At 47.1% G+C, this 71,001-nt stretch overlaps 2 protein-coding genes across 2 annotated transcripts; one reads left to right on the top strand and one right to left on the bottom strand.

Moving 5' to 3' along the window:
- Positions 1-17,192: 17,192 nt before the first annotated feature.
- LOC135899809 (thialysine N-epsilon-acetyltransferase-like) lies at positions 17,193-19,411 on the top strand. The gene has a single exon (XM_065429151.2). It carries the CDS (start codon positions 17,457-17,459, stop codon positions 17,979-17,981), a length of 525 nt encoding a protein of 174 aa, XP_065285223.1. The 5' UTR covers positions 17,193-17,456; the 3' UTR covers positions 17,982-19,411.
- An 11,683-nt stretch (positions 19,412-31,094) lies between these two features.
- LOC139055568 (uncharacterized) lies at positions 31,095-32,390 on the bottom strand. The gene has a single exon (XM_070533087.1). The coding sequence runs from the start codon at positions 32,388-32,390 to the stop codon at positions 31,173-31,175; it is 1,218 nt and encodes a 405-aa protein (XP_070389188.1). The 3' UTR covers positions 31,095-31,172.
- Between the last annotated feature and the right edge of the window lie 38,611 nt (positions 32,391-71,001).

Here is a 71,001-nt window from a genome sequence, read left to right as displayed (position 1 = left end):
GCACAACAGTTTCTCATTGTTTTTTTCTAAGTTTTACCGTTAAGCATGCATCATGTAAAACTCCTCTTACGAGAAATTTCTGAATTTGAGTTGCTGCTTAGACACTTAGACATGCTTAGTTGCTGCTTAGACAAAAACTGCTACATTTGATCCTAGAAGTTTTTGAGAGGCTTCACTTGTAGTTTTTGGAGACCATCATCTGCCAAGGCTGTGGTAGTGTCACAAGGTGTGAGTCCCGTGATACTCACGAAGTCATGGATCATAATGACACTAATGAAGCCTGTGTGCATCATATCATATCCTGTCATGCTTAAGTATCATGGGTGTGCCACTGCTTGGCATACCTTCAGCACTGAACTGTGTAATTTAATAAGGGAACAGAAAGTAAGTTAAGGCTGCTGCTGTTTATAATTGAGTAGTCTTGTACAGAGTATGAAGCTTGATAGTTCAAACCTTTGCATATTCAAGTCAAAAACAGTATGTAGAGTTCTTTAGTGACTTTTCGTAGCACATCACATCACATTAAGCAATGTTTGCTTCAATTTCCAGGGTCCATTACTTGAGGGCAAAGGAGGAAGATGCAACTACTACAAAGCAGTTGCTTTCACTCTTTTTTGGCAGTCACCACTTGACTGTAGTGTTCCCACCCTCCTTCATGATTTTCAGTAGAGAAGGAGGAAGAACTGTGGGCTTGACGTTTGAGGCCCCTTTGCATCTTGGGGCTGTATTCTCAATGGGTGTATGAGGTACCACACTTAAAGGGGCACTAAAGAAGAATATCAAGTTGTGCTATATTAGTAGATTATGCTTTTTCATTATCAGAGAGTCTGCTTGTGCTTAAAGGCGCTCCATCCACATGCTGCTGCCACTTTTATCAAGCAACACCGACCCTTCATGCACGTCGCCATTCCAATTCGTCACTTGCACCAGTTCTGCTTTCACACTTTTCACTTCCAAGATGTCTGCTTTCTGAATTTCTACTTCCACTGGTGCTTGCTGTCGCACATTAGCAGCTCCACGCAGTAGTAGCATATGACAACACAGCCTACGGAACATCATCCGTCAGCATTGGCGCATTTATTGCTTGTACATTGAACTGACATGCTTTGCCTGTTGCCCGTACCACCATGCAGAATCTTGACAATGGGTAATCTCGACAAAACTTAAACACTTGAGTTCAAAAGCTGAGAGGATGAGTGAGAGAGGAGTGCAGGGGAGAGGTTGGTGGTACTTAACACTTTGAGATCCCATGAATTCTGTAGTAATCAACATTTTGCAGAAAATATTTGGCAACGAGAGAACAAACAAAGCTGTTTTCAGAAATGTCGGCATCAGCAGTGCTAACTACATAGTTTGTTGAATTTGTGTTGCAGATGAATATGGCTCTCCAAATGGCCATGCATCACATCCTGCTGAGGTTAGGCCTCCGTGTTCTATTTTTTAGAGCCTGCTGCCTCCTGCATAAAAACCCACCTTGGGTGGCACCAGAGTAGTCTTCAAATAATATGTGGCCACATTTTAAAGTATTATGATTGGGAATTAAGAAGTCTGAATAACCACATGCTGCTTACAGTGCATTGTTTTTTGGCAGTGCATGAGAGAAATCTTTCATTCATTACGAAAACCTCCAGTCGGAACTTTGTCTTTATTATTCTTGACTTTTGTCATTTGGATACATTTAATATGGAATTTTCACTTCACTTTAAAATTCAGATTATAAAAGGTTAACTTGGTCGGTAAAAACATGTATTGAGGGACTCTGACAGCGAGAGAAAGCTTGGTAATCCAGAAACAATCCGAACGTGAAAGACGGGTAGAGTTGCCACTATGGAACTTTTGCACCAACTCACTGTAATGTTGCCAATTATGATAACGTCTTCTCAGATGTAGTTAAGTGTTTATCACTAAGGAAGGACCACTGTGTATTCTAAAAGAACGAGAAGCTGAACATAGCAAGTTTAGATGACTTTTCCCTTTCCAAAAAGCTGAAATATGAAAAGAAATGACAGCATTCAAATCAGTGATATCACACTGATTTGCCGTATGCCACTTTGCCTAGGTTTCGGTGCGATATTCAAGAGAAAAAAAGTTTGGCTTTAATCTCTTTCACAACAGATCCACCTACTGCCTCAAAATTAATGTAAATAACATTTAGAAAGAACACCTTACTAGTATAAGCTGATTTAGTGCCTCTTTAATGTGTGAACTGCTTAGCTAAAGCAGCAGGAAATGCTACGAAGGGTTTGTGGTTGAGTGCATTTTCGGTCAGTATTTCTTGATCATTTGGTCCATTTACAAGGGTAGAACACTGAACCATATACTTGTGCAAGTTTTTATTGTAGATAGAAAAAAAAGAAGACTGGGCAGGACTGGTTTTGTGAACAGGAAAGGTATTTCTTTGAGCAGCAGTGAAGGTTTTTTGATGCTGCCTGATGAATATCTTGGTACTAGTTTTGAGGGGAGCATTTAGAGCTCGGTGTGCTTGTTTGAATGCAACAAGAATGTTGTATTCAATAAATGCAGCTGTATAAATTTGGCGATGTCGGCAAGTTCTTTTTACTTAATTTCTCTGACTGATAGGGTCAGATGTCACGTTGCGTGAAAGCAAAAGGATTGTTTTAAAGTGGTTTTACTGCTTTAGAAGACAAATGTTATTGCAAGGAACAGGGATGATGAGCTTAGTAGTTAGTTGCACTATAGAGGAACCACCAAACCCTCGACTGCTTTGACTGCATTTGTTCTGGTGACTATGGCATATATAGTAGTGGTGTACCTGCAGCCTTCGATCAGCCATGCTTTGTGTGATGGTGAAATAGAAGTGGCTTTGCACAACACTTTGGCACAAACAATTCAGAAAGCACCTTTGACTTTGCACTAACTAATAACGAAAACCGGGAAGGAAGAACAGCCATTTTAACCGTGCTGCACTTACTAGCCATGATGTTGTAATGTTGTCTGCCCAAAATAGAATGTATACTCCTACCATAGTCAGATGTATAGAGTACAGCTGGTTATAAGCTTCAATCAAAGTAGACATTAACTGAAGCGTCGTTGTGTGTAGTGTAATAATGTGTGTTGTGTTGGTAGAGAGACTCGTGACAGCCCAGCATTTTCCGAGCGCCCTCGCTCGAGTGCATGCCCAATGTTTTACACTAGCAGCGTGGAACTAGACTGGATGTTATGCAGAACTAGGTGCTCCTGCTGTTGATGTTACAACGCCAATGGTAGTACAAAACAGATTTGCGAGGGCCTGTGTTTTAGCACTTGTCATTTTACATGCACATGTGGAGAAGCGGTAGAAACTGCCTACAACCATGCTTCCACATATCTGCCACTTATTTACTCTGTTCACGTGGTTCATGGAAGTTGGAGTTCAGGATTTGAGTCACTTTTTTGTTACTTGTTCTAACATTACACCAGAACCTGTTGCGAGCTCTTTCAGCTCTCCATGTATCTATAGGCTGGGCGACAATACTGGCTACCTTATACACCCTTAATAGTTGCTTTGGGTATTTGCACGGAGGTTGTCTAAATGTTTTGAACACTTTTGACCAGCGCAAAACACTAGCAGTGGCATTAAGGAATTCTGGCACAAGGACGGTACTTGTAACCTAATATTGCCATATTTCCTAATGCTGTGTTCCATGCTTGAAATTCTATGGGGATTGTTAAAGTGATACCAAAGCGGGAAGCGATGAACAACCACAAGGTAGTGTGACTGAAAAGTGTTTCTAATGTAATTAAGAATGCACGTCTGTGCTGTAAGCTATGTGACTATAGCATAGTGAACCAGAAGGGCACATTAGCAAGTTTTGCCAAACATGCGTTGTTTGATAGAATATGTTGCTGGGCGAGTTCGTTCAAGTCTAGGGGGTACATACTCGCACGACATGGAAACTTAACTTAGTAGAAGGGAATAGGAAAGAACTGTGCGAGTGCTGTTGGCGCTCTGTTTTTGGCGCAGAGTTACAGATTTGTAAACTTCTTGCTTCAGTTATTTTTGTGAAGTTAGCCATTTACGGCAATGTTTGTAAAAATTATGAGGCCCTAAATCAACATTCTACTTCCTAACATTTGCTAGAAGGCACGTTTCTGTCTCAAATTGAACAAATTTCGTTCAAGTTGGCCCAGTGCTTGTCTAATGAAAGCATTTCTGCATTTTATATGTTTTTGAATGGGGAAGTTGGAGTTCCGACTAAAGCTTCTTCTTAAGGCCGTGCACATGAAAGAACCCCGCAGGGTCACAATTAATTCAGAGTTTTACAACATGGTGTCACTCGTAAGGCCATGTGCTGCTTCCAGACATTAAAAACATTGTGACCAGGTAATCGATTTTGTGGAAGCTTGGTGTGTAAGCATGTTTCTTCCACATGTGTCAGTGTACATGCATGTTATACCAAGAAGGTTGTGCTGGGCATTCACACACACACAATGCTCGTCACCCACACAAAAATTTGCTTAGTCTGCTTGCAACTTCATTGCTTTTGCTTGCAGGCACTTGTTTTGTACCAATGTAACTTCTTCCATTCAAACCTCATGTTGAGGCTTGATATTTTGCTTTTCATGTTTATAGTGATATGACTTAGGCAGAAATAGATGGCACAAACTGACATCAAATGAAACCTCATCGCAATTGAAACTGACTGTGTCATTCTTGTCCCAGAAATCTTTATCTTTAGGCAGAAATTGATGGTACGCATTGACAGAATCAAATGAATTGTCACTGTCAAAACCAAATGTATTATTCTTGCCGAAGAGGTCCTTATCCGAAGATAAGCAGCCAGTCAGAAAGAATAAGCACTCTGCATAAGTACACTCCTTTCAGTTGGGATTCCCGAGGCGTGTGCTCATAAAAACTCTTTGTATCATTTTTTCTTTTGCTTGAATAATATACTAAAAGACGAAAATAAGAAGGCTGTTCAGAGTGAGCGGTTTAACATCAAATTGTTAGTGCACATATATAACTGCAGATCGCAGAGTACGAAGTATTCTGTGATCTGCAGAGTGATCTGATTTAACAAGTTATATATGTGCCTGATATGTGTCTGATATTATATCAGATGTGATCTGATATTACAAGTTATATATGTGCGCTAACAAGTACGAAGTAGAAATGCCAAATCTGCACCATATCTTCAGCTGTCAAGCTGGTCGAAAACGGTCTGCAAAAGTCTAGGTGCTCTACTTGATGCTGCAAACTCCCAAAAGAATGTGTGCAAGAACGTTGACTGGTCTGGCATCGATTACAGAGCTTGCTTTTATCTTTGCCTACGTCACGGCAGTCACTTTAAGATGCCTCGGAATGTTAGAACACTTCATGTTGTTGAAATGCTGTTGACTGCATGAAAGCTATCAATGCGTTGGGAAGCTGAAACTATGTCGCAAGGTATAGTTAAGCTTGTTTGTTAATCAAATATTTGCTGTCACTGAGTCTATTCTGCATCCTCATTCGTTATGCTGATTCCATGTACTCAGTGTTCATAAAAAAAAAAAAAACATATCTTAATGGATTTGCTCTGTCAGTGGCATAACAAATATGTATACTCCCATGTTTCAGAATTGTGTGAACAGAGCAGTATGTAAATTTTGTAGCAGAATTATCATTGTGTCCACACTTTTGCCAAACAGAAGAAAACACTGCTCTTTTCAATTTCATCGCACATGTATATCACCTATTGCGGTCTCTGAACATATCTGCATTTGGGACCTGGTTGAAAACATGTCAATCTTATTTCTTTGTAACATTTACAAATGAGATTAAATAAATTGCAGCAAAGTGCCTCCTCAGCGGACAACCGGTGTGCCTGTCTCTGCCTTACAGAAAGGGTGCGATTAGTCTCCATATTATTTTCAATGGTCACATTAGCAAACATGTCGTTACTCCTCACAAAATATAGTTTTTTCTCTGAGAATTTGTATAGGCTTCACTTCCGTGGGACGTCCCCACATCATGCCCCCTGCAAGGAGTCCTGCATGCAACATTCTTTTTCGGAGGCAGATCAGTTTCCACCCGCCTCGGCGCTCAAAACGTGATTGCACTAATCAGGAAAAAGCGGGAAGCTTTATGACCGAGTGCTTCAAGCAGGGGTTCTATGGCCAAGGGCATTGGAGCCATTGTACGTGAAACTCTGGCATTGTTATATTCTAGCAGTGGCGTAGCCAGGATTATGCAGGCATTATGCTGCCCTACGCATCCGCATATGTGGCCTAGCCAGCACCAGCGAGCTCGGCAACATAGGTACGCCTTTTTACGGTTCAATTTTGCTCCTTAGGCCAATATGATCGGCTCCCAGCGATCTGCCAAGCGCCGTCCCATTGTCGGCACTCAGCAAATTTTGCTTTAGTAAGGACAAGAATGTACCAGAACAAATATTGGCAACAGGATGGGGCATGCGTGGGCTGCCAGAAAGAAGGAAAAAAAAAAGATGGAAACGTCTTAGCACATCGTAATATAATGCCAAAATATTGACATGTGTACTTGTTTATCCTTTTTTCCTGTGTGTTGTACTTTCTGGAAGGTATGCGAGCACCAGTGGTTATGCTGGAGCCTTCGACGAGCCACGTTGTGTATAAAAGCCGACTCACTCGACCGCTTTGCCCGCAGTTCAGATTTCGGCGATGGATGGGTTCGCTTGCTGCTATCATTGGGTTACTTGTTTTGGCTGGGTACAGGTTCGCCCAATAAACAGTTAGTTTCGTGACTTGCGTTGTGCCGCTGCGGTTGTTCAGCGTCACTACAATGTGACGTTTGGCGACCCAGGAGGCACAAGTTTGCTACCAGCTAACTTGATACAGCTTGAGCAGTATAGAAGCGGCTCGAGCTATGTCAAGCTCTAGCACCTGATGTCTCTAAGCTATACTCGTGTGTAGTTGGAAAACATATGTCAAGAAATTTTAACGCCATGGCTAGCACTTCATGTCTCCAAGCTATGCTTCTAGCCATCGTGAATACAATTACTTGGAAAAGTTTCAAAATTTAGTATACGCATTGCCAGGGAGGTTCCACGGCAACCTTAACGAATTAAGATGGGCGACACGGTCAATAGAGGGCCATAGCGCAGCGGTTTTACGGGCTAGCGGGCGAGCGGAGGCGGTAGCGGAGTGCCTCACGAATTAAAGAGCCGCAGCGATCCCTTGCTCGATCGAGCGGTGTATTTACGTAAACTCGCTGAGCTATTGGGGGCGAGGAGTTACGGAGTCGCCATCTGGCGGGAGCGCCTCCCTTGCGTAGCATGAGGGATCACGGGTTGCGCTCCCCATATAGGTTTCGCTTACGGCGCTCAATAAAAACACCACGCGGCAGCCCTCGTGGACGTTTATTATGTAGGTACTCTCAAAACGAGGAAGGTTTTTTACTATCGATATAATAATCTTGAGCAAACTGAAAGCACAGAATCGTTGACAGATGCCATCTCTTTACCTAATACGTACAGTGAACGCCCCTACGCGCGGTTGCCGCGATGGAGTCTCCCGAACCGCCTTCTTGTGTGAAAGGTAGGCAAACGCTTAAAGTAGACTATGTGAAATATGTTCTTATAGTCGGCTGTCAGTATAACCAAATGGGGCATAATAGAATGAAGCCTTAATGCAGCGATCGCACGGGTTCGCAGCGACCCACTGCGCGACTGCATGCATGTCCGCGCACAATGTTTTGCTTTCGCTGTGAGCGCGTTTTCGCAGCGTGCCGTGAGCTTTAGGCCGCAGCTTATGAGCATTTGACTACACTAGCAACCATTATTGCGTGGGCGCTATCAGAATTCTTCAAAAATAAGTTATAGAGACTTCGACGCCTACGGCGACTGTGATGTGCCGTCGCAACGATTTAATCTTTTTTTGTCTTCTAAATTCTTGGACATTTCAATATTATTTGTCAATTTGCGTCGCACTGTATGTTTATCGGTCTTCTCAGCGTGCGATTTCCCTCTGCTTTATTTTTTGTAATCCAGTGCATTAATTCATAACACATACTTGACCATATATATGCCATGCCTTTAATGTGCGTCTTACCGCTCACTTTCCTTTCCAGTGAACTTGCCAGTATCTAGCATCAACAAGTTCATGTGCTGTGCTTGCTGCATGCCCGAGTTGTAGCCTATGGCTGTCTGCTGGTTCTAAGTTTCGCCAGTCAAGCTTCACACAGCTCCTTGCCCTGCGGCTACGTGCGAATAAGGCTAACACCGGGCTTTGTTGCGTACGTCCGGCAATGCGGCACCGAGCAGTAGCCTACCATGCTGTACGCCTCCAAAGGCCGCCATTACCTATTAGAGTAGTTTCAGATGTTGTCAAGTTGACACAAAAGGCGGTAACGCCTCACCACTTAATCAGAACCGAGGCGCAAGTGGAACTTTAAACTTTCGTTTTCAGCGCGCTTCGGTGTTTCCGAAGCAGCCGACTTGGCCGCTGTGTCCGCGTGATCCCTCATGCCACGTCACGCCGACGGTAGCACCAGCTTTTCCAGTGGTGGAGCTCGCTCCCATTATTTCGTAAGCGCGGAAGTTGCCGGCATGCATCGGAAAAGGTGCGGGAAGTTGCGTTGATAGGGTATGTGAAATCTCTTGCAATCAGCACCACAAATGGAGCGCACAGAAAGCGATTCGTCATAGGTTTCCTACGCACGTTCGTCGGTTCAAATATGACGCCACATTGATAGCACGTTGCGATTTGCAGCCCGCAAAGAGGCGCGCAATTTAATATCTACATAAAGACCAAGGAAAAAAATAATAAAATGTATGCTGTTCAAAAACATAGCATTGAAGTTGTCTTAAAATTAAAATATGTAAGCACGAGAAAAGATTAACTTTATTCAAGCATAGCTCCGGTAGCGCAAGTGGCGCCACGTGCAACAGCGCCGCTTAGCGCTCTTTTTGCCGATTTAAAAACTTTCGGTTAAAGTGTAATAGTCATGGTAATAGTGGACCGAAAGGCGCTCTCCCGCTGAAGCGCCGCGTCTGGAAAAATTGTGCGAGGGCGCTGCGAGCGAACTGGATTGGCGTACGAACGGGAGAGCGAGCGAACTGGAGAGCGCGTATACGCTCTTATAATGGTGCTTTATTTCAACTGCAAATTTATATTGACACCTTTTTGCTGCGTATGCATACTTGAATCATGGGTTATACAACATCACGTCTTCAATTTTGCTGTCATTGTTGTAGGGGTTGAGGACGGACTTCGGGATGAAAACAAACTTGGGAGGGTTTATTTTACATTATATACAGAGAGGTGAGAGTCAAGTAACAGTCGTACAGTCATTATGGGCCAGCAGCAACTCGGACGCTGCGGCCCGCGGCAAGAAGTTCGAGAGAGGTGAATCAGGGAATGCTCCGGTCTCTCTGGAATGCTTCTTTTAAACCCTTCGAGGACTGGAAGTCACGTCATGTTCGGCCAATGGGAGAGTCCGCTCAGATGACGCCATTTTCGGCCAATGGTAGGCGCCCGTGCGGCGGTGTCACACCCGGCGGCTCTCTGCGGTCTTGCCTTGCTGACTTGCAATGCGTTCTTTAAAGGCGGAGAAGGGGGACGCTTGGGCTCCATTGTCCGAGGGCCCACCTTCTCCCGGCGGTACGGCCCCGCTGTGGTGGCAAACGCCTTCTTCAAAGGCGACCGGTGCGACGCTGCCAGGCCTTCCCGGTACATCACAGCCGTCCGGCTGTCACGGCGCATTACCGCCGTCAGGCCGTCCCGGCGCAATACCGCCGCGTTGGTTTGGGACCAACTTCCAACAGTGCCGGGCTATCCCCTCGCTTTCTGGAAGAGTCAAGCAGTGAATAGCTACCGGCGGCGTACGAACTTGTTTGCACGTGAACTTGTGGCCTTCAACTTGTTTGCTCGAGCGCTCCTCTGGAATGTGCTTTCGGCGTTTCTGCGCTTCTCAATTAGTTGTGCTGCGATTCGATGTGGTCCGGGGGAAAAAGTAGGCGCAGGAAACAGCTCCATAGCTAACATTGTCAAGTGTACGTTGTCTACTACACTCTAAAAGCAGTTTACACCCTTTGGCGTGCCCCTTCTGCCACACAACGATAATCGTCATCTGCCTTGATGCGTTTCCTTTCTTTATCTCTGCGAGCCCAGAACTTTCCAATAACGAACGGCACGCGCGTTATCAGAAGGGGCACTCCAAAGGGTGTAAACTGTTCTATGCTGATAATGCGCGTGCCGTTCGCTGCTAGATAGTTCCGGGCTCGCAGCGTTAAAGAAAGGAAACGCATCAAGGCAGATGACGATTATCGTTGTGTGGCAGAAGGGGCATGCCGAAGGGTGTAAACTGTTCTTACACTCTTAAAACGGTTGCACCCTTTGGGGTGTATATTTGTCCCACAACAATAATCGTCATCTGCCTTGCTTGCGTTTTCTTTCCTGAAAACTCGGCGCTCGCTACTTTCCTGTTGAGAATGCTGCGTCACACTGATAACGCGCATGCCGTTCGTGACTGGGAAGTACCGGGCTCGCAGCGTTAAAGAAAGGAAACGCGGGCAAGACAGATGACGATTATTGTTGTGGGACAAAATAAGCCCCAAAGGGTGTAAATTTTTCTAAAAGTGAAGGATAACCGTCATCTGTCTTGTCCGCATTTCCTTTCTGTAACGATGCGAGCCCGGTACTTCGCAGTAGTGAACGGCATGCGCGTTATCATCATGGCGGAGCATTCTCGACAGGAAAGTAGCGGGCGCGGCGCTTTCAAGAAAGTAAACGCAAGCCAGAGTTTAAAAATATGCGAATGCCACGCAGCTGGACAGAACCAAGGTAATGTTGTTTGCCTTCCCTTGGAGACATTCAGATTATTATTTTGTTTGCTTGCTTTTCGCCTAATTACGCAAAATTGGCGTGCAACATCAGCCGCTCGAGGCGCCTTGCATGTATTCGCTGGCTTCTCTCATGCTTGGGGAAACACCTTTATGTACCACGTATTGAGGTAATGCCAATCTGAATCGGAAGTTTTTCATGTTGCTCTGCAGTTTTCTCACGGACACTTCTCATCTCATTGTAATATTTCATAAGTTGATTAATTAATTAAGACTAATCGTGTAAGTGATCGGAATGCAAAAACTGTGTAAGTATCTCCAAGCGACGGCCTTTGTTCTGTCCAGTTGCGTGGCCTTTGCATATTTCTGACGTTTGGCTCAAGTTGCGTGGGAAAACCGGTGTAGATAGGGACGTGATTTTTCGATGGGCCAAACGTGTTTAGAAGGATAAGGATCGCAATTTCACGTTTACTTTCGGTTTACTTGTCCAACAGTTTCGGCCGGTATACCTGTCTTTATCAGTGTAAATATGAAAAAAAAAAGAAACAACGAAAGAAACGTTTCCAAAGTAACCTAAATAACGTCTCTTTACTGCCTCCATATAAACAGGGTGCGTTTTTTTAGTAAATGCAGATCTTTCTTTTTTTAATAAAAAAGGCTATTACCGTGAGGCACCTGCCGTCTTCGCATACGAGCTCTAGGGCGAAGCGGAAGTACATTCCCGCCGCATAAGTTACTCTGAAAACTCTAACAAATTATTTATTTAATTAATTAATTAAATTGATAATATCAAACTTTGTTATTGTTACCTTGAGGGGAGTTATTTACATGAAAAGTTTGAAGGATGTCATAATTTATGACATAGCCATTTCTTGGAGTTAAAAAAATATATAAGGAAGCATGCTTGTCAATACTGGCACTATAGAGCCAAGACATGGATGCATTGCGTTTTCGTTACATGCGGTTTTAGCAAACGAGGCCCTGCGCAGACCATGTTGACGGACGTTTTGCGTCGAAACATTTGCTGCAGGCATATGTTCCTCGCTTGTGGAACTTTATTTTAAAGGAAAAAAAGGCTATTACCGTGAGGCACCTGCCGTCTTCGCATACGAGCTTCATACGTCTTCGCATACGTCTTCGCATACGTCTTCGCATACGTCTTCGCATACGTCTTCGCATACGAGATTCACATGGCCGGGCATGAAAAACGACATCAGCCATTACATCCGCACATGCCACCTCTGCCAGGTGAACAAAGTTAAATTCAAGCAATCGACAGACGTTATGACAAACCCTGAATATTCAAGCATCCCGTTCGAAGTAATTCATTTGGACTTCGCGGAGCTCAAAAAGAAGGGGGAAGGAGTCAAGCGAACGCAAGCTTTCTTGCTCTCCATAGATGAGTGCACACGGACGATTGCGGCTAAAGCTGGCAAAGAAGACGCAAACAGCGTAATAGACCTCCTCAAAGCTGAGTGTTTTAAACACACAAAGACGCTCGTCTGTGTGCACTCATCTATGGAGAGCAAGAAAGCTTGCGTTCGCTTGACTCCTTCCCCCTTCTTTTTGAGCTCCGCGAAGTCCAAATGAATTACTTCGAACGGGATGCTTGAATATTCAGTAAATAGTAAATGCAGATCTTTCTTTTTTTAATAAAAAAGGCTATTACCGTGAGGCACCTGCCGTCTTCGCATACGAGCTCTAGGGCGAAGCGGAAGTACATTCCCGCCGCATAAGTTACTCTGAAAACTCTAACAAATTATTTAATTAATTAATTAATTAAATTGATAATATCAAACTTTGTTATTGTTACCTTGAGGGGAGTTATTTACATGAAAAGTTTGAAGGATGTCATAATTTATGACATAGCCATTTCTTGGAGTTAAAAAAATATATAAGGAAGCATGCTTGTCAATACTGGCACTATAGAGCCAAGACATGGATGCATTGCGTTTTCGTTACATGCGGTTTTAGCAAACGAGGCCCTGCGCAGACCATGTTGACGGACGTTTTGCGTCGAAACATTTGCTGCAGGCATATGTTCCTCGCTTGTGGAACTTTATTTTAAAGGACATAAAAGAATTATAAAAAACTTGTCTATGCAAATTTTTATTTTATTACCGTTTCTAGTGCAAATTACATACGAAGATCAAATTTGCAGTCCAACCAGCGCAAGTTTGAGGGCTTTTCAGGATATCGTGCGTTAGCGGACTTTCTATATCTTCGGCTCCATTGTCGATCTCCCAAGCTGACCGCTATGTAGAAGAGACTGGCAATTCTCCAATACACCGAACACTCTTTAATGCACAAAAGAACCCGCGGGAAAAGTATATCCAAGCAGCAACAGAGGACCAGCGGGAAGCACACCTGACGAGCCCTTATGTTTTTTTTGTTTATTAAGTTCGTGTTACTATTACTATATAGCCAAGGCTTATACTACCATACTATACACTACTTTATTTCGCTTATTATGGGTTAATTTCTCCTCTTTGTTTATTCAGCTGTTTTCCTTTATTATTTATTTATTTATTTATTCATTGCCTTTTTATTTCATTCCTTAATCATATTACCACCCGGTTCGTGCCCATCAATAGAGCCTTCTTCATCATCATCGTCAAACCAAACCAGGGCCGGTATTTTGTAGCGATGCCTTTTCCGATTCTATGCTTTTTCAGGCTTTTCGCGCTTGGCCACTGGTCAGAGCGACGGTCTGCCCACATTGCCAACGCGATCAGGTGGCCGTGTGTGGTGGATGATAAGAATAGCATAGAATAAGGCATAAGGCATCGCTACAAAATAGCGGCCCAGGTGCCTACATTCGGGCACGAGGAGAAGCCTCGCGAACAAGTTGCACGTTAGAACGGCCGCGCCACTCGTACCAGACCACCTGATTTCCAGCCACCTTCCGCGCTATAACGGCGTCCTGGGGCGCTATTAACGTAAAACTATTCCAAACTTTTCTATTCCAATTCTGCAATCAGCCCTCCGCGATTGGTCAAAAACTCTTTTGGGCCACCCCAACTTAACCTGTCTGTCACGCGACGTCACGAAAACCGTGATAGCTGCCCATCTGATATGACGTGTACGCACTGATTATGCATGATTTGATCGAACAAAAGAAAAGTAGTTGTTTCTGTACCCTTTTCGCCATTAGCCCTCGGCTATTGGTCAAAAGTTTTCGGGTAGCACCCACTTCACCCGCGCCTGTCACACGACGTCACGAAACCACGAAAAGTCACCGCGTCAAAGTGATATGTACGCGTTAAAGATGCAATAATATGCCGAACGAAACTGAATTTTCTTCTGAATAGCCGCAGGCTGCCTCGTTACGAAAGGAATAAAAGATGGCTGCCCGCCGATCGCTCTGGCACTGGCAACGTTCTGGCGACTCGTACCATGCCGGAGAGCATGGGTTTCATTGCGTACAATGAAACTTTCGCGTGGCAGTGCAATGGTTTCGAGCACTTTCGGCTCGTCTAGAACCTCGTTCTGCCAAATCTTCTTTGCTGAGGATCCGTTTCAGCGTCATTCCTAAGCTTCCGCTGCATGCCGCCGCGATTTTCGACGAGCCACCGCAAGCTAAGTAAGGGAAAGCGGACCAACTGCAGACGCCGGCACACCCCTCTTCATCCAGTTATCGATTTTCAGTGCAGTGGCTCGGCCCCATAGAATCCCTCTCCACTTGAGCGTGCTCCTCGCCTCTTGTCAGCCAATTAGATAAGAAAAGCCGCTAAGTGGAGGCAATGCTATTTGTTTTTCAAGCAACAAAAGTGACTTCCTATGAACGAGGAGAGCGTTTGATTGCTCTGTTTAGACGACCCTGCGGGGGACCGCCCGATCCTTGCATCGGCGGTTACGAAAATTTGACGTCAGGAGACTGGAATAGAAACAAATTGGAATAGTTTTACCGTTATAGGGCCCCTGATCATCGGCCCTCTAGGCTCTGCGTGCTTCGATGGGAAAGGAGACGAGGACAATCGCCGCCTTTCGTGCTAGCCGCGATCGAGCACCTTGCTTTGCCGGAAGTTGTTTCGGGGAGACAGGTTAGCGCCGTTGCGAAGGAACGGCCGCCGAGCGAGAGCCATGGGTCTCCGCCCCGGATGGTCGAGCGAACTTCGAAGGTCAGGAAGTTGCTGCTGCAGGTCACGGCGTCGGGTGTTGCCGAGATACAAGTTGCACTCCCACGCTGACGCGAGAGGCGGCGGGAATGAACGCTGTGGAACTGTGCCGGGCGAGGAGGTCGAAGCAGATGACGCTAAAGGAGGCCACGCGGCGGCTTCACGGAAGCCAGAAGTCGACGTCCGAGGGCCAAGCTTCAGTCTCAACTCTCCATCGTCAGCCATCACGGATCCGCGGCCGTAGACACAGCAGAGATCGAGACGCTCGTCCGCGAATCCGACAGCAGCCGCCCACGACCATGGTAAAGCAGCGCAGCCATCATCATCATCATCATCATCATCATCATCATCATCATCATCATCATCATCATCATCATCATCAGCCTGGTCACGCCCACTGCAGGGCAAAGGCCTCTCCCATATTTCTCCAACAACCCCGGTCATGTACTAATTGTGGCCATGCCGTCCCTGCAAACTTCTTAATCTCATCCGCCCACCTAACTTTCTGCCGCCCCCTGCTACGCTTCCCTTCCCTTGGAATCCAGTCCGTAACCCTTAATGACCATCGGTTATCTTCCCTCCTCATTACATGTCCTGCCCATGCACATTTCTTTTTCTTGATTTCAACTAAGATGTCATTAACTCGCGTTTGTTCCCTCACCCAATCTGCTCTTTTCTTATCCCTTAATGTTACACCTATCATTCTTCTTTCCATAGCTCGTTGCGTCGTCCTCAATTTGAGTAGAATGCTTTTCGTAAGCCTCCAGGTTTCTGCCCCGTAGGTGAGTACTGGTAAGACACAGCTATTATACACTTTTCTCTTGAGGGATAATGGCAACCTGCTGTTCATGATCTGAGAATGCCTGCCAAACGCACCCCAGCCCATTCTTATTCTTCTGATTATTTCCGTCTCATGATCCGGATCCGCAGTCACTACCTGCCCTAAGTAGATGTATTCCCTTACGACTTCCAGTGCCTCGCTTCCTATGGTAAATTGCTGTTCTCTTCCGAGACTGTTATACATTACTTTAGTTTTCTGCAGATTAATTTTTAGACCCACTCTTCTGCTTTGCCTCTCGAGGTCAGTGAGCATGCATTGCAGTTGGTCCCCTGAGTTACTAAGCAAGGCAATATCATCAGCGAATCGCAAGTTACTAAGGTATTCTCCATTAACTTTTATCCCCATTTCTTCCCAATCCAGGTCTCTGAATACCTCCTGTAAACACGCTGTGAATAGCATTGGAGAGATCGTATCTCCCTGCCTGACGCCTTTCTTTATTGGGATTTTGTTGCTTTCTTTATGGAGGACTACAGTGGCTGTGGAGCCGCTATAGATATCTTTCAGTATTTTTACATACGGCTCGTCTACACCCTGATTCCGTAATGCCTGCGTGACTGCTGAGGTTTCGAGCGCAGCCATCGCTCGTCGAGAAATCGTTCTTCTGGAACCAGGAGCGGTCGTGCGAGGATGAGGAAGTCCGGTACGTGGCGGAAGGCGTTCGCATGAAGGCGTTACCGGTGGCGACAACGCAAGGCCGACAGTCGTGGTCGCCGCATTAACATCGCACTGGCCAGTAATTGGGCCATAGAAGAAAATCGCCGAAGCGATCGTCAGCGGTCGAGTGTCGCCTCGCCGACCGTAGCCACTGTCCGCTCCACCAGCGCCGTCGCTGTGTCGTCACGGCCTCCTGTACGTCGCTGAAGAAGTCGCTGAAGTGGAGTCACCAAGACGTCTCTTGATAATTACATAGTGGTTAGCTAAGGCTATGTTGCTTGACTATGTTCCCCTCATTGCATTAACGTCGACAGTCATTATGACTTCTGCCGGTGTCTTTCTTAGTTACCTTAATCTCGATTTCGCTCCGGAGTGAACAAAATACCCATCAACGTGCCGGTTTAGTTATTAGATTGGAAAATATAACGCGCCCTTTTCTATATATATATATATATATATATATATATATATATATATATATATATATTTGTTCAGCACTGGTTTGACACCCTGCCTCATAATTTTATTCTTAAGATGCGACAATATTCAGTTATTCGAATTCGTATTGAACACATCACAACCTCATTCTTTTCATGCAATAGCTTTGGCCGAAAGCCTACCGATCTCCTTCACAGCCATCCACGTAGCTGTCGTCGCCGGCGCTTTATGTATTTGAACGCTGCACGATAAGGCGACCGGCTCTGGCGCATCTCCAGCTCTCCGTGCGGCGCATATCGACTCTGCCATCACCTATATCCCAATCGCTTGATAGTTTCGTCTCGACAGCGGCGCTTGCTTTCCCTTTTCTCTAGAGATTCGCCTCCTCGTTTCCGCGAACCGCCGAACAGAAACTGCGGGTCCTCCAGCATGGTTTTTAGGCGTCGCCATTTTCATCAAAGCTCTCCGCGAAGCTCCACAGAGGGCTCTGGCTGTCTGGCACGAGTTTAGCCATGGGACGCGACAACGCCAACGGCAAACGGAGGCTTCGTACCCGCGTTGCAGCAGACGGCATCTTAACACGGAAGGCTCGCTTGTCGCCGGCTGCATCTCGCGATCGCGTGTTTCGCGTAGCCGGAAACGCGAGAAGGGGACGACGTCGTTGAAATGTCGTTCAAGGTCAGACAGGCCGAGCGCAAGGACTGCGCCGCCATACTGGGCCTGATCCGCGAGTTGGCCGACTACGAGCGGATGCTGGACCAAGTCAGGTCGACCGTCACCGATCTCGACGAGCACCTCTTCTCGGACGACGAACGGCGCTGGGCTTGTGCGAACGTGGCGACCACGGCGGCAGGCGGGAGCGACGGCCAGTGTGACGGCGAGCGCGTCATCGGCTTCGTTCTCTACTTCATCGTTTTCGACCCGCTGACCCTCGAGCGCGTCGCCTACATGGAGGACCTGTACGTGCAGCCCGCGCAACGAGGTCGGGGCGTCGGCCTGGCGCTGTGGCGCTCGGTCGCCGAGCACGGACTCCGGCGCTCGTGCGAGGTGCTCAACTTCGAGGTGCTCGACTGGAACGCGCCGTCGCTGGAGTTCTACGCCAAGCGGGGCGCCACCAACATCACGCGCTCGCGTGGTTACCAGCACCTCAGGTTCTCCGCTGGTCCCTGCGGCTCTTTTCTAAGCGCTTAGGACGGTTCGTGCTGAAAATGTTATTCGCGTTGCTTCAAGTTGTTTTTCTGTGGAATATTTTTTTCGTCGCTGCTTAAAATTGTGCCCCCGCGATCCCTACTTTGCACGAGTATATACAGCTTACTAAGCGCCACTGTGGCCCACTGACCCGTGTGGAAAGTTCTGGGGAAGAGGTAGCTTATTCCATTTCCGGCCACAGCAGCTGTATTCGTATAGGTTGAAGTAGAAACGCTTTCGTGCACTCACCTTTGCCGGCTACGTTTCCACGTTAGAGAAAAAATTTGATAAAAAACCAAGATAACCTTGTCTCAAGTTTAAGAACCCGCAACTCTGCACCAAAAACACATGCCACAGTTCGGTAAACTCGACGTGTTAGAGCACTTCGAGCGGACAGATATATTAGCAGGTTACGTTAACTGTTGCAATATTTATGAGGGTTTCGAAAAAAGTTTCCCAAATTAGGAGTGTATTTTTCAGTTGCGCACAGTAGATGTTTTGTGTGTGTGTGTTATCCATGTGCAGTTTATAGAATTGTAATACTCTTATTTTATTACTTAGTCCGAATTGTTGACTTGTACAACTTTTTCTTACTAGATTTTATTTTTTGCTTTTAGATGCAACTAACCGCATCATTAGCCTTGGAATAGAAAAACGATTTCTGCGTTCCCCTCTTTGCAGATGAGCGCTCCCGACCTAAAGCTTCGCATTAAAACTATGCGGTGAAAGATTAATCCAAATTCTCAACTTGGTTTAATGAAAATTTTAATACTAAGGAAATAATTATTTGCGAAGTGGACCGTCGACTCAAATGCCAGCTGGATGCAGAACTTCCGAAAAGTACCCAGACACTACTTCATCGACTGCGCTTTGGGACTTCATGCACCGAACATTTCCTATATCGCATCAAACGGGCTCCTTCCCCGGCTTGCTACTGTGGCCACGACGATGAGGATGTTCGCCGTCTGCTCCTCAAGTGCCCCGTGTAGGCGATGCAATGGCGGCAGCTAGAACAAGAGCTACACTCCATTGATCCTCTCCGGCCTCTTTCACTCGCAAAATTGCTTGGCCCATGGCCATCGAAAACAGCAAAGCGAAAAGCATTGAACGCACGTAGGCACTTTTACGAAGAAACGGGCATCCTTAACAAGTACTAGATACTGCACAGAATAATCACGCAATGTTACTGTAACTTGCTCGTATTATTTGTAAATATTAATGCTTGTATATTACGTGTTATACTTTTTTTTGTATTCTGTGCGTGCGTTATTTTAACTCTTATGTAATTCCTCATCTGCTCATATGTTCATCGAAATCTACACCACAGGCGTTTGTGCGTGTTTGTGACTGTTTACAAACTCATTTGTGGTGCAACTTGCATTTGACTTTCATATTAATATGTTCATTGTTGTATAGGACTGTGTACTGTGGAATTCCGAACCTAAGGCGTGATTTCTTCTCATTTTCTTCCTTTTTTTTATTGTTGTTTCCGCTGTAAGAAAAGGAGTAGCCGTCACCATTATGAGGCGACTATGTCTCTTTCTTTTATCTTATATCAATAGTTAAAAAAACTAATTCTTCGTCTGCAAATCGCGGCTTTCCGACGCTGTAGCATACGGGGTGATCTAAATAATGCCTCTCATATTTCTTAAACATTAGGACAAAAACCAAATTTTAAAGATAATTTATGCGGCGAGGGTGTGACGCAACAGCCGCATCACACCGGGGAGGAGCTTCGCGCCAACCTGAACGAGGGTGTTCTGCTGCGCGTAAAACGAGAGTCTTTCAATGCTTAGAGAGACTCTGGCAATACGTAGAAAGTATGATGAAAATTTGCAGGACGTTGGGAGGTGCCGACCTCGTCTTCGAAATCGCTAGTGGGGTGTGAACGGGGAACCAACAACAACGCGGCTTGTGAGATATGCACGGCATAAACACTCTCCTTACAATCTTTGATATAATAAATAGTTTAAAAAAAAACAAGCAAGAAAGCATTCAGTGCTGATTTAGCGGTAAATGCGACACAAATGCGTCCGCGTTTCGTCGCACCTCCCTGATGTCAGGGATCCATGATTTAGACGGCGTACACCACGGAGCAAAGTGTTGTTCAGGAGCTCAATCGACACTCGTCGTTGCCTCTTCGAGATGCGAAGTTCAACTGATGGTTGTCCGGAGGTGAAACAAATATGCAGCGGTTGTCCCACGCAACAGGAGCCAAACTTTAAAGATATTCGGGTGCCAGGTCGCTGGACCGAACCTAAGTAATGTTGTTCCATCGCTTGGAGACACTCAGATTAGTTATCTTTTTCTTTCTTTCTGTATTTTTCGCATTCCGCCTAATTACGCAATATTGCCGCCCCATTACAGCGCCTCGAGGCACTTTTCATTTATTCGCGGGCTTCTGTCATGGTTGGAAAAACACCTTTATGAAACACGTGTTGAGCCATGAAAACCTGGATCGCAAGATTTTCAAGTTGCTCTACAATTTCCTGATTCACACTTTTCTTCTTATTATATTTGAGCATTCGATTAATTACGAATAATTGTGAAATTAGGCGGAATGCAATAATCGTATCATTGTCTGCAAGCGACGGCCAACAACATTAGCTTGGCTCTGTACAGATGCGTGGCATTTGCATATTTCTAAAGCTTCGCTCAATTTGCATCGGACAACCATTGCATACAGCGACGTCATTTTTCGATGGGCCCCAAGCGTGTTTAGAAAGTTGAGAACCGCAAATTCGTGGTTATCTACGGTTTTCTTGTCCTACAGTTATGGTTGGGGGACCTCTTTTCATGAGAGTTAAAAAAGCAAAAAAAAAACCAATAATAATAAGGAAGAAAGAAAACGTTAGGAAGGCAACATTAACAATTTCTCTTTACTGCATTCATATGTACAGGACACGTAAATAAATTTAGCCAGAGTTTAAAGATATGCCCAAGCACTCTAAGACTACGCAACCAAGTAGATGTTGCTTACTTGTACTTGTTGTATTGGAGTGAGTAGCACTATTTCTTGTATTCTGCCTAATTGCATAATCATAGCCAAATAATTAACCTCCTTGTGGAGCAACGTAGTTAGGCAAAGCATTCCAATTATGGAATGCTTTGCCGCGTGCTTTACGACCGAATAAACTGTTTCTAACTTTCCATACATTGGGTATTTAAATCTACAGGGCAGGAACGCAGGCGTTGGCTGTGCGATTGATACCAGCAACTGTTAGCACATCCGCTTCGATAACGGTTACCTTTTCGTCGTTTAAGCGACAGCACACACGGCTTAATGCTATGCTCGTTTGTACACCCGGCCACAGAAGTCTACGGACCACAGGATCTCAGGAAACGTTTAATTACAAAGCAGCCTGTGAAAATAGACAGTAAAACTGCATAAAACAATGTTGTTAGCATATTATAGTCGAAGCCTGAAATGCAAATACCAGGCTGCGTAGCGAGGTTGCGGAGATATTAAGCTTTTTCTCACATTTCATGGTCCGTAATATTTTGTGCCTTGGTGTACGTGGAACGGTTCGGAGCACTGCAATCAAAGCGCGCAAACGGGCATGCCACGTGGTATTTTTTATTTTTTTCATTTCGCTGGCATCTGCAGCAAGCGAGAAAATACTAATACTTCATATATAGAAAGCTACAAACTGTTTGATCGCACGTGTTTATACCTCAATACAGATTTGTATTTGGAACTTTTTGCCTAACTCGTTGCTTTAGAATTTGGTGACGGAATCTTAATAATGAAAGTAAGCAGAATACAAAAGATACTGTGGCTTACTGTATACAGTAGTCAGAAACATGCATTTGGTCGCGTCCTGTTAGAGTGCATCGGCATATGTTTAAGCTCTGGGTAAAGTTACATGGTACGCCAAGTATAGAGGGTGCCACTTTTAGACTATATATATATATATATATATATATATATATATATATATATATATATATATATATATATATATATATATAAGGACACTATTACCGTGAGACACAAGTCTGTCCATGCCAGCTCTACGGCGAGGCGGAAGTACTTTGCCGTCGCTTAAGTTGCTCTGAAAACTTTTGAGAATGAGTTACGTAATGAGTAACATCTTCAGTTAACGTGGTTGCAGCCCATTACTTACTTTGTTATTGTTACCTTGAGGGCAGTGGGTTGTATGAAAAGCTTGAAGGGTGGTACAATTTATGGAATATAGATTCCGTGGTAATCCTAAAATTAAAGAAGAATGCGTAGCAATACCATTACTAGGGAGCCAAGAAATGCTTGTATGGGGTCCTTGTACTTCGTTTCACAAGCTGTTTGCAGCGCTGTGGAAAGTAGCCAATTGGGGCTGCAGGAGGACAGAAGATAGTCCGTCAAATATTTGAGCACTTTAGGACTAGTTTTAAAGCATTAAACACAAAAATTTTAAACAGTTCTGGGCGTCAATTTTAAAGTATAGAGAGCGCTTTCAATCAGTCGCGAAACTCATAGGTACGACCCGCACGAACACAGCTCCTCGGAGGCCTGTTACAAGGTGGTGATGCGTCGTCTTTCGACAACATGGCGTCGCCCGATTCGGTTGTGTCCCGTGTGTGCCGTCCGTGCAATGTGCGCCGTTTCCCCAAGATGGCGAAGCAGATAGCTTTAAGCGGCTTCGCGTCGAGTGCGGAGGCAGCTCAAGCTTGAATTCGCTTATCAAGAGGACTGCAAAACTCACCCAGGTGAGTGAGTGAATGCTCTACCAGTGGATATTGGATACGGTGAAGCCGGGCAGAGTGTTGTCACCGAAAAAGCGTTGTGGTGGATAAGGCGGTAAGTTGACAAGGAAGCTGAACGGTTTTGACCTGAGCGTCTTGCGAAGGCTGGTGCACAACCGCTTCCAGGGAGGGGAGATTCTGACGATCGCCAAGGCGGTGTAGCGTTTTAAGGAGGACGACACGCTTCCGAGTGTGTCCACAGAAACCATGCAAAGGATGCTGAAGAAGCTCGGCTTCCGATACAAGAAACGGCCTCGGAATGCACTGCTGATGGAGGCGACGCACATCGTGCAGTGTTGCACCCGGTAGCTGCTGCAGATAGCGGAGCTGCGACGCCTGGGTAGGCCAATTTTTTTCACCGATGAAACGTGGATCAACGCCGACCACACGCGTAGTCGGGTGTGGACTGACGGTACCATCCAGTCTGCGCACGAAGCACGTCGATCCGGACTCTCTACTGGTGTCCAGAACCCCTGTGGCAAAGGCGGCAGACTGACTGCGACTCACTGCGGCAACGAACGCGGTTTTGTCGAAGGCGCTGCGGAAGTCTTCCGAGCTAAGAAGAGCGCGGGTGACTACCACGAGGAAATTAACGGAGACCACTACGAAAAGTGGTTCTCACAGAAGCTTCTTTCACAACCACCACCAGATAGTGTTATCGTCATGGATAACGTGCCATATCATTCTGTGAAACAGGATAAATTGCTGCGCATGAGCAGCCTCAACAAGGACATACAGGAATGGCTGTCGGGAGAAGGCGTTGCGTAGTGTAGCGACATGATGAAAGCGGAGCTCATGAAGCTTGTCGGAAGCGTAAACACAGGCGGGGAGCGATATCCCGTGGACTGCATCGCTGAGGCTGCCGATCACGTGGTTGTGCGCCTGCCACCCTACCACTGCCAAGAGAACCCTATAGAGCTTCTTTGGAGTGACGTCAAGAGCTTCCAAGAGCTTCAACTCGTGGAGCCTCTGGCTTCGCAAGGCATCGCGCAAGTGACAAGTGGAAGAACTATGTGGAGCATGTTCCCTGTCAGGAAGATGAGATAACTGCACCACATAATCGACGATGCTTTTGACCAAGGTCTTGCGGTTTTGACCAACCTGGGGCCCTATAATTAACGTAAAACTATTCCCATATGTTTTTATTCCAATCTCCTGACGTCAAACTTGAGTAACCGTCGGCGCAAGCAGAGGTCGGTGTCCATCAGTGTTGTCTGAACAGACCAATCAAACACACTCCTCATTTATAGGAGGTCATTCTTGTTTGCTTTAAGAAGGAATAAGATCGCCTCCACTTAGCGGCTTATTTTATCTAATTGGCTGACAAGAAGCGAGGAGCAGGCTCAAGTGGAGAGGGATTTGATGGGGCCGAGCCAGTGCACAGGTGATCGATAACCGGATGAAGAGGGTGGTGCCGGCGTCTGGGATTGGTCCGCTTTGCTTTACTTAGCTTGCGGTGGCTAGTCAAAAATCGCGGCGGCATGCAACAGAAGTTTATAAGAATGACGCTAAAACGGATCCTCAGCAAAGAAGAGTTAACAGAGCGACATCGTAAACGTGATGAAAGTGCTCGAAAACGTTACAGTGCCACGCACAATTTTATTGTACTCAAATAAACCCAAGCTCTCGGGCAGGTGTGAGTAGCCATTGCCTGAGCGACCGGCGCCAGCCATCTTTTATTCTTTTCGGAACGGGGCAGCCGGCGGCTATTGAGAAGAAATTCAGTTTTACTCGGCATATTAATGCATCTTTAACGCGTACATGTCACTTTGATGCGGTGAGTTTTCGCGGTTTTGTGACGTCGCGTGACAGGCAGGTGAAGTGGGCGCTTACCGAAAACTTTTGGTCCTGGCAGTCCAGATGGCCCGCGAGAGCACCGTAAGGTTTGATCTGATGGTTCCCAAATGGGCCCCAGGTAACGTTGAGTTTACTCGCGTCTATTGTGGACGGAATAAAGTTGTTTCACTCGTTCATTCACTCACCAATAGCCGAGGGCTAATGGTGAAAAGGCGGATAATGAGAAATAACTATTTTTCTTTTGTTGTGTCTAGTCATGCATAATCAATGTGTACACCTCATATCAGATGGGTAGCTATCGTGGTTTTCGTGACGTCGCGTGACAAACAGGCGAAGCGGGGAGGGGAGGGGGGTCCAAAATAGTTTTTGACTGATCGCGGAGGGCTGATTGCACAATTAGTATAGCACAGTTTGGAATAGCTTTACGTTATAGCGCCTCTGGAAGACGAAACAACCAGTGGTGCTGATCTCATTTCTGACGAGGACGATTAATTGTGAACCCCTCTAACGGGATAGCTTGACTCATTCCTTATGTGCACACGAGTCGAGATCATTCAGTAATGTCGTAGTGAAGGCAGCGAACATGAGAACGAGAACGTCTCCAATGAGACATGGCGGACGTCGTAGGTGAGGGCTCCGGATTAATTTTGGCTGCTTGTGTGTAGAAAGAGAAATGGCGGCCAGTCTCTTTGGAACGGGCGCAGCCCGTCCAAAAAGAGAAAAAAAGATATGAACAAGAGATCAACCCCACCTGCTACAAAAATAAACAAGCAAAATTTTAGTATACTTAACATAGATAGTGCCACCTGTCATTATTATCAGGGGGCAACAGGCCCGTATATAGGAACACTATCTTCTGATGCGCTCCATCCTGATTGGTTAAGTGGCCCCTACATTCCACTGCGCTGCAAATAGCTTGCGAAAATAAGTATAGGTTCCGCGTTTTCTTTACGTGGGGTCTTAGCGAGTGACCCTCTATAAGCTGACCGTACGAATAGGCGTATTGCTCCAAAACATTTCGCTGCTGGTATCTGTGCCTAGCTTTGCCGAGTGGGTACATTAAAGGAAATCTAGGAATCTTGAAATTAATTTACTAATAATTATTACCTTGATGTTCTTTTACAAAGTGAATGAGATATCAAGAAGAAAATTGCACATTACCCAGAGCAAGTTTTAGGGCTTTATAAGTTGTCCTATGTTAGCAGTTCGAAAAGTCGTGGCTCCATTAGCGATTTGTGGGAGCTACCTCCCTCTAAATGCAATATTCTGCTTGCGTATGTGGTATGTGAATTCTTAGCCACCTTGTTGATGTACCAAAGGAAAAAGTTATGCTCACATTCGGCCGTGTTTGTGCTATGGTACTTGCGGAAATAGGGTAGTGCGGATACAAATACCTTCCGCAGACGTATGCCAATGAGCGCAACTAGTACATCAAAGCGAATCTGTGCAAGCAACTTTTGACGCTTTTCACAAGTACTAAGGATCTGTTAAGAGGAAGCTTTAGCTCGAGTGCTCCTATCTAAGTACATGTAAAAAGAGAGTTCGGTTTTCTCGGTAACAACTGCACCAAGTTTGGCGAGACGACGCGAACTACTCAGGCGCCATATCGTATAGCCATCATCGCCGCACAGCCCGTCTTGCACGGCACTACGCTTTTCATCTCACGATTTCGTTCGACAAACGACAAGACGCCCTTCCTCTCAGGGAAATCGTGCGGCTACACCAAATGAAGCGTGACAAGGAGCGTTACTCGTAACCACTTGCTATCGCCCTTGGCAGGAGCAGTGGTCCCCGTTATTAGCGACGCTATCGGCGCTTGGGCGAGCGTCGCTCGACGCCCGACACGTCGGAGCGCGTTGGCTGCGTCCGGTTACGCTGGCTGCGTCACTGCGTCAAACCATCGGTCGAACTGCAGACGCTGTTGTTCTCGCAAACGTGACGTAACGTGTGCGCGCGCTCATGCTACGTCGGACTATATTTAGCCCTTTACGCACGCTGGTACCGCGGATTGACATCAGCAGCTGACACCGTGGATCAGCGTAGACCTCCCCACCTCGCGCCACCCTTCCTCGGAAGCGCAGAATTGGCGGCCAGAAATTAGGCGCATGCGCAGGTCGTTTCCCTTGCGCTCCTCTTCCGTTATTCGAGGACTTTAGCAGCAGAACTTAAGGAACACGGACACAATCCTCGAACAGTGCTCGAAGAATGAACCAAGTAGCTCAGGTAAACACCCTTCTCGCTCCTCCTCCACTTTCCGCCTCATGCTTTAGTGTAGCCCTCCTCTGCAGTTTTCTCCTCGCCCGCTCTTCTTTCAACTCCCGCTGGGCTCCGCGTTCGCTTTCATCTTTCGCTGTGCTCGTCCGCGCGGTTACGAGGTACGACGCCGTGGCACGCCGACGCTCAACGCAGAAGCAGGTGCCTAATAGCTGCTCTCAGAAAGAAACAGAAAATAAAGGTAATGCAGGGACTATGGGAGAAAGAAGCTAGAATATTGGGCAGTATACAGCGGCAGTCTGTGTAGTGTCGAGCTATGTCAGAAGAGAGTGAAAGAAAGCTTTTAGGGCAAGGTTAGCTTTTATGAGTTCTTTCATCTGGGCGTCATTCAAGTTAACAGATGCTTAGCTTGCTTCCTTTCTCGCGACGCTTTTTGTATCGCCCGGTTCTCTTTGCACCTTGTGGCTGTCCCGTGAAGGCGGAAGCTTGGCTCTTTCTGGATGCGAAAATTGCTCCAGCAAAAGTGAATGGTCGCTTGCACTCATAGAGTTTGTACTGCTGTCATTTCGTGCTGTGGAAGCCCTTGCGCTGCCGTCTTCATGAAAATCGTCGTTTTAAGGCATATAACGGCATTCTCTTTGCTGACCAGATCCGTGTAGCCTCCATGCTGCAAATCGCGGAAAACGTTATCTTCTTGAAGGCAAAGCTGAGAATCTGCCTATTATGGCGTGGCGGCGCATGCACCCTGTCCTAGCGGATTAGTCGCGAAATGTTTTGGAAGGGTCGAGCGCTCGGACGCGCGCTTCTGCGAACACTCGTGCAGTGTACCGCGTTTAACTCTACTGGTAGCTCGACGTCGGTGCGGTGCCGAAAACGAGCGCAGCTTAAGACTGCAACTCCAATTTAAAAGAGAAAGCGACCAAGGCATCGTTAGAGTTTACCGGACTGTACCGTGAGGCATGTAGTTGCCGCCTTTCATTGGTGTCTAGCAAATTTAATGAAAAAGCCGTGCGTTACACATGGGTGACAAATAGCCGCGTCCTTAACCCTTAACCCGCGTCGCGGAGTAGTGCAATAAATGGCAGATGGTTCTGAACACAGATAAAGCTGTTTCCATGACAATTACGAAGAAAAGGCGCCAATAAATTTTGAATATCGCACTAATAACGTACCACTACGTTAAGCGCATGAGTATCAATACTTGGGCCTATCAAGAACTTCAGATTTTAGCTGGTCAACGCATGCTCGGAATGTCAGCAAAGACGCTAGAAGCAAATTGTTGTTCCTAGAACGGGCATTCCCTCATTCTACCCCCAGCACAAAACAACCGGCATACGTCACCCTCATTCGTCCAGTTCTTGAATACGCCAATATAGCCTGATTTCCGCACATGAAAAATGAAGCAGCCATGTTTGAATGCATGTGGTGCAAAGCCGTCCCATTTATCCTCAACAGATACCGCAGTACCGATTACCCAACGGAACTACTGCATCGTGCATACCCCCCGACGCTGAACAATCGAGCAAAGGTACTTCGCTTGAAATTTTTATTCTTACCGCTGCACAATTGCTTTAAGATTGATCCCTCTGTCTTTATAAGTATCAACCATTCCAGACATACACGTCAAAAACATGCTGTCACACTTCAGGAATTATCGTGCCACAATAACATGTTTTTCTATTCCTTCCTAATCGCAGTGCGCGAGTGGACCAAATTAGATCCGGTAATTACTATAAAGAGCGCCCCTGAAATGTTTGTGCAGCTACTAGAAGAAACACTACTCTGGCCAAACGCGCAATGAATATTTTTCCTGGTGTGACGTCATCATTATTAAAGCTTTACTGGCCGCGAACTTGCGATTTCGCCGTGGCGGTGCTCCGAGGCGGCGCAAGAGGTCACAACGCGCGCCTCGACGCGGATATTTCTTTCTGTCTCTCCTTTCCTAGTCCCTTCTGCGCATGCACCACTAGTGGCACCCAGCCACAGGTGTTCCGCCGCTGCGCAGCGCCGCGCCTTTCCGCTGGCGCCGTTTGGTATGACGTCACAACGCGTTCCTCTTCGTTGCGCTCGCCTCCGCTCGCTTCACCAGCTGCGTCGCATGCCTGATAACATATCGGAGGATGGAAAAGGAGAACTCGCTTGCACCGCAACCAAAGCTGAGACGGCAGTATGGACGGCGACAATTCTGATAAGCAGGAGGTGGCCTGGAATCGACATCGGAACGAGATGAAGAGGGAACGAATGGCCCAGGAAACGGACGAACAGCGCGCCGAACGACTGGCTAAACGCCACAATATAGTTAGACAACCAGACTAACCTGGACTTGCAACCAAGATGGATGGATGGATGGATGGAGTAACTTTATAGAAAGGTCCTGCGAGCTACGGGGCGCAAGGTCCCATAGAGCGGGCTACTCCCACGTTGGGACCGGGAGTTGTAACTCCCTGGCCGCATCGTGGGCTCGCTGGACAGCCCAGAGCTGCTCCGCCAGGTCCGTGCTGCGTAACGCTTCTTGTAGCCTGGCGGAGTCTTGATCCTTGTTTGCGTGGGTCCGACCACACGGCCAGAGCAAGTGATGTAAGTCTAGTGTGCTATGGCAATTTTCGCAATATGATGTTTTGTATAGGTCAGGCATGTAGTGATGTAGTCTGTTCCGCGTGGGGTACGTGCAACCAAGATTAACCAAGGCTAACCATGCTATGCCTTAGCTTTCGGTATGTATATCCTGGCATAGCCGAGCTATGCCTCTGCCAGTTTTTTGTATATATACCTTTTTTCAGTGCGTACTGTTGCATTGTGTTCGGCACGTATGTTAAGCGCCTAAATGTACCACCTGCTTTATCTCCGTACGCTGATACACAATAAGAGTTCTACTGCTCGCCTATTTTTGTGTAACTATCCTCGGACTTTCACTGTAATTTTTTTGAGCAGTGGATTGTGCGGCTTTGTGCAACCAGTGATATACTGTATCTTGAAATAAAATAAAATAATAAGTACATCCCGTTGCTGACGAAGTCTACTTGCAGCGTCGGTCCTGACTTGCTCGTGGTGGCAGCGCGTCCCTGACTGCACGTACTCGTGCGCGGCAACACTGGGTCGATACGAGACCGCCAGGACGCTCACTCCAACGACTGACCGTCTATTGTACGTCACCGAAACCTTTTTATCATACAAGGTCCACAACGACGCAACCGACGAGCGCGAGTTGTACTGCGACCGCCTTTCTTGTCGACGGCACCGACAAAATCAGCGTGCCGACTATCATTCGAACGAGGCCGGCACGATCGGCCATCGAACCGACAACACAATGGCGACGGCGTCTTCGCTTCTATATTTAACTGACCGTGCTCAATATGAGTGAAACACGCCTACCAAGTGGAAATGCACAAGCTTTAACCCTCTCAAACCGTGCCCACGAAGTTTGAGCCAATGTCGATCCTGTTCATCGAAGGTTAACCTGGCGCGGTCGAGTTCGTTCAACCGCTACCGGCGGAACTGAAATGTAAGCAGTTAGGTCGAACGAAACTGCTTTCATAATTCAGTTCGGCCCTTAGCGAATTGAAATCAACTACACTTCAATTTGCACGACACGTGCACAATAAGCGGTAGGCGGCGACACAACGCTGTGCCAACACCAGTACGTCACCGTACCTGTAGGGTGTCGGCCGCATTCGCGACGTATATGGCCTGTACGTGTAGCTTGTCGACACGTTTCTCGATTTCAGAGATGCACTGTTTGCCTTTGCGTCAAGCGGAAAACAAGAGAGTGTGTCTTCGGTACACAGCAGCATAAACAATTAACAGCCTCGCTCAGGTATGCCAACGCCGTGTAAGCGATGGCATCCGCGCGATTTCGTGAGATAACACGGCCTACAAATGAGCACTTATGCGAGCACAGTTTTCTCTAATAATAATGCTCTATGGTACGCTAAAAAGGTAAGTATGATGGAGTTAAAGAAAAGCGACAATGAGTTAATAGCTCGTAATATACCTATCTGAATCACACTTGCCGTTGTTCAAGTGGTTCGGCCGCTGATATAGACTCGCCTCAGGGTGTAACAACACGGCACGTATGCGCAGATATGCATGTTTTACTACATTTTGACACTATTTCATATCAGCGATGCACCTTTTCCACAATATTTGACGATAAGAATGGTCTGAAGCTGTAGATGTTGATGTAAAATGTTGATGTAAATTCGGCGCAGAAGGCTGCGCCCGAAGATTTCTTGCATATGCGAAATATCTCAAAATGTGTAAAAAGAATACAAAAAATTACCGACGATTACTTTACTTCCTAATGCGAAATTTGAGCGCAGCAAATAAGCTGTTTCACCTTTTCGATAGATTGAGGCAAAGAAATCGAGCAACACATGTATGCGCTATCACAGAATTTTTTTTTTTTTATTTTTCACACGTATTCCTTTAACAAAGACTCTACTAACAGTTCTTGACAGTCATGAAGGAAGCTTTGTGGTCGGAGAAATAGACTGATATATGTTCGACTTGGTACACCAATGCTTGATTCTCAAAGACGAGATCTATACAAGTGCCTCGCGAGGTTGTCACAGCCGTGGGACGCGTTACGAGCGAGAGGAACGGGATGTTCTCCCGCATAAGTGTTAGGAAATTGCTGTTTGTCTTTATGTCAACATTAAAGTCCCCCACTACTAACATCGGTGTGGATCGATGGACGGTTAATGCCAGTTGCAGGAAGTGCACGACGTCTTTCGTGAGTGCGGTAGGGGCGAAGTAGGCAGCTACTACCAGCAAGCCGTTGGGCAACTTTGCGGCGCACAGTTCGCCAACTTCATGTGACGTGCCAAACATTTCGACTGGTATGGCAGAGAGACCTGTGCGCAAGTAGATAGCGACTCCCGCCGCTCTGTTGTGGTCTCTGCGAGCACCACAGCAATATAGGAAATCTATGATTTTGAGAGGCTCTTCGGGATCCATCCAGGTTTCAGCAAAGCAAAGTACAGAGGAATGGCGCAGAATGTGATCGTGGTGTACGTCCTTGGCATGTGCGGCAAGGCAGCGTACGTTAAGAGCGGAGATCAACAAGTAGTGCGGCTGTTCAGTCATGGCGAGGCACTTGGCGGTGATGGTGTCAAGTTTGTGGGATTGCAACCGACGAAATTCATCGGCTAGCTTTATGTCCGGATTGGCTTTTCCGTGGTAGAATGTGAAGTCGTTGTCAACATTGGTCAGGTAGAGTCCGTTGATGTCTGTAGCGCGACTCAGTGCCACGTATACCAACTTCTGTGGATGATTCTTGGCGTAGGAGTACACGACTTCATCATATGTGCCACCCTCGGATTTATGAATGGTAATGGCGCTCGCCTGCACAACGGGAAGCTGGCATCTTACCGATACCTTCGTCTTCTTATCGATAACGCAGGTGACGGTACGCCTTTCAATCGGTATCCAGTTCGGTTGAATGTTTCTGTTGAGCTTGCGTAACTGGTGTGATTTTGCGGCCGCTACGGTTCCGATCGCAAGTTTGGAGCCAAGCTCCCCGAACTGCAACCATATGCGTAGCGGTTTCCCATGGGTGTCGTTTTCGATGAATTTCAGTGTTCCCACCGATCCATTAACAAGGCCATCGGAAACATTTACGTTGAGGGTGATCATGTAAGGCTTGCCAATGCACAGCATTAAATTTGCTGGCAAATTTCCTATTTCGGCCTTGGGTAACGTTTCGACCTTACGCATGGCCTCTGTTTGCTCTTGCATAGACCTACACCCAACGATTGTATCCTGTGCCGTGCATGGTACAGCATTATCCTGTGCTACTATGGCCTTTGTTGTGTTGTAGTAATCAGATTCCTTGTTGGAGTAGAACAAGCGTATGCCACCGGGGCAAGAAGCTTCTGCTTCCTGCTGTGGAACAAACCGACTCTCGATAAGTGAGATTTCCTTCCTCTCGACGGCGGCGATGAGCCTCCGCTTCGGCGGTGCGAACGGCAGGGTCTTCTCGGCGGCGGCGATGAGCTTCTGCTTCAGCCTCGCTTACTGCTGGTTGCTCTCGACGGCGGCGATGAGCCTCCGCTTCGGCGGCGCGAACGGCAGGGTCTTCTCGGCGGCGGCGCTTAGCCTCTGCTTCGGCGACGCGTACTCCTGGATCATCTCGACGGCGGCGACGGTAAGCTTCTGCTTCGGCGGCACGCACCTCTGGATTCTGACGGCGACGCCGCTGGGCCTCTGCTCTGGCAGCTCGTTTAGCAGCAGCAGCAGCAGCAGCAGCAGACGGAGGACTTCCATCGGTCGTCTCGCTCATGGCTCAGAGAGAACTGGCAGATAATTTCGCAGTGGCGAACGGCAGCGGCAATTTCGGCTCGGGCGGTGCACATATACAGATCCGCCGCCACCGATCTGGCTCTCTGATTGCCACCGCACAGGGCGAACGGCAGCGGCAATTTCGGCTCGGGCGGTGCACATATACAGATCCGCCGCCACCGATCTGGCTCTCTGATTGCCACCGCACAGGGGTTGCATTGGAGGAGGAGCGAAGAAAGGAATTAAGTTCGAGCCGGCGCTTTGACAACCGGAGACTCGCAGGAAGAGGGGGGAGGGGGCCGGCGTGTACACCCAGCGGCAAACGATGGGGGAAGAAGCGCGCGCAGCAAGCGGACAACACGATAAAGGGAGGAGGGAAGAGATAGCAGCGACTGACTGATGCCGCTGACGCCGATAGTGAGTCAACCCCAGCTGCGGAGTTGGTTTCAGGGACAACGCTGCCGATGCCGACACAAACAATATGATACCCTCGCTTCCGCAGCGCTAAGAACCAGGTCTAGCCGTGGGAAGGTGGTCACGTATTCGTCGACGTGCCGGGGCCTACGTGAAATAACCGGCGCGTCGGCAACTGAAGAGCACCCTATCCGCCACACAAGAACAGGGGGAGGGGGGACCCTTTCCTCCTCTTTCTGCATGGCGGCGACGGTGTTCTATGCAGTCACGTTATCTTGACTCTCTAGCGGCGTCAGCGGCATCCAGCGGTATCAGTCGGTCGCTGCTAGCGCTGGGGGGATGAAAGGGGGGCGGAGCTGGTTACGAGGCCGACGACAACGCCGACGACGACGCGAAACCCAGGAACGGACGCCAAAGAGCTGCGCTCTAAAAGCGATGTCCAAGTGCACAAATCAGTGACAGCGTGCGTAGGTCTACGATCAGCGTGCGTAGGTCTACGATCAGCGTACGTAGGTCTACGATTCGCTTCTTCAGCGACGGTCTGTACCTTGCGAGGAGGTGCCCTAACGTGTAACGAAGAGTAACACAGCTATCCGACAACGTGGCGCATATGTCACATCCCTTGACCCGTGGCACGGTGCGTTGCTGTTCCTGATGACGATGATGAGGATGGTGGTGCAAGATGTAGTGACGGCGGCCAACGAACCATGCCATCGTCCCTACATTTATTTCAGCGCAGCGCCGACTGCGGCGACCAACGTAGCAGTCTTCTAAAACAATAATCCGCGTGACGCGTTTGGAACGAACTTCACACAAGGCATGGAACGTATAAATGTTCTGTACTTTGCAATAGCTTGTGGCAAAGGCGCATTATCAGTCGACACTGCGATATTTCACTATTTCATTATTTCGATATTTCACGATATTTTGATTGTGAGCTGTGCTGTGCGCAAATATAAATAATTACATTAAAACAGAGTTGTGGCCTTTGTGGGCAGTACAGAAGCATTGCACGAGGTTAATCGTTGGATAGGATGACAGTAAACCAAATTATACGCATCACCGTTGGTAGTAAAAGATCTAAATTACAGCTTCGTTATAAAGCATCGCTTCATGCAGAATGTAACATGTGCGTAAGATCAGTATGTACATATTTTTGAAAGCTGCCATATTGGACCGTAGTGTATTTTCAAGGTCAGACCCACCGTGCGGGAGGCCTATACAAGCGGATGCTAGATTACGTCAGGTCGGTAGTGGGTTCGGCATATTTCTAACGCTTGGATCAAGTTACGTGGGACAATCGCTGTATACGGTGACGTGATTTTTCGATGGGCCAAGCGTGTTTAGAAGGTTGAGAATCGCAACTTCCAGCTTATCTTCGGGTTAGGTGTCCAATAAGTTGGTAGGTAGACCGGTCTTTCTCAATGCTGAAAAAAAGTAAATAAAAACCGTTTGGATGGTAACCTTAAACATGTATTTTTATTCCTGCATACACACACACACATATACATATATATATAGTCGTATCATAAGAAGCCAACAAACATTGACACCAAGGACAACATAGGGGAAATTACTTGTGCTTAATAAATAAAATTAACAAACGATAACTTAATGGAAACTAAAGTGGGTGAAAAAATAACTTTCCGCAGGTGGAAACCAAACTCACAACCTTCGCATTTCGCGTGCGATGCTCTACCAATTGAGCTACCACGGCGGCGTTTTCATCCACTTTCTTGGGTATTTATGTGTCCTAGTAGAACCCTGGGAGTGTTAGCCAGCGCCACCACTCACAGACCTTGGCGGCGGACGTGGAACGTCCTTCTTGCCGCAGGCGTCACGAGAACGTGGTCTTTTAGGGTGAAGGCAACATGTTGCCTTCACCCTTCTCCTTTTAACAGACCCTTAGTACTTGTGAAAAGTGGGAGAAGTTGCTTACACAGCTTCGCTTTGATGTATTGTTCTCATCGGCATGCATCTTCGGAAGGTATTTATATACGCACTTCCGTGTTCGGAGTCTCCGAACTATCCTGTTTCCTCAAGTATAGTAGCACAAGCACGTGAGAATGGGAGCGTAATTCATTCCTTTCGTCTATGAACAAGGCGGTGAAGAATTGCCATACTTGCTATGCACTGCTATTGGAGCCAAGCCTATGTAAACTGCTAACATACGACAACTTGAAAAGCCCCGAGTCTTGATCTGGCTAATGAGCAATTTGTTTCTTGATATGTAATTTGCATTGTAACTGACATGAACGCAAGAACTGAGAGCAAATTATTTTCAACATTCCTGCATATCCTTCAAAGTAACAACGGTGCCGCTGTAGCTCAATTGGTAGAGCATCGCACGCGAAATGCGAAGGTTGTGGGTTTGGTTCCCACCTGCGGCAAGTTGCTTTTTCATCCACTTTAATTTCCATTAGTTTATGGTTTCTTTATTTCATTTATTAAGCACAAGTAATTTCCCCTATGTTGTCCTTGGTGTCAGTGTTTGTTGGCTTCTTATGATATGACTAATAAAAATCGGGCCCCTTCGTTAACCCCATTTCTTCTCGTTATATATATATATATATATATATATATATATATATATATATATATATATATATATATATATATATATATATATATGACCGTGAGACACACGTCTGTTTTTCCGAGTTCTGTGGCGAGGGGGAAGTACCTTGGCGCGGCTTAAGTTACCTTGAAAACTAGAATGAATGAATCAATTCATTAAGAAAAATTTATTTAACGTCGCAACACCCCGTTATTTACTTTGGTATTTTTATCTTGAGGGCAGCTTTTTATATGAAAAGCTTGATGGGTGTCCCAATTTATGGCACCGCCAGTTTTTGGAAATCCTAAAAATAATTTAAAAAAATATGCGTGTCAATACTAATACTGCGGAGCCAAGACATACATGCAAATATACACTCCATTTCAGACATCAGGTGCAACACTGTGTAGGCAAGAGAGACTTTTTGGAGTGGATGCGTCCGCACTTGGAAACAGTTCGATTTTCTGCAAGGCAGTATTGCGAAACTTTATAAAAAGCCAGCACTGCATGAAAAAAGAAAAAGCCAAAATCCTTAGAAACAAACTGTACTATACGGCCACTAATCAATTGTTTGAGATCAATTTGTTTACTTTACGTTTTTTTTTTATTGGAAACTCACCACGGCGGCCTCACGTGCACGATCGCGCAAGCAAGCGACTTTGGCGCGCAGCGAAGCATGGTCGGAACGTGCGGAGTGACAACCGCTCCTCATCGAACTTCTTGCGTAGCTTCCGCAGCGTTGCATCTGATGTGTGAAACGGATTACAGGCTCCCCAGGTTTTACGTTTCCGTTAGATACGGATTTAACAAGCGACCCGCTATGCTGGCCATAGTGATAATCATTTTGCGTCGAAACAAATAACTGCAGGCATATTTTCCTAGCTTATGGAGTTGTTATATTAAAGGACATGTAGTGACCTTGAAAATTTATTGCGGTGACATTTTTTGTCGATGTCTTTTGTAAAGCAAATTAGATATGAAGAGGAAATTTGCAGACTACCCAGAAGAATGTCGGTGGCTTTTCAAGATATGGTACGTTAGCAGTCTGTGGATAGCGGGCTCCATTGGCGCAGCAGCCGGGCACACGTCGTGAAAGTTGCTTATGTTTAGAAATAAGCAATCTTATTGCTCATATTGATGGCAGATGGTGAGCAAGATTAGAAGCTATGGTTCGTTAGCAGTCTATGGATAACTGGCTCCATTGGCGGTCTCGTGCTTTCTCTATGTCGCGAATGTTCCTTATGTTTAGAAATAAGCAATCTTCTTGCTCATATTGCTGGCAGATGGCGAGCAGCATTAGAAGCCCTACTCAAATCACTTCCCAGTAAAGCAACGGCATGTGCAGACATGTCACCCGACGGAGCACACAAGTATGCGATAACACCCGGCTCTGGTCCGCGACCATAGGGGCTTAATCCATAGTGGGAGCGAGGAGACGGCCATACCACGCACGACCTTCACATATGGCACCAAATTTATTGTGACTGTCTTCATGTCTGCGATCAATAGCTTCCAGTCAGGCTACATCGGCCTCCCTGCAAAAATAAGACTAACAGAACCAGAATCGGGAGTCAAATTACCATAGGTTCCAAGCCATGAGGGTAACCGCGATAATGAAGCGGCTCACATCGCCGCCCGTGCGACCAGAAACCGGGCGCAAGGGCAGACAACCCCAGGGAACCGAGAAAAGTACGTAAGCTAGGGAGACCGTCGAATAGACTGAGAGATGATCGACGCCCGTACCCGAAATATTGCAATGGGCTTAAAGGGAACTGTCAATCTTCATAAGAAGGGCGCAAACTATATGTTTCTTGAGCCCTATAGAAGGCTCGGTGACATTCTGAATGACAATAGAGTATCGAGCTGCGTGCACTTTCGTCTAGAACAGGCCGGCTTGGAACACATTACGCGGGGGTATGCCAGAAACCCACCACCCAAAAACGTCATGCCACGAGCCCCTTCCGCCGATAAATGGGAGAAGAGGTTAAGGGGCCTAGTATATCAAGAACAGGACCGGCTGGCGGAATGGCTGACAAAGTTAACGACCTCATGGGCCGCAGCGAAACTCCCTCCCCGGCCTAGCATCCCGCTTCTCCTGTTTTCAATAAAGTTATTTCGTCCTCCTCCTTCTCCTCCTTCTCACTGCCGCAGCCACACAATCTCCTAGAGGACCTGCAACGTAGAGGCGCTGAAATACGACTGGAGTAACAGTAATTACGGATTCGTGACAAGAAGAATAGCAAAGAAAATCACACAGGGGGTCCTGTGCGAGTCGTCTACATATGCGAAAGTACTGTGCTACGTGCTCATCTGTACGTAGCCTAGCGTCAATATCAAAGTTTGAAACTATATCCAGGCACGAGAAATGATTTCGCAGCGACGACTTAAACTGGTGTGCACGGTGGCGCAAGGTGCTTTGATGACGCAAGAAAAGTTCTGCACGCGGCGGCGCCAGGTGCGCTAATGACGTTACGATCAGTTTAAGTCGTTCTTTGAAGTAGTAACTTAGCGCGATAAAAACACTGAAACAAGAAAGGCGGACAAGGTGCTAGGTCCTTGTCCGCTTGTGCTTGTCCGCCTTTCTTGTTTCCGTGTTTTTATCGCGCTGAGTTACTACTTCAAATATGGATGACCAAGTAGCCCAACAGTCAATTCTTCTATGAGTCGTTATCGCTTTTTAGCGCCTTATCCATGCTCGCGGAACCAGTATCAACCGTGATCAAACATACTTCGGTGGTGGCTGACCGCGCGCACAGTACTTTGAAAGCGATATATTAAGGAGTGAAAAAAAAGGAGGGGGGGGGGGCGTGAAGCAGCTAAATCTGCATGCGTGTTGCTCGCACAACTGCGAAAAAAACAAAAACAGGAAATAAAAATTTGGCCGCCGATTATGCTTCTTTGTAATGCGATATTTGAGCGCAGCTGCGGCTTTACTTGAACAACGGGCAACCGCATACAGGACACACGGTGCCAAAAGGCGTCGGTTCTGCGTTTTGGATTGGGCAGCACAAACCGCGATCCGTCACCCCCGCGTATAGGGGGGGGGGGGCTGGAGATTAGCAAATATTAATTAATGTTTCTTCTGAGATGGGATGAGTAAACGTTTGGGGAACGGGGGTATGAGTACAGGTCACACACTCATTCACTCGCAGACAGGCCACAATGTGGCCGCACAAGTTTGGGGTGGGGAGTACAAGTAAGGGGAGGTAGTGGGTAGAGTGGAGGCAGGAGAAGAACAGCCAGGCGGAAGCACTGCCAGAGGCGACAAACGCCACTCAGGAACGTGCCCCGCAAAATGGGGAAGCGAGAGACATCGCTCACAGCCGCACAGCCACGCGACGCGGAGACGGAGGAGCACAGATCCGTGGATCACGCGTGAGGTGGCAAGGCGCCCCCGCCGCCGGCACAGCGGTCGTGCCGCGACAGCGGGAGAAGAGGCGTCGAGGGCGGAGTGGACTGTAGCGGCGAGAGTCACCGCAACGGCACGCGACGGAGGAAGGGGGTGAGAGGATAGGCAAGAACACGTGATCCTGCTTTGGAGGAGAATGTGAGAGCAAGACTCGCTTCGCGCGCGAGAGAAGGCGGCAGCGCGAGTATGATGACCTTGGTTACGACGAGGCACAATTGCGAGGCCGACCGCTGCGAGCCGAACGCGAGCCGAACGCGGAACGGGCGCCAGAGAGCAGCGCTCTAAGAAGACGCAGGGGGTATAGCCTCGTTTTAAAATGGCGGTAAGTAAAGTTGCTATCAAATAATCCTATGGATGTGCTGCTAACACACAGGTTCCGCGTCCTGGCGAGCACCTCACACCTCTAGCCACCTGGTCCCCAATTTGGCCACAGTCATGCACCTTTCCCATATACGTGTGCAACTGCGATCTGAGAAGTCCACTGCAAGGTGACTTGCAAGAGACTTGCGCATCAAGTTTGCGTGTTTGCGGCCGTTCGTTGGTCGGCCTATCAGGCACGTACCCAGGATTTTTTTTCAGGGGGAGGGGGGGGGCAACCAAAGGTAACTTTTCTATGCAAATGAGGGGCGGGGTACATTTACTAGTACAAATGTGAATTACGCCCGCCATTCGCCATAAGGACGCGTAAACCCGCAAAAGAGAAATGAAATAAGGTGTAGCTCACAGAGTAAGCCTGTGAGATGCACCTGTCCTTTACTTGGCAAACAAGGATCCGCATCGAATGGACTCGCGCAGGAAGGAAGCGCAGGAAGAACACTTCCAAGTACAAGCAAATCAACGAAAGTGCAAAATAAAGACTTCTATCATCATCATCAGTCTATTTTATGTCCACTGCAGGAGGAAGGCCTGATTTCTATAGTAGCATACAACTTAAGAAACAGCAGCTGGCAACCAAGGCACACGGACGTCGCGGAGTTGTGTTACTCCGCCTGCCAATCACAGAAGCATACAGTTTCGTATTATTTAGAAACTCTATGCACAGAAGCAAACAGAATCGTTGTCATGCGGCCTTTTCAACATGGCGTCGTATACTTGATACCTCCAGGGCGTCTGCTGTTCTTGAAAAGTCTTTTCGTCGACGGAAGCAATGAGGAGTGCAACAGAGATGGACAAAGCGTATGGAGTTTGAACATTTCACTCTTCAAAAGTCTGCCCGCCATGGTTGCTTAGAGGCTTTGGTGCTGGGATGCTGAGCACGAGGTCGCGGGATACAACCCCGGCCACGGCGGCCTCATTTTGATGGCGACAAAGTGCGAAAACCTTCGTCTACTTAGATTTAGGTGTACGTTAGAGAGCCCCAGGTGGTCCAAATTTCTGGAATCCCCAACTATGGCGTGCCTCATTGTCAGATCGTGGTTTTGGCACATAAAACTCCATAATTGATTAAATCTTCAGGAGTCTGCAGTACAGTTCATTTCACTGCTGAGGCCGTTTTACTCCTGAAATTTCACTGCCAACTGAAGTGAAACTTGACATTAAGTAGTTGCAGTGAAGCGAGCACTTTATTTCACTTCAATAAAGAATTAGGCTTTCGCCATTCCATTATGATAGGCGAGGGTAAACGTATAAAATTAAGCGCTAATAATATAACTTTTCTTTAGTTACCGCCTTATTTAGGTATCAGGAAAAGCTTGAAGTACGAATTATTTGCAGCCTCGCGGAGGAACAGTGACTGGCGGTTATGAGGGCGTGCGCGGGGCTTCACTGCAGACTATAGTTGTGTGCGAATCTATAGTGACGTCTTCTTTTTTTTTATTAGCTCTGGAAGAATTATAGCGAAATATGTATATGAGGAACAATCACAGTTCTTTTGGATCGTTTACTGGATCGTTTACGTTTACCCTCGTTTACTGCTCTACCAAGTGAAGTGCCAAAACCCACTTGCATTGTTATTTGGGAAGTGGCGTAATGATAAGTGGCCGCTAGTCCCGTACAACCGCGTAGAGCGCAGGACGCCGCGGTTCTAGACGCACTGCGCCTACCGCGGAAGGTGAGAAAAACACCTACATAAGCCCACCAGAGAAGTGCCTACGTCAGGCGGCTCGACTGATCACTCTAGAAGTGTCATTCAAAATGCACAGAATTGTTCTCCACTTCCGGCAGCGTTTTCTCTACCTCCTTTTTAATTAAAAAAGTGTTGATCCATAAATGTTTTAAGAAACAATGGTTAAATTTGCTAATTTTCGCTCTTCCTTCTCTTTGGCTGTTGCCTTGACTTATCGCGGTTCTGTGACGTCACGTGACAGGTAGGTAAGTGGTTCCTTCCCGAAAACGTTTGATCCTGGCAGTCCAGAGGGCCCGCGGGAGGGCCGTCAGGTTTCACCTGATGCTCCTCGAGTGGGCCTAGCCAGGTAACGTTGAGTTTAGTCGTGTCTCTTGTGGACGGAATAAAGTTGTTTCACTCGCTCACTCACCAATAGCCTAGGGATAATGGCGAGAAGGTGGCGAACAAGAAATAAGTATTATCTTTTATTGGGTCTAGTCATGTATAATCAGTGTGTACAGTCATATCAGATGGGCAGCTATCGCGGTTTTCATGACGTCGCTTGACAAACAGGTGAGGCGGGGGTTGTCCAAAAGAGTTTTTGACCGACCGCGGAGGGCTGATTGCAGAATTAGAATAGCAACGTTTGAAATAGCTTGTCCTTATAGCGCGTCTGGAAGTCGAAACAACCAGCGGTGCTGACCTCAGTCGTGCCGAGGACGATGAATTGTGAACCCTTCTAACGGGATAACTTGATTAATTTCTTATGTGTACACAAGTCGACATCATTCAGCACTGTCGCAGTGACGGCAGCGAAAATAAGAACGAGAACGTCTTCAATGAGCTTTGGCAGACGCCGTAGTGGAGGGCTTCTGATTAATTTTGTCTGCTTGTGTGTAGAAAAAGAAATGGGGCAGTTCCTTTGGAAAGGGCGTCGCCCGTCGAGAAAGAAAAACATATAAAGACATCAGCGCCATGTGCTTAAAAAATATAGAAAGGTAAATATTAATACGCTTCTCTTAACATAGATGGATCCGCCTTCCATTATTTTCATGGGGCTACAGGCACATACTAATACTATCCTTTAATGTGCTCCATCCTGATTGGCTTAGTGGCCCCTACCTTGCACATCGCCGGAAACAGCTTCTGAAACAAATTGTAGGTTTTACATTTTTGTTTCATGGGGTTTTAGGGAGCGATTCCCCCATGCTGACCGTACTGATAGACGTCTTGCGTCGAAAAATATCGCTCCCGGCATATTTGCCTAGCTTGCGTAGCTGTTACTTTAAAGGATGTAAAGGAATCTTGAAAATAATTTTCTGTGAATCCTGGAGTTGATGTCATTTAATATTCAAATTGGATATGAAGAACAAAATTAGAGATTAGCCAGAGCAAGGTCCGAGGTTTTTCAAGTTATCTTATGTTAGCAGTATGCATAGATTCGCCTCCATTAGCGCTTCTGCTAGTGCTAAATCATTGCAATGCGAAATGCTGCGTATGAAATGTAATCCCTTAACCGCCTTGTTAATATGCGAAAGGAATGAATTACGCACTTGTTCTCATTCACACGTGTTTGTGCTATGGTACTTGGGGAAACAGGATAGTGAAGAGGCACCGAACACGGAAATGCGTATACAAAGTCCTTCCCCAGATGTGTGCCAACTGATAGATCAAAGCGATGCTGCACAAGCAACGTCTCACCCTTTTCACAAGTACTAAGGGTCTGTGAAAACCCGACGCCATCTGCAAGTTATCACAGACTGGGGTCATACGGCTGCTTCGGGGTTTCCCCGCATCCAGCAGTGCTGAACAGCGCCACCAGCTTTCACCAGCTTCCAGCCGTAAGATCTCCCAGATGACCTCAGTCGTGGAGGCGGTGATATGCGACGGGAAAAGCAGAAAAAACAAGAAGAGGTCACGCAGGAACTCCTCTGGGAATGTCCTAATTGTCTGTTAGCATTCTGCCACTTTCTCATCTCCACGCAGCCCAGTGTCATTATGAATGTTATCAAAAATCAAAATTATCGAGAATAGATGGATTAATCTTTATTTATAAGTCCATACTACCCTCTGAAGTTAATATAATTCTTTAAACCTCCTTATGTTACTCGCATATGAACTATTGTTTTATTTTATGGAGAAATACCACTCTTATTAGTCTACACACAGTCCATACCCTGGGAAAAAGATATTAAGAAATATAGCTAATGTCTCTCTTGATCACGCCTCCACCGAGCTCTTTTTGAAACATAACAGAATGAAAATACATCACCTGTAACCATATCGCTTAGCCGTGAGTTATAAAAAATAACTTCAACAACAAAGAAATTTTCTCTTCCAATTGTACTCTATAACCGCAAAAATTAATCCGTATCCCACACTAACTAAGGAAGTTTGCAAAATTAACGTTTGAAGAAGAAATTATGGGACCCAAATGCTGAAACAAAAACTTCCTGAATCGCTAAATTTCGCTCACAAAACCACAATAATGTCGCTAGAACAACGGACAAGGAATTGTGGGCCTTTGTTTCCCTTTTATCGCAAATTTCCCGGTTCCAATGATTGCTACCGGTTGTAATTCAAGTACTTTCGTGTGCTTACCTGTCCTTAGCGTAAGATGACCTTGTTGTTTACGTAGTCGTTTTTCTATTTCTTCGTTCACATTTTGTCTTTGAACTCGTGGAAAAATTAACCGGGACTGTTGTTCTCTTTTTGTTATTGAGTACAATGCATGGAAAAATGCATGCAACCATGACTGCTGCACGCTTTCTGTTATTGCAAAGACTGCTGATTGTTTTTTTTTTTGTTTTTATCCTGTTCCATGTTTGCACGTTGGAGGGAAGGCGCAGGTCTAAATCACGCTGTTTGTACAGCTTTTTTTGCTAGCCTCCCCCATCTCGAAGGATGGAACATAAAGCAATTATTATTGTAATCTCATGGAACTTATTCCGGCCAGTAAAACGGTCGCACTATGGCGCATCTCCATATGTGTTGTCGTTCCGCCTGTCAATTTTTCGTATTACGATTATATAGGTACACAGTTTATATTAGGGAGAGAACGCTCTGAGAACCGTAGCTGGTACGGATAATCTGTCCCGTGGGGCACATTGAAAACGGAGATAAGTGTGGCGTGACTGCCTCACAAATCACAGTCACGCACTTCCGCACAGGTTTCACTGAGGTGAGAGGGTTCTCGCAGACCAAGGGCCCGGCCCGAGCAGGCGTCTCTTGGTGCCGCAGTCGTTAGCCGCCGCGTCCGTCCATTGACTGACGGCTTCTAAGGCCCGTGAGACCCCACCGTTACATCTTCTTCCAGGAATTATCTCGCTCCAAAAAAACCGTAAAGGCGACCGCGAATCGAACAATAGCCTAGACATGCCGGCGCTGTCAGTCTGTTGACGTGGCGCATTGTTGTTTTCACAAAGCGAGTCCTCGCAGCGGGCAGGGCAGGTTTCGACGTTCGCTTCTCCGCTACATCGCCATCGCATGGGCAGGCCGTTCGCTTGCGCTCCTCTTCCATTCTTCGAGGATTGTGGCAGCAGAACTTAAGGAACACGGAGACAATCCTCGAACAATCCTCGAAAAATCCTCGAAGAATGAATCAAGTAGCTCATTTAAACACCCTTATCGCTCCTCCTCGACGTTCTGCCTCAAGTTTTAGTGTAGCCCACCTCTCCGCTTTTCTTCTCGCGCATCCTTCTTTCAGCTTTTGCTTTGCTCGTTCGCGCGGTTACGAGGTACGACGCCGAGGCACGCCGACGCTCAACGCAGGAGCAGGCGCCTAAGCGCTGCGCTCAAAAACACATGGAAAATAAACGTAATGCAGGAACTATGGGAGAAGGAAGCTCGAAAATGGGGGAGTATACAACGGCAGTCTGTGTAGTCTCGAGCTGTGTCGACATTGCTCGAGACGAAGAGAGTGGTCAGAAGAGAGTGAAAGAGAGCTTTTAGGGCAAGGTTACCTTGTTTTATTGCTTTTCTCTGGGCGTCATTCAAGTAGACACAGATGCTGCGCTTGCTTCGTCCCGTGAAGGCGGAAGCTTAACTCTTTCTGGCTGCAAAAATTGCTCCAGCAAGAGCGAATTGTCGCTTTCACTCGTAGAGCTTGTACTGTTGTCATTTCATGCTGTGGAAACACTTGCGCTGCCTTCTTCATCAAAATTGTCGGTTTAAGGCATATAAAGACATTCTCTTCACTGAACAGATCCGGGTACCCTCCAGGCTGCAAATCGCGGCAATCACTATCTTGAAGGCAAAGCTGAGAATTACCGTTATGGTGGCGCAGCACCATTACCATAATGACTTCTTCATGGCTTTGCCATGTCCGGATTTATCCGGACATGGCAAATCTGTCCACCCCTACGTCGATGACGAGCTGCGGCTTGTTCTGCGGCTTGTGAGGCTCTCTGCACAACGGTCTCCCGAGTCCAAGATGTTGCCTGGTTGCAGCTGCGTGCGTAGATCTACGATTCGCTTCTTCACCAGTGGTCCGTACCTTGCGAGGAGGCGCCCTAACGTGTAACTAAGGGCAACACAGGTATCCGACAACGTGGCGCACATGTCACATCCCTTGACCCGTGGCACGGTATGTTGCTGTTCCTGATGACGACGATGATGATGGTGGTGTAAGATGTAGTGACGGCGGCCAACGAGCCATACCGTTGTCCCTACATTTATTTAGGCGCCGCGGCGACTGCGGCGATCAACGTAGCAGGCTTCCAGAACAATAATGTGCGTGAAGAGCTTGGAACTAGCTTCACACAAGGCTTGGAACGTATAGATGTTCTGTACTTTGCAATAGCTTGTTGCAAAGAGGCATTATCAGTCGTCACTCACGCTTACTCCGCTGCTTTACCGTCGCGAAGTGTTCAGTTTCGAACGTTTGAGTGCTGTTAGGGTACTTCGTCCCTCACGCTTTCGCGTCGCATTAGTGCAAGTGTGCGATGACGCAATGACGTTGGATAGCCGCGATGTTTCACTCGCAGCTGTTCAGCTAAATGGGCGATACAGTCGGTCAAGTTTCGGGTAGCGAAAGTAAGGTTTAGCTATTTAAGGTCCGATCCCTCTTCTGCTCCTCTGTCATGTGACTGGTAAGTGTGGTTGGCGACAACCGAAGAATTACAACCTCGTCCAACAAAAACGCAGTGCACTTGCGCTTCACCTTTGAAAGAGAGCCGAGCATGCTGGAGTGAGCTCACCGCTTAACGACTTTGCTGGGCTAATCTAAATGCTAGGCTAACTGAAAAAATGAACGTCATTGTTTCATGCCAAAATGTTAGCTGTGCCCGAGCCGAGATATTGTGATCACCCGTAGAATTTGCCCAAGGATTCATCCTTTAACCAATGACGCAAAGACCAGTCTGTGCGATGAAAACGGTTGCTTAAAGTACGCAAGACCGCTCGACGCAAGGCAGATAATCGAAATTAACTGGCTGACGTCTCTATGAAAATAGTGTCCGAGTTAGAAAGCGTTCGTATACCTTATAATTCAAAGGTTTCCACCGACTACAACCCGCAATGCGATCCGATGCACGTCTTGTGGTTGCGTGACTGGCTCGTCCGCGATCCCGTGCGCGTTGTTAAGGAGAGTTCCACAACGGTTCTGGTGCGGTGGCGCTGAAGGACTACGGCGGCTGCGCGCGAAGGCGTGGTCAGTTTGCAGGGGCAACCAAGAAAAGTCGTAGTTTCGCCCGAAAGCAGAAGCACCGATTATTAGTGGATTGCTATGCGAAGTAAGGATGGTAGTTTTATCGGCCGTATACGCTTTTAAGCATTCGCTTAATAACGAAATTAACATTGATATGATGTGTAAACGCAACAGAACGAGGACGTAGAAGGCAACGAATGCTAAGAGGCAGCGCTGTCTGTGTGTGTCTGTTCCTGTCTACGTACTCCTTCGGCCGCGCTAGCACATGCTATCCCGGATTCAAACCAGCTAGCCCGTTAACGTGTTTTAACTAAATTAACAAGCACGGCATCAGGCGCGCGCAGGTAAACATGAAGACCTTGCTCGATGAAGGCGAAAACTCGCTGTCAAAATGCTGGAGTGAGGAATCGTGGCAGCAGAAGTGACCGAATTGGCCTCCCTGGATCTCTCGCTTCAACGCGTGCTAAAACATGAGACCAGAGTGCATACGAATCTACCGGCACTCCGCGGTCTCTGCAATAACATCGCAGATCGCTTTCAAGATACGGCGCCCGCACGGCCACGCCATAAGCGGCAGTCACGTCGTACCCGTCGTTTTTGTATTGTAGCTTGGTTTGTATGACCTCCTATCCTTCCTTTACCAAACTTAGAGCCGCTGCCCACCGTGCGGCTCTCTATAATCGTTCTCAACATATCTATGATATCTCTCTATTAAAGCGAAACGCTGTTCGACTACCCTGCTGCGTTTGACTTGGCTGCTGGTTTGGTCAGCATCTCCGCGACTACACATTTGCGGATGTATATATATACGAAGACTATTCGTGCCAATTCTTGACCAGTCCTCCAGAATCCTCGACTGAGACACAAGAGGTACACAGTCCTTAAATATTGCTTGGTGCGTGACATACCGTTTCGGTGCACGCACCTGTCATCCCCATTATTCCCTCGGCAAGCATCATGCTTTGCATTCGTTTCCGTGATATTCTTGTGTAGATATTTCACGCTGTATACATCCACTTCACTTGGAGTCACACATTTCGGCGTGGATTGTGAGCTGTGATGTGCGCAAGCAAAAATAATTGCATGTGAAGAAAGTTGTGGCCTTTATGGGTAGTACAGAAACATTGCATGACGTTACCCGTTGGATAGGGTGAAAGTAAACAAAATTCTACGCATCGCCGTTAGTAGCAAAAGACCTAAATTACAGCTTCATCATAAAGGTTCGCTTCATGTGGAATGTAACATGTGTGTCAGATCCCTATGTACGTATTTTTGAAAGCTGGCATATTGGAACGCAGTGTATTTTCAAGGTGAGACCCGCCGTGCACGAGGACTATACAAGCGGATGCTGTATCACGTCAGGTCGGAAGTGGGTTTGGCATATTTCTAACGCTTGGCTCAAGTTACGTGGGACAATAGCTGTATACAGCGACGTCATTTTTCAATAGGCCAAGCCTGTTTAGAAGGTTTAGAATCGCAGCTTCCCGCTTATCTTCGGGTTAGTTGTCCAACAGTGTTGACTGGTCTTGAACAATGCTAAAGAAAGTAAATAAAAGAACGTTTGGATGGTAACATTAAAGACGTCTTCTTCTTCCTTCACCCCCCACACATATATATGGTGCCTTTCTCGAAACAATACAGTTTTCTTTTATAAGATGGTCCTTGAGGCACATGACCTTGAGGCACACCTCTGTCTATGCGAGCTCTATGCGACGCGGAAGTACCTTGATGCCGCTTAACTTACTCTGAAAACTACAATGAATTAATCAATTAATTATAACAAATTTAATTAACGTCCCAAAACCTCGTTATTTACTTTGTTATTGTTATCATGGGGGCAGCTTTTTATATCAAAAGCTTGAAGGGTGTCGCAATTTATGGCAGCTCCAGTTTTTGGAAATGCTAAACATAGAGAAGTATGCTTGTCAATACTATTAATGCGGAGCCAAGACATGCATGCAAATATATGCCTCATTTCAGACATCAGGTGCAGCGCTGTGGAGGCAAGAGAGACTTTTTGGAGTGGTTACGTCCACACTTAGAAACAGTTCAATGTTATTCAAGGCAATTGTGCGAAACTTTATAAAGAGACAGCACTGCATGAGAAAAGACCTGAATCCTTAGAAACGAACTGTACTATACGGCCACTAATTAATTGTTTCAGATCAATTTGTTCACTTTACGATTTTTTTTTTAGTGGAAGCCCACAAAGGCGGTCTCATGTGTGCGATCGCGCAAGCAAACGACTTTGGCACGCAGCGAAGCATGGACGGAACTTGCGCAGTGACATTTCCTCACCGAACTTCTCGCGTAGCTTCCGCAGCATTGCACCTGATGTGTGAAATGGATTATAGGCTCCCCAGGTTTTACGTTTTCGTCAGATGCGAATGTAGCAAGCGACCCCCAGCCCCACCTTTTGCTAGCCATACTGCTAATTGGTTTGCGTTGAACATATACCTGCAGGCATACTTGCCTAGCTTATAGAGATTGTTAGGTTAAAGGACATGTAGCAACCCCGAAAATGTTAAGCTGTGAAATTGTCGGTTGATGCCTTTTTTAATGCAAATTATATATGAAAAGGAAACTTACGGACCACCCGGAACAATGTCGGTGGCTTTTGAAAATATCATATGTTAGCGCTCTATGGAAATCTGGCTCCATTGGCAGTGAATGTGTCGTATTACGAAGGACGAAGGTTCACTAAGTTTAGCAATACGCTATCTTTCACTTTGTTGTTAATATACCGAAGGAATGACTGATGCACCTGCTCATATTCACCAGCGTTAGTTCTATGGTACGTGTTGAACCAGAATAGTGTGGAGCGCCCGAACGCGGAAATGCCTCGACAAAAATCTTGTGCAGATGTGTGTATGTTTTTGAGATCAACTGATACAACAAAGCGAAGCTGTATAAGCAACTTCCCACACTCTTCAAGCTACTAAGCGTCTGTTTGTTAGCAGTTATTATGAAGATTCAACACCCTATGCAGGCGCGACCTTGTGACGGACTCCATGTTCATGCGGTCACTTCGTGACTCCTACGCAAGCGGCGTTGGTGAACAATGCCACCAGCTTTCACTGAGGTTGTCCTGCAGGCAACAGGGACACGAAGTCTTGAGGATGTGAAACTTCACCGCGCAAACCGACGAAAACCAAAAAGATCCAAAAGGAAATTAAAAATAAGATCAAAATTCCGTTCCTACCAACGAACATGGATGCTCATATTGCTGGAAGACGGCGAGCAAGAGCAGAAGCCCTACGCAAGTCACTTGCCAATAAACCAATGGCATGTGCAGAGACGTCACCCGTCGGAGCACACAAGTAGGCGATAATACCCGACAACATCCTGTGATCCGCGACCATAGGGGCTGAATCCAAAGTGGAAACCGAGCAAGCGGCCATAGCGCGTGCCACTCTCATTGAAGATACCAAATTTATTGTGACAGTCTCCATGTCGGCGATGAATAGCTTCCAGTGAGGCTATGTCGGCCTCCCTGCAAAAATAAGACTAACAGAACCGTAGTCGGTGGTCAAACTTCCGTAGGTCCCAGGCCATGAGGGTGACCACGATAATGAAGCGGCTCACATCGCACCCGTATGACCAGAAACCGGGCGCATTGACAGACTTCACCAGATAACCAAGTAAAGTATGTAAGCTAGGGAGACTGTCTTACAAGACTGAGAGAGTATAGACGCCCATAGCCGACACCTTACTATGCTCTTAAAAGGAACTGTCAATCTTCATAAGAAGGGCGCAAACTATATGTATCTTGAGCCCTAGAAGGCTCGGTGAAATTCTAAATGACAACAGCGTGTCGAGGTGCATGCACTCTCCTCTAGAACCGGCCGGCTAGGAACCCATTACGCGGCGGTGTGCCAATAACCTACCACCCAAAAACGTCATGCCACGAGCCGCTTCAGCCGATAAGTGGGAGGAGACGTTAAGGGGCCTAGTATATCATGAACAGGGCAGGCTGGCGGAAAGGGTGACCAAGGTAGCGACCCCATGGTCCCAGTGAATCTCCCTCCCCGGCCTTGCATCCCGATTCTCCTGTTTTTAATAAAGTTGTTTCGTTCTTCTCCTCCTCAGTGCCGCAGCCATACAATCTGATAGAGGACCTGCAACGTAGAGGCGCTGAAATGCAACTGGAGTAACTGCAATTACGGATTGGTGACTAAAAAGAAAAGAAAGGAAAATCACACAGGAGCTCCTGTGCGAGTCGTCTACGTATGCTTGAGCATTGCGCTACGTGCTCATATGCACGTAGCCCAGTGTCAATATCAAAGTTATGAAACTATATCCAGGCACTAGAAATGACGTCGCAGCGAAGACACAAACTGGTCCGCACGGGGTATAAGGTGCATTGATGACGCAAGCAAAGTCTGCACGTGGCGGCGCCAGGTGCGCTAATGACGTAACGATAAGTTTAAGTCGTTATTGCTTTTTAGCGCCTTATCCACCCTCACGGAACCATTACCAACTGTGATCAAACACACTTCGGCGGTGGCTGGCCGCACACACTGTACTTTGAAAGCGATATATAGTAAGGAATGAAAAAGGGGGGCGGGACGTGAAGCAGATAAATCTGCATGCGTGTTACACCCACAACTACGAAAAAACAAAAACAGGAAATAAAAATTTGGCCGACGATTACGTTTGATTGTAATGCGATCTTGAGCGCAGCTGTGGGCTTATTTGAACAACGGCCAACCGCATACACAACACGCAGTGCCGAAAGGCGGCGGTTCTGCGTTTCGGATTGGGCAGCATACACAGCGATCCGTCACCGCCGCAGATAGGGTGGGGATTAGCAAATAATATTTAATGTGTCTTCTGAGGTGGGATGAGAAAACGTGCGGAGAACGGGGGTATTGAGTAGAGGTCACAGACTCATTCATTCGCATACGGACCTCAATGTGGCCGCAAATTTTTGGGGTGGCAAGTACAAGTAAGGGGAGGAAACGGTATAAATATTTTTCGACCAACCGCAGCAGCACTGCGAGGGGAGGTATTGGGCAAAAGTCGAGGCGGGAGAAGAACAGCCAGGCGGAAGCAATGCCAGAGGCGACAAATGCCACTGAGGGACGCGCCCCGGAAACGGGGAAGCGAGAGACAGGGCTGAGGGCCGTACAGGCACACAACGCGGAGACGGAGTAAAGTCCCTTGATGATTTGAAAGTAGCGACACTCTTTGAACTCTGCCGCCGCCGCGCGACCTCCTCGCCTCCTCCTCGCCCCTTGTGCGTTCCCCCCGCGGTAACCAATTTTGCCCCCGTTTTTCTGCACGACGATTGGTCTCCCTGCCGTTGCCCTTGGAAACGCGCGGATCTTGAGTTTTGCTTGTGTTTTTCTTTTTCGTTCGCGCCATTTTCCTCCTCAGCACGGCTGGCTCGGCGCTTTAGCTCGGCGTAGCGAACGTTGTACGCCGTGTTTCCTGCTACATGTGCTAGCGCTATGCCGGGCTGTTGCGCATATAACTGCAGCAAGAAGCCTGAAGATGGTTATGCGGTTTTTATGATACCACAAGGAAAGCGTGACGGCTTGCGCAGGAAGCAGTGGCTGCATGACAATGGCCGAAAGAACTTTGTTCCGACAAAGAACAGCGTTGTTTGCGAGCTGAGGCGTCTTTCTTATAGCTCGTAGCAAAGCATCCCGTAATGCTGCATTTTTTTTTCATTCTCCCGCTCACCACGCCCACCACGCTCATAAACGCTCACCAGCGTTTTTGTTGCGGTTGTCCTCAGTATGCTTAATATTCCCCTCACACGTCGCGAACTGTTGTTATTCAGTCGGAAGTGCAGCCTTATAGATTGTGCTTTGCGCCCTGAAAAAATTAGTGGCAAGTATACCCGTGTTATTGCAGGTGATGAGCGTTAGCTAGTCAACATTGAGTTTTTTTAAGTTTTAAGGCGAAAGCCTTCAGATCTCTGTTTCAAGGTCGCCTTGTAAACTGGAAGTATCACGTGACCCAAGGAAGGCCAGAGGTGACCCAAATCATGTCCGCGCCTGCATAAGAGAATGATTACCCAAGGTAATTAATGAATCATTAGTGATTGACATAAAATGGATTAGGGAAGATTAATGATTAGCGTGTATTAAAGAAGATTAAGGTGTATTAGAGTGCCTTAAGAAGGATTAAGATGCATGAATAAGGATTAAGGTGGGTGGAGGAGGATTAAGGCCGATTAATGTGGATTAAGGTGAATTATGGTTGCTAAAGGAGAATTAAGAGCGATTAAGGTGGATTAGGGACCATAGAGCTGGATTAGGTTTGATAGAGGTGGATTAGGGTGTATTAAGATAGATTGGGACTATTAAGCAGGATTAAGGTGGATTATGGAGGATTAAGACGGATTATAATGGATCGCGGTTGATAAAGGAGGATTAAGAACGTATATGGTAGGTAAGGTGCATTAGGGGCGATGTAGATTGATTAGGTTGTATTAAGGTGGATTGGGAGTATTAAGCTGGATTAAGGTGGATGAAGGAGCATTAAGGTGGATTAGGGTGGACTAAGGTGAATAAGGGTTCATTGAGTATTAAGCCCGATTAGTCAACCATAATCCCCCTAATGCACATTAATCCACCGAATCCACATTAATCGACCTTAATCCACCATAATCCACGAGAGTCCGCCTTAATGAACCCTAATCCAACGTCATCGACCTTAATCTGCTCTAACTCTCCTTAATGCACTTTAATCCTCCTTAACCAACGCTACTGCTTCCTCATCCACTTTAATCCACCCTAATCCGCTATAATCATCCTTAATTCACCTTAATCCACATTCATCTACTTTAGTCCACCCTTATCCTTCTTCATTCACTTTAATTCACTTTAGCCCACCACAATCCTCCTTAATGCACCTTAATCCTTCCTAATCCATCCTCATCCTTCTTCATGCACTTTAATCCACCCTAATCCACTATAATCGTCCTTAATGCACCTCAACACATCTTCATCCACCCTAACCCACCTTCATCGAACTTAATCCAACCTTGTCCTCCTTTATGCACCTTAATCCACTTTCATCAACTTTAATCCACCTTAACTCTTCTTAATACACCCGAATTCATCTTAATCCAATCCTAATCAATCATTACTTTGCTAATCATTAATCATCTCCTATACACGGCTGCACATGCTTTGGTTCGCTTCCCGCCTTCCTTCGGTCACGTGATATTTTCTGTAGCCCACAACGGGACCTTGATACAGAGGTCTAAGGCTTTCGCTTAATAAGCCACACACAAAGGGATGTGTCACAAGCAATACTATATCAGACGCACGAAATAAAGCATCTCATCATGCGGCAGAAAAATTGTCTGGAGTATAGAACTCGCCTCAAAAGCTCCTTTTACATCGGTATACCCCGTTCATACGGCTTTAGGAAAAAACCAACCTCGTCATAAATGTTGCCTCTAGCATTATCGATGCTGCTGTTAGCATTTCTCAAAATTTTCAACCCCACTGGGGCGCGCAACTGGCCCAAAATAACACGCCTCCATAGAATCCTGCGGCCCGTCCGCGGTAGCCAGGGAGGAATAGCGTGCCGTGCGCAGCCGGCGGGCGAGGAGAATCGAGGAGGAAAGCGCCGTAAGGAGGAGAGTGTCGCTACTTTCAAACATCAAGGGGCTTTAAGACGGAGGAGCGCTGATTCGTGGATCACGTGTGAGGGACTTTAGTGTGAGGTAAAGCCCCTCAATCTCCCAAAGTAGCGCCATTCACTTCCCTCCTCCTCCGCTCGGCGCGGCCTCGATGGTGGCGCCGCTGGTGGTGGGCCTGCCGTAGCAGACGACGGCTAACACGCTACGGGAGGATATCCGCGGAAAAGTTCGTTCGAGTCCTGCGGAGCAGTTTTTTCAATCTAGATCTTGCTTTGTCAGTCGGTAACTGGCCTTAAGAATGTCGTGTCGGATTTGCGGAAGAAATAGAGAAAAGCACCATTATTCAAGGCGTATTTAAGGCGTAAAGCGCGCGCACGTTGAAAGTTCGTGTTGCTGAAACACGACACAAGCACGCGGTGTGCTCAGACACGCGAGTAATTACCAGAGTTTCAGGTTTTGACAGCGCGAAAATATGTGCACGTGGTTTCGTAGGTTAATTTACGTACCTGCAGGATGCTTTTGTTCGGCCGGCGCGTGAGAGATTCCGACTGTCTGCGGTCAGCAATGCCTGGCAGCAGGGCCGTTTCTGTTCCGCGCCTTTTACAGATGTACGTAGCTCATGCACAGGTTGTGGTGGCCATGAGCAACGTTTTCACACATAGGCGGTATAGATAATTTTAACAACGTACCAGCATATGAAATCGTTATTTATTACAGTGCAAATGGTTAGAATTTGATAGAAAAGAAAGAAGGAACTTGATGGGACAACTGGAAAGAGGTTCAGAAAATAATTATCCCCCTCCCTCATTGGCACCAGCAACACTTTTGTTGAAGTGCTAATTTTATCTCTGTATACTACATGCGTCTGTATTCTTTTGCGTTGTAAGTTTTCACAAGGAAGCAGTGTTGCGTTAACTGGAACAGTCAAGGCACACAAGACAGAAGAAAAGTTGATTCTTGGGTTTTACATCCCAACACCACGATCTCATAAGGCACGCCATAATGGGGGCTATGGATTAATTTTTTTGCAGCTGGGGTTCTTTAACGCACCCCCAATGCACTGGACACGGACCCGTTTTGACACGGGCGTCAAAAGAAGAGGTTGGAGGAGCCGTGTCACTTCACAAAGCCGCGCGTTCTTTGCCACTTGCTCGAAGTCAGCCCGCCCGATCTTGTGAATCCACACTTTTCTTCGTTTTGCGTTGCGCCCGGCGGATGGTAAAACAAAAAGCTTTTTGCCGTCACTGGGTCTGTTGTGGCAACCGTAGGCGCAGCAGCACGGCATCGCAATTAAGCACTCGGCTCTAACACATTGTATAAAACTACCGCGCTCCTTCAAACCGCCTGCCGTACTTCGTGGCGCAGGCCCAAGAATGGGGGTCGCAGGCCCAAGATTGGGGGTCGCAGCGCGCTGGAAAGAAAAGATATACAAAAGCGCGGCGCCTGCTCTGCGCCGGAAAGAAAAAAATATACAAAAGCGCGGGACCCGCTTTCACGTGACACAGATTGGCCAATGGGGGAGCGGAGGAGGCTGGGCCACAGGAGGAGTGGAGGAGGAAGCGCCTGGGTGAGCGGGGTGGCGGAAAGATCTAAGAATGGCGCTACTTTTGGAAAATTGAGGGACTTTAGTGTGAGGTGGCAAACAGCGCCCCCCGCCGGCCCTGCAGCCGTGCCGTGACAGCAGTAGAAGGGGCGTCGAGGGCGGAGGGCGGAGTGAACGGTAGCGGCGAGAGTCACCGCAACGGTATTGCGCGGAAGAAGGGGTTTAAAGGATAGGCGAGAACACGTGATCCGGCTTTGGAGGAGAAGGGGAGAGCAAGACTCGCGCCGCGCGCGAGAGATGGCATCAGCGCGCAGATGGTGACCTTGGTTACGACGAGGCACAACTAATAGCGAATAGGCACAAAAATAGCCTTACCGCGCTATTTCCTACCGTTCTGAGGAGGCTGTGAGACACTTCAGCTTAAGGTATATCGGCACTCTTTTGCTATGTCGGTTGCCAGTGGTTCATTGCGGTGCACTTTTTTTTTTCATAATTCAACGAGAAGCGCCTCCGCTATGCTTGCCAGCAAAATTTGTGAACAGTCAGATTTATGGACACGTTTAACGTGGCTACGTGGCTGCTGAAGCTCCTTTTTACGAGTTAGGGGCAAGGCATTGAAAGGCACGCTTTCATGCACCATTTCGCGATTACCCTCTTCATAAGCTTACAGTGCGCCGAATGCAAGAGCAACAGGCTTCTTCTTTTTTTTTTTTTGAGAGCGCATTGCATTCTTCTATTATACATGGTTGAACGTGAAAACCATGTCTAAAGCGAAAAACCAGAAGAAGAAGACGATGCTGGTTACTACAGGTGGAGAATTGAGGGTGCACTTACGACATTCTCGAAACATCAGGTTCACAGAGTTCACGAAGGAGCCGTCTAGCGTGGAACGTGTGTTCACCTGCATACGTACCCACATCGAAGAAGGGTGCACTGTTTGACCATGCCCTTCAATCGGCTCAATGACCTTAGAGCCTTCAAATGTATGTCGTACTTCAAGATTCCTGATCCCCTAGCCAATACGATGCGCCATATCGGATGGTACCGAAACCATTGAAGAGGAAGTAAAGACCCTACAGTGCCGTGATCAAGACGTCTCTTGATAATTACATAGTGATTAACTAGGTCTGCACTGCTTGACTGCTAATGACATTAACGTCGACAGTCATCATGAGAAGAGTTCAGGCGATATTTTCTTAATTTATTTTTAGTTTCGCTCATGAGGGAATAAAATCTTAATAAGCGTGCCGGTTCAGTTCTGAGTTTGGGAAATATAATGCGTGCCTTAATTTTTTTTTCCAGCTCTAGTTCGACACGTTTCCGCTTAATGTTATTGTGAAGGTGTGTCATTATCCAGTCATTTTAATCCGTATCGAAAACTCATACCGTCACTTTTTCCATGCGACAGCTTTGGTGGAGAGCTTACGAATCTCATTCAGGACGATCCACGTAGTAGTCGCCTGCAATTTTTGTATTTCTTCGCTGCTCGAAAAGGCGACTGGCCCTGTAATATCTACAGCTCCCCATGCGGCGTATGTCGACTTTACCGTTGACATACGCCGCATGGCTTATGGTTGACTTTATCGCTTGATAGATTAGTATCGACAGCTTCGCTCACTTTCCCCCGTTTCCTCTACAAGTTCTCTTTCTCTTCTCCGCGAACTTCCGAGCTGCAACTGCGACTACGAAACGGAGTCCCTCGAGTATCATCACCTCGAGCATGCTTTATAGCAGTGGCCATTTTCTTCAAAGCTTTCCGCGAAGCTCAACAGACGGCTCTGGTTGTATGCCACGAGTTTGTAGGCATGCGAGCCGACACAAGGCACAGAAAACCGAGGCTGCATCAGTGTTGCCAGGTTAGGCTTTATGTGGCCAAATTGGGCTACAGAAAATAATTTTTGGAGTCGACTTGGGTGACTTGGCTAAGATGCTATGCTTGGGATACTACTATCTGCGACTTGGCTTTGTTTGCATGAGCAATAAGTGGCGCCCTAATCCAGGCTCCAGAGGTGGCTCTCATCGAGTAGAAACAAATCTATAAGGCTATGTTTTATCTGGATGAACCGGCAGCACGGTCGTGCGTGTGTGCGTGCGCGATATACACCCCCTCCCCTCAGTGCGTTTTGACCTTTGACCTTTGAAGCACTTAAGGTTACACCATGCTTCACCGTGATAACATTTGCGCCAACAACATTGCCTCATCTTTGTCTTGTTTGTATATTTATTTGTTTATTGACAAAACAACGCTAAAGAGCGGTTTGTCTTGGTGCCATGGCAAAAGGCGGCACTAAAAAGCCACCTGACTAGGCCTCTGACACCAGGCAGCACGCGCGGCAGACAACATTAGCGCGACATACTTCAAAACACACTGCGAAATATGAAACATATACAAATTAAAATGCACGTACAAAGAATCTGACACGATAAAGCAATATAAGGAAGAGTGGCAGAATTAGTCGTCAACACATTCATCATCAACATGACACCCTATATCTATTGACGTCAATGGACTACAATTGGATGGAAGGGAACAAAGCAAATGTACACAAGAATTACAACTTTTGGAGGAAATACATTTTAGTTATTTTTCAGAATGCAAGCTAAGAGGGAGAACTCTCCAGTGTATCTAAGAACTACGGACAATTCAGAAGGTTCGTGATTTGTCATTTTAATAATTGCATACCGTATGTGGTACTTGTTTTAAACTTTACGAAGTTTTTGTTTCTGAAGTAATATGGTGTCTCCATATTTGTATATGCATGAAAAAACAGCTCACGATTGGTTTTTAATTCGAGAAAAATCAATTCCAACAAACGCTGTTTATACAACATTTCTATATGAAGTATCCGGTTCTCGGCAAAGTATGGGGATGTATGATCACAACTAGATATATTTTGAATAAATCATATAGTTTTCTTCTTCATTACTTATAGCCGTTCCAAATTATACTTTGATGTAACCCTCCAAACTAGTAGACAATATTGTATACGGGAATGTACTGTACTAAAATAAAGTTGCCGGTTTAGTCTTATTGGCAATAATGTCCGAAATCTATTTAGCATTCAAGTTTATTTAGCAGTGATACCTTTTATAAAATTGACGTGACTTGTCCATCGAATATTTTCATGATATAGTACCCCAAAAAATTTGTATTCTGAAGTCTGGTTTAATGGACATGATTTAAACGTTATAGAGCTATCAAGGTTAACTGGTTTATTAACGGATAAGACAATGTATTTGGTTTTCCTAATATTCAATAAACGTTTATTTGCATCTAACCAGCAGAACAAATTTTGTAGCCATAAATTAACAGTATGAGTGAGATAGGAAAGGTTAGTAGACGTGAAAAAAAAAATCGTATCATCTGCGTAGAAGACAATATCTGTGGTCAGGTTGATGTTGACAATATCATTTATACAAAGCAAGAATATTGTTGGTCCTAATATAGATCCTTGCGGAACTCCATAACTTATGAATTCAGTATCCGGCTGTACATTATTTATTACAACGAACTGAGTACGGATAGTGAGGTAACCACGCAGTAACTTGAGTGGAAGTCCTCTTATTCCATAATACGGTAACTTTGCAAACAGTACTGGATGTTTAATAGAATGGAAGGCTTTGTTAAAATACAAGAAAATACCTATTGTGTACAGTTGATTTACTATAATAGTTACAATTTTTCTCTGTTGTTTAATAATGCTGACTCAGTCGATTTGCCTTGCTGAAATACGTACTGATATTCGTATGTTAGTTGTGCCTACAAAAATGCTGAATAATTCTAGAATCTATAAATATCCCTGCTATTTCGGAAATAAGCGGTAGTACTGAAATTGGTTTGTAGTTAGAGATACAGTCAAGAGGACTACCTTTATGAAGAACTGAAACGCTAGCAACTTTCATATTTTCCGCAAATATTCGTGTCATCCTATGCCAAACTATGTCGGAAAGCAAATCTGTGACCGCTTTAATTGTAACCGTGTTAATTCCATCAAAACCACACGAAACATTACTTTTAAGCCAAGTAATTATAGCAACAATGTGATCGTGGGTAACCGGGTAAAGAAATAAAGTTTGTGAGAAATTGCTTTCTACATATGTTTCAATATCCTCACAGTTGATCCAAAAGTAAAAAAAAACTAATAGTTCTATTCATTAGCGAGAGCCTTACCACTTAACCTCTGCCCATCTATTTTCATTTCTTTAGGGACGTCAGTTCGCGGTTTCAGTTAACAGACACACGATCACCGGGCTATCAGGCTGAGCCAGGAAGTATACAGTGTTTCACAGTACACTGTACTAACGTGGCTACGCTCAGCTCTTAAAAACAGTTGCACCATTTGAGGTGATATTTTCCGCACAATCTTAAACAAGATTACACCCTTTGGATCGTATCTTGCCACACAAAAATAACCGCCATCCCCCGTGTCCGCATTTCCTTTCTTTAACGGTGCGAGCCAGGTACTTTTAAGTCACGAACGGCATGCGCGTGATCAGCATGACAGAGCATTCTAGACAGGAAGGCAGTTAGCGCAGCGTTGTCAAGAAAGGAAATGCAAGCAAGATAGATAACCATTATCGTTGTGTGAAGAATAGGCACCCCAAAGGTGCAACTGTTTTCAGAGTGAAGTGAGAGCAATAAGATGGGTTCGGGCAATCGTTGCGCCGGTGCGAAAGTAGGGAAGCACGGGTAGACGACACGCTGCAGGGTGTTCATGGCCATGGCTTCTGGGTGCAATATGGCGCCGGGCACAGCTTTCGACCTCGTTCACGTTTATCACGGTAAGCTTTACTGCCATTTACCCTTACCTGCAAGATGAGTCCTAACGTGATAGCACTATCGTGTGCCGCGAAACAGAGCACCGTGTTAAGCACCGTGTAACGTGTGCTCAACGTGTGCCCCATGTCACAGTATATCCGGTGTCGGCGCACGTTGTCGCCGTCGTGGCCTCCTATGAGAGAAATGATACCGAACCACGCAGCTCCTCCGCCTGGCGCATAGGCGTTACTGAACTAATTGAATTTCTCAAAGTGAAATGCGTCACAAAATTCGTTAATTACGACTTACACATAAGTTACAGACATCATAGCGTCGAATTGTAATTTGAATGTACGAGAGACCATATTTCTGTTACGCGGAAAGCAAACACAAGCCCCTTTTACGGCTGCCGTTAGTGGTTTGTCTTTGTAGGACGCGCAAGCCCCTCTCGATTCCTTGCAACACCATTGTTTGAACCGCACCGATGGCACCGGCTGTCGGAACCTCAGTGCTGACGCCCGTTATTGCAACTGGGTCGCAAGCCCCAAGGGTAGCGTAGGCCTGGCGGCCTGGGGCACACTGGAAGCATCCGAAGGTCCCAGCAAAGCATGAGGCGACTGCTAACAGAACAACTTGTTTATTCTAGCATCGCAAAGAGCGGGCGGTCAGGTCGACCGAAGTAGAGAGACGGGAGAGCACGTTACTCAACAGCAGAAATCGGAGCCTCTCTCCTGGCGTCCGGGGGCAGCTGCTCTTATACTCTTGGCCTCGCGGGCAAGAAGGAAGGTCACGAGATGACACCACGTGACAGCGGCGACGGACGGACTGATAGACACGTTGGGACAAGGAGGTGACGCAGCAGCCGGGCCGGCGCCGGACAGACCTCCTCGCTTCACACTGGGGGAGCTCCTCTCCCCGGCTGCCGCGCTTTGACAAGCGTGGGCACACACACACACACGCACACACAAAGACACGTGGCACTGAACATGCCGGGACACGGTCGGCGGGGCGCGCTCGCGGCCGCTCCGAACGGGCCAAAATGTCCGCCGCTTGGAACGAAGCTCCGGCGTACGTTGCATCCGCGCTGGCTTTACCGCGCGTCGTAGGCGAAACGTAACAGACCGCCCCGCCGGGGGAGGGAGATCCCGATGGTCAGGGGACTGCATCCGCTGTCCGGAGGGATGTCGCTCGATGATGCTCATAACCGAAGTCGGTCGTCCCTCGGCGTTTCTTGAGCGCAGCGCACCGAGAAGGCCTCGTTCTCACGTTCAGGTTCACAGAGGACACTGCAAAGTGACTTCGGGAGAGTTCTCATTTTTCTCTCGTTCCCAGCAAGCGTTAGAACTACGCCGAAACTCAGCCGCTCAGTCAGCAAGCACGGCACAACCCTCACTAAGCCATGCCAGGCTCTTTCCCCTTTAATACTACTGCCTAGTTCCTTACAGTAGTCTAGCAGCACTCAGAACGCGTCCACAAATTGGAAAATTGCACTAGAAAGCACATCATCACTTTGAAACACTACACAAAAGCAATATGTTAAAAATCCTGCCTCAGGAAGAAAAACATCAATAACAAACAATTTTGAGGCTGATTCCCACGTTAGGGGCTTCGACTTAAGCCATCGGCGTTACCGTTGAGACTCCCCTTTTTGTAACGCACCTCAAAGGAATATTGTTGCAAAGCGAGGCTCCAGCGCAGGAGGCGGCCATTTTTGGGAGAGATGGTCTGCAGCCATTGGAGAGGGCAGTGATCCGTCTCAATGATAAACCTCGAGCCGGCTAGATAGCATGACAATTTCTGAACGGCCCACACGAGACACGCACACTCTTTCTCGGTGGCGCTGTACGCCTGCTCACGACTGGTCAGCTTACGACTAGCATACAGGACGGGGTGTTCTACTTCTCCATTTTCCCGTTGGCACAGTACAACGCCCATGCCTCGCTCACTAGCATCGCACTGAACAACGAACCCTTTGGTGTAGTCGGGCGATCGTAGCACAGGCTGGCTTGTTAGGGCGCTCTTTAGGGCGTTAAAAGCTCTTTCCTTGGTCTCGTCCCAGACGACTGTTTGCGGCTCTGTCTTTCTTAGAGCATCCGTCAGGGGAGCCGCGATATCAGAGTACCTGGGGATGTACCTCTGATAGTAGCCGGCGACACCTAAGAACGACCGAATATCGGTCTTCGTGCGCGGTTGCGGAAAGTCTCGCACAGCGGCCACCTTTATTTCAGACGGGCGGCGACGACCCCGACCAATCACGTGACCAAGGTAGACAACCTCGGCCTGTGCTAACTGGCACTTGGGAGCCTTGACTGTCAAGCCCGCTTCGCGCAGGCGGGTTAGCACTGCCCGCAAGTGTGCCATATGCTCAGACCAGGATGCGGAGAATATCGCTACGTCGTCTAAATACGGTAAAGCGAATTCTTGCTGTCCCCGCAACACTTTATCCATGAGGCTTGAAAAACAGTATGGCGCGTTCTTCAAACCAAAACTCAACACTTTAGGACGGAATGTTCCCATTGGTGAAATGAACGCCGCATCAGGTCAGTCATTTTGAACAATACTCGTTCTCCTGCACCGTGTGCCTGATTTCCATTACGAGCGCGTTCCATCTCTACCTCGAGACGCTTCATTTCCAAAGCGTGATCGCGCTCTTCTTTTTCTTTTCGTTCTTTTCGTTCAAGCTCTTCTTTTTTTTTCTTGTTGCTCTCGTTCTATCTGTTCTTTACGTTCACGCGCATCTTTCTCTAGTTGCTCTCGCTGTTGCTGTTCTTTAAGTTCGCGTTCCTGTCTTTTTGCCGTCTCCCTCTCCTCAATGGTCTCAAGGCATTCCGACAGCTCGTCATCCTCAGCTCCTAACTCAAGAATAGCCCTTAGCAGTTCTGGTTTTCTGAGTTTGTCTGAGACATCCAGACCCAACTCTCTTGCAAGCTCCAACAATTTCGGTTTGCGCAACGACTTCAAATCCATGGCTGCTCTGAATGCTGCTTTCTCTACTGCCTACTATTGTCTTGCCGCAACTAACCCGGCAGCAACGACAACCACAATTACCAGCTCTGTTTCTGACACTAACAAAAGCCTGGCAAAACTCAGAAGAAGAAAGTCCCGCACTCACCAAACCTCGCAGCCAAGATTTCAGCGCAGTCGTTCCGCTGCAGGCAACCAGTCATCACACAGGGCTCGTTGCACTGCTCCCGGATGGTCGTTGTGCTGCTCAGCATACAGTCAACCGCATTTCTTCGCTTCTGGCCTCCGTTGTCGCGATCCCACCGCTGCCACCAGATGTTTGAACCGCACCGATGGCACCGGCTGTCGGAACCTCAGTGCTGACGCCCGTTATTGCAACTGGGTCGCAAGCCCCAAGGGTAGCGTAGGCCTGGCGGCCTGGGGCACACTGGAAGCATCCGAAGGTCCCAGCAAAGCATGAGGCGACTGCTAACAGAACAACTTGTTTATTCTAGCATCGCAAAGAGCGGGCGGTCAGGTCGACCGAAGTAGAGAGACGGGAGAGCACGTTACTCAACAGCAGAAATCGGAGCCTCTCTCCTGGCGTCCGGGGGCAGCTGCTCTTATACTCTTGGCCTCGCGGGCAAGAAGGAAGGTCACGAGATGACACCACGTGACAGCGGCGACGGACGGACTGATAGACACGTTGGGACAAGGAGGTGACGCAGCAGCCGGGCCGGCGCCGGACAGACCTCCTCGCTTCACACTGGGGGAGCTCCTCTCCCCGGCTGCCGCGCTTTGACAAGCGTGGGCACACACACACACACGCACACACAAAGACACGTGGCACTGAACATGCCGGGACACGGTCGGCGGGGCGCGCTCGCGGCCGCTCCGAACGGGCCAAAATGTCCGCCGCTTGGAACGAAGCTCCGGCGTACGTTGCATCCGCGCTGGCTTTACCGCGCGTCGTAGGCGAAACGTAACACCATGCACATGTAGCTCGCATCCGCGGCAGCGGCGGCGCCCGCCGTGCTGGGGAAAGAAAAAAAAGAACAAGAAAGCTCGATTTCGTGCGTAGTGTTCGCCGCCAGCTTTTGCAGGTAAACATTACGACTACATAAGCTGCAGTTGTCGGGAAGTGCGAGAAGCTGTCTCTCGAGAGCTTCGACACGCTGACTCTCGAGCGCGTGGCCTACATGGAGGACCTGTACGTACAGCCCGCGCACCGAGGTCGGGGCGTCGGCCTGGCGCTGTGGCGCTCGGTCGCCGAGCACGGTCTCCGGCGCTCGTGCGAGGTGATCAACTTCGAGGTGCTCAACTGGAACGCGCCGTCGCTGGAGTTCTACGCCAAGCGGGGTGCGACCAGCATCACGCGCTCGCGTGGTTACCGGCACCTCATGTTCTCCGCTGGCCCCTGCAGCTCGTTTCTAAGAGTTTAGAATGATTGGTGCGGAAAGCGTGGTTCGTGTTCCTGCAAGTGTTTCCTGTAGTTGCTTTATTTTTTTTTTGTCACTGCTGAAGATTGCGCCTCCGAGAATCTTACTTTATATTTAAATAACTTGCTAAGCGACACTTTGGCCCAGTGGACCGTGTAGAACGTTCAGAGGACGAGGTTGCGTATATTAGATTCCCGGCTGCAGCAGCTGCATTATTACAATTCGAAATACAAACCCTCTCGTGCACCTACCCTTAGCCGCTACGTTGTTAATTAAGAAAATAAATCACAATATTAAACAAAAAACGAGTACAACCTTAGCTTAAGTTTAAGAATCGCAACTATGCACCAAAACACATATCGAAGTTCTGTAAGCTCGATATGTTCGAGTATCTCAAGCGGACAGATATATCAGTTTGCAAGCCATGTTAAATGTAGTAATATTTATGAGGGTTTCGAAAAAGAGCTACCCACAAATGAGTAGTACATGTTTAAGCGGCGCACAATACATGAGTTCTTTGTCCGCTTTCGATGTGTTATCCAAGTGCAGTTTACAGAATTGTAATACCGTTACTTATTTTTTAATCAGAGCTGTTAAATTGTATTACACTTTTTTTACAAGATTTATTTTTTACTGCGAAATGCAATTAACCGCGTCAATAGCCTTCGAATATAAATACGATTCCTGCATTCCCATGTATTCATATGAGTGATCTCGAGCAAAAGCTCCCTATAAGACTGTTTGGTGAAAAATTAATGCGAATTTCTCCCCTGCTTCATCTGCAAACCACGGCTTTGCGACCTTGTAGCATACGGGGTGATCAGAATAAATCCTCTCATATTTCTTAAATATTAGCATAAAAATCAAATTTGAGACATAATTAATGCGAGGATGGTGTGACGCAACAGCCGCGTCACACCGGGGAGGGGCTTCTCACCGTCCTAAACGAGGGTGTTCCTGCGTAATACATGTGCCATAGTCTTTCGATGCTTTGAAATACTCTGGTAATACGTACAAACTAAGATTACAGTTTCCCGGCGGGTAGCTCGGAACGGGCGCATGTTACGACTCTACGAAAAGGAATTTTGTATGAATAGGGCTGGCCTCTAAGTTTACACCGTTAACGTGCGCGCTTATAGCAGTCACTGAAAAGCGTATTAATCAAGTTTAGTTAATGAGGTAGCTAAGAGTGATGATTATTAATCTGACTTTGTATCTCTCTGGCCATATATGTGCAGAGGTTGATGGGCTCGAGAACCAAGATTGTGCGTTGATGTTAAGTGATTTCAGTTGGGATTTCGCATGTGCGCCGTCGCGTACGATAAAGATTTACCGCTGGTCGCTAAGGAATTAAGTGAGCATAAATGGCGTGTACACGAAGGCAACAGTTTCGCATCGCATCGGATTTCTAGCGTATCGCATTCATGTAAACCGCGGTAACGCGCATTAGTAAGGCACATCACATTAATGCGCCAGCCCAGGATGGATATACGGGCGCGAGTCGACTCAGGCGTGTGGGGCTGTAATACCTTCTCGCGAGAGTCAATGCGCTACATGTAAACGGCGTCGCATCGCCTGTCCCAAGTGCGCTTGGAAATGCGATGCGCTACTATCGCGTTCATGTAAATGCGGATTCAATGGAAATTTCGGAGAACGTTGGGCGGTGCTGAACTCGTCTTCGAAATCGCTAGTGGGGTGTTAACGGGGAACTGAAAACAACGCGGCTTGGGACGTATGCACGCCATAAACGCTCTGCTTACCATCCTTGATAAAATACGTGGATTCAAACAAACGAAAAAAAAAGTCTTTAAGGGTGATTTATCGCTAAATGCAACAGAAATGGTTTAGCGTTTTTTCGCGCCTCTGTGAGGGGGCGAATCCATCATTTAGGCCGCGTACACCTCAGAGCAAAGTGCTGTTCAGGAGCTCAATAGGCACTCGTTCTTCCGTCTTCGAGGTGCGAAGTGCAACCGATGGTCGTCCGGAGGTGGAGTTGCATTCACCAACTCCGACAGCTATCGTATTGGAATGGCGGATTCACCAACGTGCGCTAAGTGCAAGTGTGAAGAGACCATCAGTCACCTTCTGTGCCACTGTTCTCACTTCGATAATCAGCGTGAGACTCTCCAGTGTGCCTTTAATAGACTGGATGACAGGCCATTTACGGAAGCGAAGATCTTGGGAGCCTGGCCTCACAGTTCATTGGCCCAGAAAGCAGTTCGAGCGCTTTTTCGCTACCTGAGGGCAACAGACTTGAGTGCCCGACTATATACATCCTACACCTAAGTTCTTTCTCTCCCTCTTTCACTCCCCATTCCCCTCCCCACGTGTAGGGTAGCGAACTGGGCTCAGTCTGGTTAACTTCCCTGCCTTTCCGTCTTCCCTTCTCTCTCTCTCTCTCTCTCGTCCGGAGGTGAAAGTAATATACACAGGCCGTTTCACCTAATTTGAAGCAGGGCTTTAAAATATTTGAATGTCACGTAGCTGGACAGAACCAAAGTAATGTTGTTTACCATCGCTTGAAGGTAGTCAGGTGAGTTTCTTTCTTTCTTTTTTTGCATTCCGCCTGATTGCACACTATTGCCGCTCCATTGCAGTGGCCTGATGGACTTGGAATGCATTTGCGGGCTTCTCTTATGCCTGGAAAAATACCTTTATCAAACACGCGTTGAGCAATGCAAATCTAGATCGGAAGATTTTCATGTTGCTGTACAATTTTCTGATTGACACTTTTCTTCTCGTTATGATATTTTAGAATTGGATTAATTAAGACTAATTATAACGTTAGGCTGAATGCAATAAACGTATCAGTGTCTGCAAGCGACAGCCAACGACATTACCTTGGTTCTGTGCAGATGCTTATTTCTAAAGTTTGGTTCAGTTTGCGTGGGACAACCATTGCATACAGCGACGTCATCTTTCGATGGGCCCCAAGCGGGTTTAGAAAGTTGAGAATCGCAGCTTCGCGGTTATCTAGGGTTTACTTGTCGAACAGTTCTGGTTAGGGGACCGCTTTTCATGAGTGTTAAAAAAGGGGAAAAAACATAATAAAGAAGAAAGAAAACATTTGAAAGGTCACTTAAGTAATTTCTCTTTACTGCCTTCATACATACAGGGCACCCTAGCTGATTTTAGCCAGAGTTTAAGAATATTCGCAAGCACTCTAAGCCGACGCAACCAAATCGATGTTGCTGACTATTGTATGGAGTGATTGGCACTATTTCTTCTATTTTGCCAAATTGCATAATCATAACAAAATAATTAACCAACTTCTGAAGCAACGTACAGGACGACTCGCACAGGAGCACCTCCGTGATTTTCCCTTCTTTTCTTTTTTGTCAGTAATTCGTAATTGCTCTTTCTCCAGTTGAATTTCACTGCCACATCGTTGGAGGCCATCTTGGAGATTGTACGGCCGCGGCAGTGAGGAGAACGAGGAGGACGAAACAACTTTATTAAACATAGGAGAAGCGGGACGCTCCAGCCGGGGAGGGAGTTTTGATGGGAACCATGGGGTCGCTACCTTCGCCACCCATTCCGCTAGCTTGCCTTGTTCTTCATATACCAGGCTTTTTAACGTCTTCTCCCACTTATCAGCCGAGGGGGCTCGTCGCATAATGTTTTGGCTGGTGGGTTATTGGCAGACCCTTGCGTAATGAGCTCCTTGCCGGCCTGTTCTAGATGAGAGGGCTGGCAGCTCGAGGCGCTATTGTCATTTAGAATGTCACCGAGCCATCTACGGCTCAAGATACATATAGTTTGCGCCCTTCTTATGGCGACTGAGTGTTCGTTTTAAGCGCATTGCAAGGTGTTGGGTACTGGCGCCTATCCCCTCCGAATCTATTAAGATGGCCTGCGTATAGCTTACGTACTTTACTTGGTTTCCCGGTGAAGTCTGTCCTTGCGTGCGGTTTCTGGTCGCACGGGCAGCGATGTGAGCTGCTTCATTATCAGGGTTACCCTCATGGCCTGGGACCTATGGTAGTTTGACTACCGATTCCGCTTCTGCTAGTCTTACTTTTGACTGGAGGCTGACGTAGCCTCACTGGAAGCTCTTGATGGCCGACATGAAGACTGTCACAATAAATTTGGTGCCTTAAATGAGGGCAGCACATGCTATGGCCGCCTCCTCAGCTTTCACTACGGATTCAGCCCCTAGGTTGGCGGACCACAAGGTGTTCCCGAGTGTCATCGCATACTTGTCTGCTCCGACAGGTGACGCGTTTGCACATGACGTTGGTTTATTGGGAAGTGATTCGCGTAGGGCTTCTAGTCTTGCTCGCCGTCGGCCAGCATTATGAGCATCCATGTTCCTCTGCAGGAAAGGAATTTTGATTTTGTTTTTAATTTCCTTTTAGATATTCGATCTCTTGTTTGGCCGGTGTGCGGGTTGAGGTTTCACATCCTCAAGACTTCGTGCACCAGTTGCTTGCAGGACAACCTCAGCGAAACCTGGTGGCGTTATTCAGCTACGCCGCATGCGTAGGAGTCGCGATGCGACCGTACGACCATGGAGTCCGTCATAAGGTCGCGCCTGCGCCGGGTGCTGAATCTTAATAATAACTGATCAAAAGCAGACCCTTAGTACTTGTGAAGAGTGTGGGAAGTTGCTTATGCAGCTTCGCTTTGATGTATCACTTGATCTCAAAGACATACTCTAATCTGCGAAGGATTTTTGTCTAGGCATTCCCGCCGTTCGGGGGCTCCACACTACCCTGGTTCACCAAGTACCATAGCGCAAACACAGAGAAAGAAAAAAAAGTTAAGAGCGGACACTCCCATACACCCCCAGCGGCCCAATCGACCCAAGCGCACCTGGCGGTTGGTGAGAGCAACTCGCCTGCACTTCCTGTTTCGGTTTCGCTGGCGCGAAATTTGGATTACCCCTCGTAACCGACGTTGGGCTGTCGCGGAAGCTTGTCATTTCAGATCACTTTTCGTCACCCAAATGGCAACGCTTTTATTTGTCGCTTTGATTCAGCAATTCACTCTTTTGTCTAGTTCAATATTTGGCGTGAATTGAGGTAATGACGCAATTTTTTATTTCGATTAAGTTGTAACAGATGGAGATAGAGGTAATCATAATTCGCTACGGCTTTATCCATCGCGCTTGTCTTCTTTTCTTTGGTAGAAGCGCTCATACGTATCAAAGAGACAGAGTTTCCGCAATGTTTTTATTCCAAGTCAAGATAGGCTTCTTCTGGGTTCTGCCGTTGTCAAAGCACCACGACACACAGCAGTAGCTGCCGTAGCTTGGACCGCCGGACGGCATGGCATCAGCACGGTCTGAAAATATCAATAAGTGCACGCTTCATTAATTACCAAAAACATATGTACACGTCATAACTGTACCAGGAAACCGCTTTGAATGAATAGCGAACCGATGCACAATATAAAACCACCGACACATCCTGACCTCTGACCCATATAACCCGGACTTACAAGGATAAATGTTAATACCCCGTATAGGGGTGTTCAAAAGTTCCCAGGCCGCCATCCTATTTAATCCCATGGAGGACATCGCGGCCTGTGAAGTTTTGGACACCCCTGTACGTACTCAGTATAGGGAGTACATTCGGAGGCAAAATAGCAGTTCACATAAGCGTGATGAAGATACATTCGAAACGTCCAA

Source organism: Dermacentor albipictus, chromosome 2 (assembly GCF_038994185.2).
Source record: "Dermacentor albipictus isolate Rhodes 1998 colony chromosome 2, USDA_Dalb.pri_finalv2, whole genome shotgun sequence".
In the NCBI taxonomy this organism is placed as follows: domain Eukaryota; kingdom Metazoa; phylum Arthropoda; class Arachnida; order Ixodida; family Ixodidae; genus Dermacentor; species Dermacentor albipictus.
Note: the sequence above shows the minus strand (reverse complement) of the source record. Positions and strands in the feature narration are given on the sequence as shown.

Excerpts from the sequence above, each read along its gene's own strand:
- LOC135899809 (XM_065429151.2), top strand. The coding sequence starts at position 17,457 with ATGTCGTTCAAGGTCAGACAGGCCGAGCGCAAGGACTGCGCCGCCATA.
- LOC139055568 (XM_070533087.1), bottom strand. The coding sequence starts at position 32,390 with ATGCTGTGCATTGGCAAGCCTTACATGATCACCCTCAACGTAAATGTT.